The sequence below is a fragment of the Mobula birostris genome, chromosome 22, assembly GCF_030028105.1.
Source record: "Mobula birostris isolate sMobBir1 chromosome 22, sMobBir1.hap1, whole genome shotgun sequence".
Taxonomy (NCBI): Eukaryota; Metazoa; Chordata; class Chondrichthyes; order Myliobatiformes; family Myliobatidae; genus Mobula; species Mobula birostris.
This window is the reverse complement of record NC_092391.1, coordinates 28,441,290-28,498,939: the sequence shown is the minus strand read 5'-3', so window position 1 is coordinate 28,498,939 and position 57,650 is coordinate 28,441,290. Positions and strand designations below refer to the sequence as shown.

General features: G+C 41.9%; 1 protein-coding gene across 2 annotated transcripts; it reads left to right on the top strand.

Annotated features, from left to right (window-relative positions):
* The first annotated feature begins 8,421 nt into the window (after window positions 1–8,421).
* wdr5 (WD repeat domain 5) lies at window positions 8,422–56,431 on the top strand. 2 transcript variants are annotated; one of them, XM_072240481.1, is made up of 14 exons: window positions 8,422–8,653; window positions 21,216–21,384; window positions 25,604–25,712; window positions 27,358–27,431; window positions 35,974–36,063; window positions 40,992–41,081; window positions 42,054–42,137; window positions 43,511–43,566; window positions 44,544–44,590; window positions 48,141–48,216; window positions 48,915–48,948; window positions 50,810–50,884; window positions 51,963–52,050; window positions 54,393–56,431. In XM_072240481.1, exons 2-14 carry the CDS (start codon window positions 21,307–21,309, stop codon window positions 54,491–54,493), a joined length of 1,002 nt encoding a protein of 333 aa, XP_072096582.1. In that variant the 5' UTR covers window positions 8,422–8,653; window positions 21,216–21,306; the 3' UTR covers window positions 54,494–56,431. The 2 variants fall into 2 exon arrangements, with proteins under 2 accessions (XP_072096582.1, XP_072096583.1); XM_072240482.1 differs by lacking the exon at window positions 35,974–36,063.
* The last annotated feature ends 1,219 nt before the right edge of the window (window positions 56,432–57,650 follow it).

The window sequence follows — 57,650 nt, the reverse complement described above, 5'->3', positions numbered from 1 at the left end:
TCATCTGTTGAAACGGGAAGAGTGATCGACAGTTCAAAACATCCATTGAAGAACTGGAATTAGGAGATAATACCAACCACATCAAACTACTGTTTATTATTGAGGTAAAGCGCAGAGTTGGCCCTTCAAGCTGCGCTGCACAGCATTTAACCCTAGCCTACTCAACAGACAATTTACACCGAACAATTAACCTAGCAACAGCTTTGGACTGTGGGAGGAAACTGGAATAAAACACAACAGAAGGAACCCCACATGGAAAACATACTAACTCCTTACTCCTTACAGGCAGCGGTGCGAATTGAACTCAGGTCACTGGTACAGTAAAGTGTTGTGCTACTGTGTTATTCAGCACAGAATCAAGCCCTTTGGCCTTCTGATCATTAATCATTGGCACACAATAATTCTACGTGATTCCCATTTTGTATTTTATTACTCCCCCCCCACCCCCCACGTTCCCTGACTTACATGGGGAGACAGGGCAAGCAATTTACAGGGGCAAGTAACCTACCAACCCACACAGCCCTGGGTTGCGAGAGGATACTGGAATACCTGGAGGAAACCCCTGCAGTCGCAAGGAGATCAAGCAAACTCCACACATACAACCTAGGAAGTCAGCACCGAACCGTGTGCAATTCTCAAAATCATGGTTCCTGTAACATCTGCAGGACAATTGGAATTCCAGGAAAAGAGATTCTAAAACAAATTCTCAAAGCAAATGCCGGGAGCAAAACACTGTAATCGAGATAGTGTTTCAGCCTTTGGCACAGCAAACGCTCTGACTTGCTGCATTCTGAAATTTATGGAATTGAAACATACTGTAACCCTTAAAAATCAACATCTGACCAAACTCCCTCACACTGCTTTGCCATTATGTCAACCAGATTTCCGAAGAATGATGACCAGAGTGGAAGCTCACAAAGGCTTTACATCTTGTAGTAATTTGGTGATGCAGAAATATGTTTTAAAGATTTTCCTGTACAATTCATACATTGAAGTATTAGCACTAAAAATAGACATATAAATGTTGTGCAAGTAATGTGGCACTCAGTGCTGAATTTCACTGGATCTGACTCCAAGAGCCTGTGGGTTTGGTGACCTCTAGATCCAAACAAAGGAAAGCCAGCATTCTATTTTCCTTTCTGATTTATTTTTTGTACCTCTCCATGATGTTTTAATTCACCCCCCCCCCCCCCCCACTTTTGGAACAATTACTCATAGCCATTCACAATATAAAAAGAACTTCGATCTATCTTTTTAAAGTCCAAAGTGGTTTAATTTTTTTTTATAGTTTTGTGTTTCCATCTACACTATTTACAGTTCCATCTACATTTATCTCTGGGTTATGTGGGTTTCTGTTCTGCAATCTACATAATTTTTAAATAGGATGAAAAGTTGCAGAACTGACATTGTGAGATATCACTGGTCATATTCAACCAATCTGCGTAATTGTTTTTAACCACTGCTCTTTGTATTGTCACTCATCCAGTTTTACATCAACAATTTTATTCCAACTTTAGCTTAAATTGTACTTAAAGTTTTTTTATGATACAATTGCCATCTGGAAATCCATATAAATTCCCAGTTAGGCATTTCCCTACCCATCACTTCAAAAATATTCAAGGTATAACCCCCTGCTCAATTTGCTTTATACTTACGACTGTGAGGCTAAGTACAGCTCCAATGCCATATTCAAGTTTCCTGATGACACAATCAAAGGTGGTAATGAATTGGCATAAAGCGGGGAGGATGAAAATCTGGCTGAATGGCTCCACAACAACAGCCTCTCACTCAACATCAGTAAAGTCAAAGAGCTAATAATTGACTACAGGAGGAAGGATCCAGAAGTCCATGAGTCAGTCTTCATTTTGGAGATGGAGAGGGCCATTAACTTTAAATTCCTTGCCGTTATCATTTCAGAAGCTCTGTCCAGCGAACAGCACTTAAGTGGTATTACGAAGAAGGCACAACAGCACCTCTGCTTTGTTAGAAGTTTATGCAGATTTGACATATTGTCTAAAACTTTGACTAACTACTGTAGATGCATGCTGGAGAGTATCCTGATTGGCTGCATCACAGCCCAGGATAGAAACACCAATGCCCGTGAACAGAGAAACCGACAAAAAGTAGTGGATACAGCCCAGTCTATCACAGGCAAAGCCCTTCCCAACTTTGAGCACATCCACAAGCAGCACTGCCACAAGAAAGCAGTATCCGTCATCAAGGACCTCTACCATCCAGGCCATGACCTTTTCTCACTGCTGCCTTTGGGAAGGAGGTACAGAAGCTTAGGACCCACACCACCAGGTTCAGGAACAGCTAATACCTTCAACCATCAGACTCTTGAACCTTCACTCACCTCAACTCTGAACTGATTCCACAACCTATGGACTCACTTTCAAGGACTCTAAAACTCATGTTCTCAATATTATTTATTACATATTTGGTTTTTTTTTTGTATTTGCACAGTTTTTTTCCACAATGGTTGTTTGACCGTCTTTGTGTATGTTCTTTACATTAATTCGATTGCGTTTCTTTGTATCATCTGGCTCGAAGGAGCAGCTATTCTTTCTGGCACCACAGTGGTGAATCAGTTAGCATGACATTATTACAGCTCAGGGCACTGGAATACGGAACTCAGTCCCTGCGTCTTTTGTAAGGAGTCTCTGCAGCTCATCCCTGTGGAGTGCGTGGGTTTTCTTTGACTTCCTCCTCCCTATGATCAATGATTTTCTCCCACAGTCCAGAGATGTACCAAGTAGGTTAATTGATTGTTGCAAATTGTCTCGTTATTAAATTCGGGTTAAATCGGGTTGCTGGCTGGTGGAGTTTGAAGGGCCAGGAAGACCTATTCTGTTCCCTTACCTCTAAGTAAAATGAAAATAAACAGTGAATGGGCACAAGAAATTGAATTTCAGGCAGTATATGGTGACATACACCTACTTCGATAATAACTTTACTTTGAACTTTGTAACCTTAACAAATCATTTTACCTCTCAAATCAGCTGTAACTTTTCAAGATGTTCTGACACTAATTATTGACTCCAGTATTTCCCCAATAACAATTTTGGGTGAAAATGAAAACATAGCAAGAGAATCTTATATGTTGGTGTTCAGTGGGATTTGAGTGAAGTGCAAAATTAACATTAAACTACAGCAAGCAGTTGGGATTGTTGATCTTTATTGCAATGCAATTGGATTATACGAGCTAGACAATCTGACTGCAGTTGTGTAGGACTTAGCATCATGTCCACTTTTCAATTTCGAATACTTAGAACAGGGGATCTCAACCATTTTCATGTCACGGACCCCTACCATTAACTGAGGGCTCTGTGGACCCCAGGCTGGGACCCTGTGGTTTAGAAGGATTTACTTGGTTTGGGGATGGTACAGCAAAAGCTCTCTAGTTTGGTTCCTGGCTTAAGAAGATTCTGGGGGGAATTTGATTCAAGTGGACCTCTCTGAAGGTTAAAATAATGAGAGGTGATCACATTGAAACAAAAGAGAGAAGGTGAAAGAGTGATTGGCTCATCCTACCAGATACAGTCCCTTTGTTTTATCCACTTATTTCCTTCTTCCACCCACCTTCTCTCCTGAAAATTAATTACTTTTTTCTTTTCAGTTGTGATGAAGGTCCAAATTCTGAAACTGTAAATGTTTCTCTTTTCACAGATGCTGTCTGAACTACTGATTGTTTGTGGTATTTTCTATATTATATTAATGATGTTGAGTTAATTAAAATGTGTACAAATCTATTCCCTCAAGTACTCAGGCTACCTGTTGTAATACTGTGACTCTGAGAGTGTTTATAGAATGTAAGATTATAACCATAAAGCTTCTATATGTTTGGACCAGATCTAACTCCTTTAATCTCCTTGTAATTAAAATTGTACATTCCAAACATCTCCATGGTGAAATAACAATGAATTGCAAAGTTTGACTGTAATTAGAGACTCAATCGCATACAATTGTTTTGAGATGCATTTCAACGTGGGAAAGCAGCTGTTGAGGTTCAAGGAGAGTACCACCAAATTAGTGATGGTTCCGACACTGAAAGTTAAAGAGAACAGAGTTCACTGGAGTCAATAATCAGAGAATATGGAAGAGGGACAGCATTCAGAAGAAGGTTGTGGATTTGAGGTGAATAATGTGTTTTCCGCCCCCCCCCCCCCAGACTGGATTAAAAAAAACCAATAAAGGTGAACCGGAGTGGGAGATCAAGTTTAAATTACAATGGGAACCGAATAGGCAGCAATGAAAATTGACGGCAATAACTTAACAATACACAAAAATTTAAAGGGACATTTCAAAGAAGTACTCAAGGTGATTTATGAGTGAGATAGAGAAACAATGTATTCTGGCAGGAGAGTTTAAAAATTACTTCATACAATTGCAAAACCTTTTCCCCTTTGCTCAAGCCGTTGTTAAAGTTTGGGGTGGGCGGGGGGGGGGGGGTCAATGAAATTATGTAATACTATTTTTCGCCAAAGTTGCTATCCACAAGTGTGGTGGCTCCATTCTGATTTGCATGAATTTTGGTTACTAATCAAAAAATTTTCCATTTTAAATTTAGCTTGTAACACCCAATAATCCTTCAAAATGACCTTCTTTTCCTCAGTATGTATTTATTCTAACATGAGATCACAGCTGGATTTTCTATCCATCTCTCCAAACTCCTCTGAATACTGAAAGGCTTAGATACAGGGGACGTGAAGAGGATGTTTCAATTAATAGGAGATTCTTGGACCCGAGGGCACAGCCTCAGAAGAAAGGGGTATTTAAAACTGAGATGAGGAATTTCTTCAACCAGAGAGTGGTAAATCTGTGGAATTCATTGCCACAATGGCTACGGAGGCTAAACCATTGGGTGTATTTAAGGAAAAGATAGATAGGTTCTTGGTTGGTAAGGGTTATGGGAAAAAGGCAGAAAAATGGGGTTGATAAAAAAAAAGATTGAATGACAGAGCAGAGCCAAGGAGCCAAATGGCCTAATTCTGCTGCTACATCTCATGGTCTACTGCTACCATGAGAACTCCCTTACTCAGCCTTTGAGTATCTATCATCATGACTCATTAAACGTCTGTCAGTACCACCCATCCATTCAAGTGTAGTTTTGACCAACATAATACTTTTCAGTTGCTGAACATTTACCCAACATTACTGAATGATAATCATGATTGACAAGTCAGTTGTTTATACTTATGCTCATACCACAGCTCACAAGTGTAGCATATACTGAGGGTGCGTGCACACTGATGAACTATACCATGTGGTTTGACTTTTGATATTCTACTTTACCAACCAGTGTGGAATGCATCAGTAAAACATGTCTGTCTATTCTAGTTCAAAGATTCAAAGTACATTTATTATCAAAGAATGGAATAAATTATACGCTGCTTAAGGAAACCAAGAACCCAATTAAAAAAAAGAAAGACCATCGTCTAGTTACTTGGCTTACTCAATATCAATACAAAAGAGCCTACCGATGATATCTTTAAGCTAGGGAATCATTACACAAGGAGAGACATCAATTAATCAATGACATTAGAAAAGCAATTGTACTAATTTTTTTTTATTTACTTAGAGAAACAGGCCCTTGTGGCCCGATGAGCCCCTGCCATCCAATTACATCCATGTGACTAATTAACCCACAAACCCATATGTCTTTTAAATGTTGGAAGAAACACATGCAGTCACAGAGAGAACATACAAACTCGTTAAAGACAGCGGCAGAACTGAATGGGGTCAAAGGCACCGTAATGCTACCGTGCCATGCCTAATTTCATCGATAAACAGTTGAAGAAGGAACCCGAACCTCCCTTAAGTTGTTAAGTTAGTTCATTGCCCTATTTGTACTCCATTGATCTAGCATTGTTCTGTAATCTTTAATATTTTGGTAAATCAAATATCTGTCAGATTACACTTCTGAGGTTTTGAATTGAACCCATGATTTTGCAGGTGTTTAAATTTTTTCTCGCCCTTCATGTGTATGGCTTTAATTTTGAAGCCAATATTTCTTTGTTGATCTGGATGTGATGCAAACTCGAAAGTCATCAGAAAGTCAATTAAGATGCAGTGAAGAAATGGCTTCATCAATTTAACAAAGCATAGGCTGCCAGCCTTTTACAATCAGTCATCAGACTCATCCTCTACAATGGGCATCGTGTTTCCTGCCTCTCTGAATGAGAAAGCATCTATCAACGCATGTGAGACACAGCCAAGCCATGTCCTCCCCAGAGCATCTGGGGCTACATCTGTGTAAAGTGGTTTCTCAAATGTTCCTGGAACTTAGAGCCACAAGAACATTTAGTTTCATAGTGATATTTCTTTCCAAATCTGATCCCCACCAGGACAGCATTCTTTCCACATCCCTAATCCTTTTTCTCTAAAACTAAAACAGAAACATAAAAAAATATACATTTTAGCAACATGGGACCCAGAGTAAGAGATTAAACCTGTCAAATCTGTTTGGTTATTCAGTAAAATCTTAGCTGACTGGAGTCTTAATTCCACATACTCATTCTTCATGTATGTTTTTTTCCACAAGATATGACTCTGTCCCTCAATTAAAGATATTTATTGAGCTTGAATCTATTGCTTTGTGTTTGAAGAATATTTAGGTAGAAGGTGTCCAGAGAGAGAGAGAAAAAAAACTGTTGGAACTCTGAGATGTAGAGCCATTTGTGGAGATCTGAAATCAATAAGAAGTTTCGGGAAAAGCCCTGCATATCTGGCAGTCCGATAAAACTGAAGATCTGACAACATCTGTTAACCAGCACAATTTCTAAGATAATATATCCTTCTGTGGGTGAATTCTTCTTTATGAGATGCTTTGGTTCATTCCATGAACACCACTAATACTCAGTACTCTTTCTACATCGCCTTGCTGTGGGATCACAGGAGATGCACCTCCTTTCCAAAGGTTCAGGGGCCCCAAATATACTTTAAAAGTGAAACAACTGACCTGAACTTCAATCAATTTGCTCCCTATATTGAGTTAGGTTGAGCAGTCTCCGGATATTTTTCATAGATATATGCAAACAAAAACAGTCTTACTGTAAATTCTTTCTTGTCAGGGATCAACCACTTCTGACACCATGAGCCATTGGATATTGAGGGATAGTGCAGAGCACACCAGGATGCCAGCATGCAGCATATTAGCCTGAACTTTATTGATAACCCAGCTTGTACAGATTGTGAACTCCTCCCATGTAGGAGCGGCTAACTGAGTGGCATAGGGATAACACTATTAACCATCACCACAGTAACCATACATGGATTGAATAACAGCTTGGAAGAACACCTCCAATCAACAAGCACGAACCCCAACCTTCTGATTGCCACTCATGGCAACATTAGCAATAGACAAGGCAAACTGAAGACATCCGCTTACTAGCATTGACATTCCCCTTAGGTACTTGTCCTTCCAAACAAATTTCAGCAAAAGAATTTAATACAACGTACAGTGAGGACAGAAGAGGCAGCCCGTTCCAGGTCCCGCCCATTGCTTTGGTCTGATGATGATACAGAGCAATTTATGGATTCCCTCCCCAAACCCCATTTTGGAGACCATATGTATCATATATCACTGCGACATCAGCGTCGGACTTAGGGACGAAAGGTCCCGAGTTCGAATCCGGCTCCCCTGCACGCTTTCCATACGTGCTGGGTTACGAGCCGGTGATCTCTTTGGAAACTCACTCGGCAGAAGGCAATGACAAACTGCTGTAACTTGCCTCGTACGCGGTTCCCCACAGAGAGGCGCGAATGTGACGTACCTTTCCTTTATCTATCATACAGATGTGTGATATTCTCTCAAAGGCCCTCAAATTGGTCCACCCATCAGTTCCATAGGCAGCGATCATATCCCTGAATAGCGCAAGGTTATCAGCGATCTTTCTTGTAGCTCAAGTATGCCCTACCCAGAATGAGGTACATTACGCCCTCCGTGCTCTGTGATTTTGTACAGATGGAGCTAACTTCCTTTCACTGTAGACCATTTGAGCTATAAAGGCCAACATTCTGAGGTTTAATAATTTCTTTTGCCTCTGACTATCATATCTTGGCCAGCTAGTCATCTGGACCTCACTAAATTTATTTAGACCTCTGCTGTCCACCCTTTATACAGTTACAAATACATCATCATTCAAGTAAAAATGAAGCCACTCAGCCAATCATGCTCATGCTAGCTCATTACTGGAATTATCTTTTATGTTCTACACTCCTGCTTAGTCCTGTGATTTGTCATTTTTTTTCCAGTACTTATTTGATAGTTATAAATCTGCCTTTTCGGGCACTCTCCGCATCTGGCCCGGGATCCGCTTGGCGCCCTCGGGCGCTAGGGGAGACGGAGCGGGAGTCTGCAGACTCGGGGCATCTCTTGTCCACGGCAGCTCCTCGGCGTGAGCCGGGGGACCCGGGTTTGGCGCGGCGCAGGCGCACTGGGCCCTCCCGCCACATCGAGTTGCAGGAGCGGCGGTGCGGGGAGAGCTGGAGCGCCAGGCTCGGGCTGCAGCGAGGACGCGGCGGCGGCGGCGGCGGCGGCGGCGGGAGCAGGAACAACACCGGGTCCGAGTTTGCACCGAGAGCGCGGCGGTAGCAGGGTCAGGCCTAGGCTATATCGAAAAGAGCGGCATCAGCGCCAGGGCCGAACCAGGTATGAGTCGGTGGAGGGAGCATGGGCCTGGGGCTTGAGCAAAGCTCATCAGCCGAAGTTCAAGGGCTGTAGCCCGGGGATCTTATCGCTCAAAGCGCTCGTTGCGTACTAGGGCAATCGGTTCACCACTGGACACCCCCCAGACTATCCTACTTTCTATATTCCCACCCCATGCCCCAGGAAGCCTTCCCGTTTCCCCCTAACCAAAACTCCAGATCTGTCTTCTCACCTTCCTTATCATTCGTTGATAAATTCTTTCCTTAACGTATTCCATCCCCATTGTTCACCCTCCATAGTACACTTTCGAATCCCTCCCTTTTCAATCTTTTACTTTCCTGCGATTTCTACGAGCTCCATTTCATCACATACTCCTCTTACAGTTATTGGGCTCTCTTGCAGTCACAGCCCAGTTAAATGTGTCATAGATCTGAACTCCATCTCTGATCAGTGCTGGGGAGAGCTGTCAAATTAGCTTTACTGTCCTTGGATTTGAAATTAGGAGCAGAATGGGAGAAAGAACATGTTAGGGTTCACAGTAACTGCCCAAGTGATCCCCTGTGTTGTGCAGAGGTAGGGTCAGACTATAACACCCTGTGAACATCATGTTCTCCAGTAAACTGCTCTTTTTTAAATCTCTTTCTGATTTACCTAGTTGCTCCTACACTGTTTCTGTCTGCTTCTCCAGCCATTTCATCTGCCTGTCACTCACACACTCCTTCCACTGGTTTCTCTCCCTCTACCGGTTCTATCTGCCACCCCACTCCCTCATTTGGTCCAATTGTCCACCTTCCTGTCTTATCAGATTCCAGCATCTGCAGCCTGTACTCCCCCCCCACCCCAATCTCTGTCACTGTTTTCACTCTTCGCTCCTCACTTGGATGCACCTATTGCATGTTAGCCTTTGGTCTATCTCTTTATCTTTTCCTACTTCCCTTTATGGATTCCTGTATATTCGGGGGGGGGGGTGAGAATTGCAATAGCAACAGTGGATTTCATAGTTAGAGGAGCAGACAGGAGAGTCTGGGTGTGAAATAGAAACCTAGATGGTACTTTGTTTCCTGGGTGCCAAGATCAGGGATGTCCCACATCAGTCAGGTCCATAACATTCCAAAGGAGAGAGGTGAGCTGCCAGAAGTTCTGGTACTTATTGGTACCAACAACATAGGTAGAAAACGGGAGGAGACCTGAAGAGAGAATATAGGGACCTAGTTAGAAAGTTGAAAGGTAGGAACTCCTGTGTAGTAATCTCTGGATTGTTGTGTGTGCCACATACCAGTAAGGTAAGAATAGGTTGATTTGGCGGATGAATGTGTAGCTGAGGTGCAGGGGGCCGGGTTTCAGATTTCTGGGACATTGGGATCTTTTCTGGGGAAGATATGATCTGTATAAAAGGGACATGTTACACGTGAACCCAGGGGGGTCCGATATTCTTGCAAACAGCTGTGCTAAGAATGTTTAAACTAATCTGGCAGGGAAATGGGAACTGGAATGACAGGGCTGAGGATAGGGCAGTTGGTATGCAAGTAGATGCATAAAGTAGTGAGACTTTGAGGAACGGCTGGCAGATGATAGGACAAAATTGCAGTCCGTGGGATGAGTTGAAGTGTAATGGACAAAATCAAAAAGGGTGATCATTTCAGACTGTAGGTGTTATAGTTGAATGCATGCAGTATGTGGAATGAGGTATATTATCTTGTAGCACTACTAGAAATTGGTGAGTACATTGTTGTGGGCATCACTGGGTTGTGGCTGAAAGAAGATCATAGTTGGGAGCTTAACATCCAGGGATATACCTTGTATTGAAAGGACAGGCAGAAGGGCTGGAGTGACTGTTGATTAAAAATGAAATGAAATCCTTAGAACGGGTTCCCAACCCGGGGTCCACAAACCCCTCGGTTAATAATAGGAGTCCATGGCATAAAAAAAGTTGGGAGCCCCTGCCTTAGAAAGAGTTGACATGGGATCAGAAGATGTAGAATCATTGTGAGTAGAGTTAAGAAACTGCAAGTGTAAAATGATCTTGATGGCAGTTACATACATGTCTCCAAGTACAAGTGAGGTTGTGGGATACAGATTACAACTGGAGATAGAAAAGGCATTAAAAAGGGCAATGTTACGATAGTGATGGGGATTTCAATATGTATTGCCTAGTGAACCATATTTGATTATGGAACTTGGGGTAAAGGAACCCTTAGGAGACAGTGATCATGATATGATAAAGTTCATCCTGCAGTTTGAGAGGTGAAGAATAAGGTCAGATATATGAATATTACCATAGAGTAGAGGGATTTACAGAGGCATGAGTGAGGAGCTGGCCAAAGTTGATTACAAGGGGACACCTGCAGGAATGATGGCAGAACAGCAGTGGCTGGAGTTGGTGTGGGCAACTTGGAAAGTTCGGGAAAGGTGCATTCCAAAGAAAGGATGAGGCAACCCTGGCAGACAAGAGAAATCAAAACAGCATAAAAGCAGAAAAGAGGATATATAATATAGCAAAAATTAATGGGAAGTTCATGGATTGGGAAGCTTCTAAAAACCAACAGAAGCAAATAAAAAACCCATAAGGAAATAAAAGATGAAATATGAAGGGAAGCTAATCAGTAATATAAAGGAGATTACCAAAGTTTTTTTTTCAAATATATAAAGAGTAATAGAGAGGCGGGACACAGAAATGGTGGATGATCTTTATAAGTAGTTTGCGTCAGCCTTCGCTACAGAAGACACTGGCAGTATACCAGAAATTTGAGAGCATCATGGGGCAGAAGTGATTGTAGTTGCTATTACTAAGGAGAAGGTGCTTGGGAAGCTGCAAGTTCTGAAGGTAGATAAGTCACCAAAACCAGATGGACTAAATCCCACGGTTCTGCAAGAGGTAGCTGAAGAGATTGTGGAGGCACTAGTAATGGTCTTTCAAGAACCTGGAGACCTGGAAAGTACAAATGTCACTTCACTCTTTCAGAAAGGAAGGAGGCAGAAGAAAGGCAATTAATAGGCCAGCTAGCCTGACCTCAGTAGCTGGGATGTTGTTTTAGTCCATTATTAAGGATGAGGTTTCAGGGCACTTGGAGGCACATGATAGAATAGGCTAAAGTCACCATGGTTTATGTGAGGGGAAATCTTGCCAGATCAATCTATTGGAACTGTGAGGAAATAACAGGCAGGATAGACAAAGGAGTGTTAGTGGATGCTTATTTGGATTTTCAGAAGGCCTTTGACAAAATGGCACACACAAGGCTGCGTAATAATATAAGAGTCCATGGTATTACCAGAAAGATACTAGCACAGATGAAGGTTGGCTGACTGGTAGGAGGCAAACAGTGGGAATAAAGGAAGCCCTTTCTACTTTGCTGCTGGTGACTAGTGGTGTTACACAGGAATCACTGTTGGGATTGCCTCTTCTCACATTACATGTCAATGATTTGGACGACGGAATTGATGGCTTTGTGGCCAAGTTTGTATATGATACAAAGATAGGAGGAAGGGAATGTAGTGTTAAAAAAGCAGCGTGTCTGAAGAAGGACTTGGACAGATTGTCAGAATGGGCAAAGAAGTGGCAGGAAAGTGTATAGTCATGCACTTTGCTAGAAGGAATAAAGGTGAATGCCATTTTCTAAACGGGGAGAAAACTCAAAAACAGAGGTGCAGGTGCAGCTCAAATAACCTAACAAATCATACCAAATAACACATAAAACCAAAAATAAATAACACTAATATATAGTTAAAGCAGAAATTATATGATAAATACACTGCCTATATAAAGTAGAAATAATGTATGTACAGTATAGTCGGGAAGATGAAAGCAAAACCGATTTGTGGGGAGGAAAATTCGGCACGTACATGCATGCGCACACAGGTGCCCGCGCGAGGCTTCATGGTCATGGTAGTCTTTCCTGGGGTAAAGTGTCCCAGGATTTGACTGCTACTTTTGTCCCTTATTTGGGAGTGAGAAAGTTGGCAACCCTAACTGTAAAAGACATGTTGAGGTGAGTTTAACCCTACCCTGCCCCCCAGTCGGCTGGTCCATAAGAATATTGTCAATATTAAACCGGTCTGCGGTGCAAAAAAGGTTGGGGACCCCTGTTATAAGGCATTGGTCAGACAGCACTTGGAATATTGTGAGCCGTTTCAGAATCACTAGCAAATGTCATGAAATTTATTAACTTTGTGGCAGCAGTGCAACACAATACGTGATAAATATAGAATAAAACTGAATTACAGTAAATATATGCATATTAAATAGTTCAGTTAAAATAAACAGTGCGAAAAAAAATAAAAAGAAAGTAGTGAGTTAGTGTACATGGGTTCAATGTCCATTCGGAAATTGGATGGCAGAGGGGTAGAAGCTGTTCCTGAATCATTGAGCATGTGCCTTCAGGCTTCTGTACCTCCTTCCTGATGGTAACAATGAAAAGAGGGCATGTCCTGGGTAGTGTGGGTCCTTAATGATGGGCACTGCCTTCCTGAGGCACCGCTCGTTGAAGATGTCTTAGATACTGTGGGGGCTAGTGCCCATAATGGAGCTGACTAACTTTACGACTTTCTGCAGCTTGCTTCAGTCCTATGCAGTGCCCCCCATACCATACCAGGCGATGATGCAGCCAGTCAGAATGCTCTCCACCGTCCATTTTTAGAACTTTTTGAGTATTTTAGGTGACAAACCAAATCTCCTCAAATTCCTAATGAAATATAGCTGCACTTTACTAATGTTAAGTGCAAGGTTGCTGCTATGACAGCGCTCAACCAGTTGGTATGTCTCACTTTTTATCTAAGAAAAGATGTGCTGGCATTAGAGAGGGTCTAGAGGATGTTCACGAGAATGATTCTGGGAGAGAAAGGGTTAACATGAGGAACTCACTGGATTCAGAAGAATGAGCAGGGTGGATCTCATTGAAACCTGTAGAATATTGAAAGTTCTGGATAGAATGGATGTGGGGAGGATGTTTCCTACAGTGGGTGAGTCTAGGTCCAGAGGGCATATCCTCAGAATAGAGGGATATCCATTTAGAACAGAGATGAGGATGAATTCCTTTAGCCAGAGCATGGGGAATCTGTGGAATTCATTGCCACAGATGCCTTTGGAGTCCAAGTCATTGGGTATATTTAAGGTAGGTTTTTGATTAGTCAGGTTGTCAAAGGTTATAGGGAGAAGGCAGGAGAATGGGAGTAAGAGGGGTAATAAATCAGCCATAGTGGAATGGCAGAGCTCTGGATGGGCCGAATGGGTTGATCTTGCTCCTATGTCATATGGTCTCCTCTTTTAGTCCAGCTAAAGTGTATCAAAACAAAACATCAACAATCCCATTTCCCTCCACAGATGCTGCCTGACCTGCTGAGTTCCTCCAGCATCCTGTTTGTTGCTGTAGATTACAACATCTGCAGTCTCCTGTGTCTCCATGATTACACATCTCACTGGCAGTTAGCAATGAGTGTTGAGACTGGAGAAGGCTGCGTGCATCTGTTGAATTTTAGCCTGGTGTCAACATTCCTGATGGTTGGAAGTAGGGTTCACTATGGTAATTTGGAAGTGTTATGCAGTCTGGGAGGTAGCAGAGATGTTTTGTCGTGTGCAGCTTCAAAATTGTCATCTGATTCCTTTGGGGGAGTATTCTGTAGTGTTTTTGAATGGCTGTTATGGGAGGTGGAGAAAGGAACTGAGGAAGACAGTACGAGCAATATTGGCATTTCTGGAAGAGAGGTTGGGGTAGCATTGCTCCCACAGGATTTTCACCCTAGAATGTTTCTCTATTTGTTTCAGAATAGCAGTACCATGAATTCAGCAGTACCTGTATTTCCCAAGTATCACCCCCAAATGTCTTTGATGCTCCTTTGTTCTCCCAATTTAATTCCACAATGATTGCCTTTATTTCACTCATGTCATCATTTTCATTGCCAGCACAACTAGTAAGCACTTCAGACCAAAAATTCACAAGGCAGGCAGATAAAATCAAGAATGAAGGGATTGGGGCAATATGTTGAAGAGGACAACAAACAAGATGCAGAAGCAACTCAGTGGGTCAGGCAGCATCTGTCGAAAGAAATGGAAGTCATCATTTTGGGTTGAGATTCTCCTTCACTGAAAAATAGAGGGAAGATAGTAGAAAAAGGTGGAGAGGAAGGGTACAGAAGAGCTAGCAAGCAATAAGTGGAGTAATTGATTAAAGGGTAGAGAACTATTTGAATAAACTGGCTGTTTTTAAGTTGGTAGGCTATAACTAATGGGGTACCACGGGGACCAGTATTGGCACTTAGTATTTGCAGTCTATTTTTATGAGAGTGATGTTGCTTTGCTTTTACAGCTAATTACGCTGCAAGGTGTATGCAGTGAGTCTGAAAAGAGATGTAGCTTTAAATTAAAAGTCAAGGATTTTTCCACATGGAGCATAATGTGGAAAAATGTGAGGTTATCACCTTGGTAATGATAATAGAAAAAAAGAAGCTAGTAATCAAAGGGTTTGGTGCACTGGTCTTGAACTGCAGAAATGTAACAAACAAGCAATTGGAAAGGGTGATGTGAGTGTGCTGAGTGGACATTGGGGTAAACTTTGTCAATGAGAATTCTTGCTGCAATCTTTTGAGACTGCACTCAAAGTACTGCCTTCATTCTAGTCTCTTTACCTAAAGAAGAACATGGAGATGGTGCAATTTAGATTCATTGGATTGAATCCTGGAATGGGCAATTTATCCTTTGAGGAGAAACTGGGTAAAATTAACCTTTAGTCACTTGAAAATGAGAGCAGATCCCACATGTGTATAAGATTCTGCAGGTTGACAGGGTTGATGCAGAGAGACTGCTCAGACTGGAGAGTTTAGGATCAGGAGTATGATCTTAGAATAGGTGTTGGCTTTTAAAATGCAGCATTTTTTCCACTAAGAAGATTATAAACTTTGGAATTTTCCAACTTAGAGGCGGGAGTTGCCAGGTCATTGAATATATTTACTACCAAGACAAATATTTTTTGACACAAAGGAATATTGAGGAATATGGAGTCTGAATAGTAAAATGTATGATGTACATAATCAGCCATGATCTTATTAGAAGATAAAGCAGGAATGTGGAGCATTGTAATCTGCTCCTGCTTAAGTTAATTATATTGCTGCAAAGGCAGAGAACTCTTATCAGAAAATTGTTCTGTATGGAAGGAGGCCATTCTAATCAATGCTGCTTCTTCCCTTTACCTAGTTTAAATTATTTAGACACTTAAATTTTAAAAATTCTTGTAACTGTTTCCAATTCCTGTTACTCTGTCCTTTCAACATGATAAAAAAAATCTCCTGAACTTTTTTAATTATTTTGGTGATGATCTTGAATTTTCTTCTAATTATTGACTCAATGACTAGCGAAACCCGTAAGATTTTTAAATATCCTTGGGAGCTCTCCTCAGCCTAATTACCTCTGCTTTTGATTTCTGCTGATGCTAAAACTTATGGGGTTGGGTGAATTTGTTTTTAATTTGTAGCATCCTCCTAATAATGGATGATCCAAATCTGAACACAAGTCTCCTGTTTGGGGTGAGAACAATCATCTGCACAGTTTTAACCCTCTCTGTGAAACATCTATCTGTTGATAGAACCTAGAGTTTCTTGTGATTTATTTATGTTTATTTACTGTCTTCTCCAAAGTGTTTTTGCTTATGAATCCTTCTGACTCTGCTTTTCTGTTTCGGCATACATTTTTATCAGTGTGTATTTCCTCTTTTTGCTTCCACATTGTGTTATCTTACAATTCTCTTTATTGGATGTCCACTTACCAGCTTTTCATTTTAAAATAAAGTTGCCAGTTCTGACTCTGATAAGGGACCTAGAATGTAAGCATCCTATTCTTTTCTCCTTATGTATTTCCTGACTTGCTGAGTTTTAGCAGAACTTTTCAAAAATTATAAACTTTTAACACATGCAGGATTTTTGTTTCAATTTTATTTCTTCCCACTCCTATATCCTTTTCTCCAACCTCGCCAAAATTATTTGCAGCTCTTTTCATGGTTAGTCACTCTCCCTATTGTGTTATTTGTAAATCTTGTTGTAGCCTTTTGATTTCTTGTTCTTACCGGCAGGAGTGACCTCTAATAAAAATTTCTTCAGTTTACCATCAAGCATAAGCAATAGAATCAGTATTTCCTTTATAAATCTGACCTGTTGCTTTCAGGAAAAACCTCTTATATTTGTCTGTAAATGGTGTGCCTGGTGAACACTAGAACTTTCCTTACTATTGATAGCAGCTTGGTATTTTTAATTTGAGTAGAGCTATCAGTACTTGGTCATGACGTCCATATCCAACAAAGGTTGTAAATTGTTTTTTACTCCCAACTAATTCCCCCATTCACCCCCCCCCACCCAAACAACCCCACCACCGTACCGGACTCTGGGTTTCAGGATAAGTCACTGAGGTTCAGAGACCTTTTTACTTGGACTTAAGTTAATTTTATTAGGTTTTGAGTTAATTTTAAATATTCTTTCCAATTGTATACCTTGCTCCTAAGTGCAGCTTGACAAAATCTGTGAGGATATCTGGCACAAAAAAGCCCTCTTGCTGCACTCCGCTTCCTCCCAAAAATGTCCATTTGGTCAAAGGATGTAGTAGGTTGACTACTCTGTACAGTAAAAATCATGCTTGAATCAAGGGATCATTTTGGCAACAGCTGGAACAACCTTGCAATATAATTATAGATGAGCACTGAGAGTGACTAACACACACTACCCATACGTATGTTACAAATCTGCCATGACTTCAAAGTAAGTTTATTATCAAAGTACCTATATGTCACATAGAAACATAACCACACAATACTGGCCCTTTGGCCCACAATGCTGTGCCAAACATGTACTTCCTTTAGAAATTACCTGGGGTTATCCATAGCCCTCTATTTTTCTAAGTTCCATGTACCTATCCAGGAGTCTCTTAAAAGACCCTATCGTATTCGCCTCCACCACCATCGCCAGCAGCCCATTCCACGCACTCGCTTCTCTCCGTGTAAAAAAAAACTTACCCCTGACATCTCCTCTGTACCTACTTCCAAGCACCTTAAAACTGTGCCCTCTGATGTTAGCCATTTCAGCCCTGGGAAAAAGCCCCTGACTATCCACACGATCAATGCTTCTCATCATCTTATACACCTCTATCAGGTCACGTCTCATCCTCCGTTGTTCCAAGGAGAAAAGGCCAAGTTCACTCAACGTATTCTCATAAGGCATGCTCTCCAATCCAGGCAACATTGTAAATCTCCTCTGCACCCTTTCTATAGTTTCCACATCCTTCTTGTAGCGAGGTAACCAGAACTGAGTGCAATACTCCCAAGTGGGGTCTGACCAGGGTCCTATATAGCTGTAACATTACCCCTCGGCTCCTAAACTCAATCCCACGGTTGATGAAGGCCAATGCACCGTATGCCTTCTTAACCACAGAGTCAACCTATGTAGCAGCTTTGAGTGTCCTATGGACTCAGACCCCAAGATCCCTCTGATTCTCCACACTGCCAAGAGTCTTACCATGAATACTATATTCTGCCATCATATTTGACTTACCAAAATGAAGCACCTCACACTTATCTGGGTTGAACTCCATCTGCCACTTCTCAACCCAGTTTTGTATCCCATTGATGTCCCGCTGTAACCTCTGACAGCCCTCCACACTATCCACAACAACCCCAACCTTCGTGTCATCGGCAAATTTACTAACCCATCCCTCCACTTCCTCACATACAACCCTGAGATTCATTGTGGGCATACAGAGTAAATATAAGAAACACAACAAAATCATCAAAAGCCTACTCCTCCAATAAGATGGACAACAACCAATGTGCAATTAAAAACAAACTGTGTAAGTACAAAAATGATAAATATCAAAATAATAATAAATAAACAAGTAGTAAATATCAGGAAAATGTGTTGCAGAGTCCTCAAAAGTGAATTCATAGGTTGTGGGAACAGTTCAATGATAGGGTGAGTGAAGTTATTTATTCTGGTTCAAGAGCCTGATGGCTGTGGGGTAATAAACTGTTCCTGATCCTAGTGTTGTGGGAACTGAGGCTTCTGTACCTCCTCCATGATGGCAGCAGCGAGAAGAGAGCGTGACCAAGATGGTGGGGGTCTTTGATGAAGGATGCTGCTTTCCTGCAACAGCGCTCCATGTAGATGTGCTCAATGGTGGGGAGTGCTTTACCCATGATGGGCTTTTCGATTCAAGGGCACTGGTGTTTCCATAGCAGACCGCGATGCAACCGGTCAAGTTTGTCTAAGTTTTAGATGACATGCTGAATCTTTGCAAACTTCTAAGAAAGTAGAGGGTCTGCTGTGCTTTCTTCATAATTGCACTTGCATACGTGCTGCACCCAGGACAGATCCTCCGAAATGATAACAGTGAGGAATTTAAAGTTGCTGATTCTCTGATGAAGACTGGCTCGTGGGCTTCTGGTTTCCTCCTCTTGAAGTCAATAAACAGTTCCATGGTCTTGCTGACATGGAGTGAGTGGTTGTTGTTGTGGCAAAGAACCTCTCACTCAATGTTAGCAAGACCAGTCAAAGTAAGCTGGCAAAAAGCTAATAAGAAAATACTAATATACTCTGGGGTGAGTATAATTTAATAGCAATGAAATGCTTCTGCTTTGCTGATCACAGATAGCCGCCTGTGATATGAGTCAAACCATTCTTGTCGTTCACTTAGATAGGATATTAAATTTCTAGTAGCCAGTGTTCTCCGGCCATCATCACGTAGTGGAGTGTCTCCAATAAGAACATGGGAACAGAAGGAACCAGGAGCAGGAACCCATTTGGCACCTCAATCCTATCTCTCCTTAAGCTGATCTCCTCCTCTTCTGTGTCAGTTCACTGTCATCCTCACCTTCCTATTTTCTAAAACTGTGTTTGCTTCTTCTTTAAATACCCTCAGTGATTTAGATTCCACAGCCCTCCTTCAGAATAGAGAATTGCAGAAACTTGTCACCGTGCGAGAAGTTTTGGTGCACCTCAATTTTAAAACACAGATCTTTAACCTTCTAGTTATGACCCCATCTCAACATATACTTGGTTCTTCAAACCGCCCCCCCCCAAATGATTCCTTGAGAATCTTAAATATTTCAATAAGATTGCTCCTTATTTTCATAGAATTTGAAAATATTCATCTAATCAGTCATTCATGATAGGACAACACTCTCATTTTAGCCTAGTGAATTTCTTTTGGACTTTCTCCACTGGTAGTATATTCCTTCTGAAATTATGGGACCAAAAATGTCCACAATATTCCAGGAGTGGCCTGCATCCTGTAACAATATTTCTCTAATTCTAAACTCCCAACACCATTGCAATAAAAACTAATGTTCATTTTGCTACATTTGCCTGTTATCAATTTGTGACTCATTCTCAAGAACATTGAGATCCTTTAGTACTTCACTCATACACAACCTTTGTCCATTTGAAGATGTCCATCTTTGGATTCTTCTCAGTGAAGTAAAAATATAACCTCACCATTTCTCATATTAAATTCCATTTGCCAAACTTGTGCGCCCCCTGCACCAAGCTAAAATCAACTAGACACTCCGAATAGCGTTCAAAATATTTTTCTATCATTGGCAAACCAATTACAATCAGTTATAATTTAGCCACTCTCTGACCAGGGGCAGTTTTGTACATCTGTAGCTTCACTGATCCAAATTTCAAAGTTCAAAGTGAATTTATTATCCAAGTGCATACATGTAGGTTCATGAGGAAGATTCTGAGAATGAAAGGGTTAATATATGAGGGGTGTTTGGCAGCTTTGGGCCTGTACTCACTAGAATTTAGAAGTATGTGGGACGATCTCGTTGAAACCTACTGAATGTTGAAAGGACTAGATAGGGTGGATGTGGAGAGGATGTTTCCTATGGTGGGGGTATCCAGAACTAGAGGGCACAGCCTTAAAATTGAAGGATTGCCTTTTAGAACAGAGGTAGGAAGGAATTTTTTTTTTAGCCAGAGAGTGGTGAATCTGGAATGCTGTCTGCCACAGACTACGGTGGAGGCCAAGTCCGTGGGTCTATTTAAGATGGAAGCTGATCTTTTCCTGATCAGTCAGGGCATCAGTGGATATGGTGAGAAGGCAGATGTATGGGTTCTGTGGGATCCAGGATCAGCCATGGTGGAATGGCGGAGCAGACTCGGTGGGCTGAATTGCCCACAATAGAACAGAGAAATACAATAAAATCAATGAAAAACTACACACAAAGTCTGACAAACGACCAGTGTGCAAAACGGCAAACCATGCAATAAATGAATAATACTGAGGACGTGAATTGGACAATCCTTGACACTTGCTCCACCTGGTCCTGTCTTTCATGTACTTGTCCCTAACTCTCCTTCACTTTTCCTACATTGAGAACCAGCATACTTGTGCTTTTTGTCAGCAGTTGTTTTTTTTCCCCTTCTATAACCTTTTTGCAAAGTCAATGGTGTTAATTAGAAATCCTTCCTAAATTAGCGCTTAAGAGATTTATTTTGTGATTGCAACTTCCAGCTCTGAGATGTTATGACAAGTTATTGTAATACCCATGTGGATTTGTATGATGCTTCTGATGGTTCTCTTAATTTTTTGTAGAAAACTCACACCTTCTGTGTTCAGAAGGGTTCAGGCACGAGCTGAACCCTCCTTCAACAAAAGTTCTGCCAGGTTTATATAGTCAGCAAGGATGGCGACTGAAGACAAAAAATCGGAAACAGAATGCACCAAAACACAGTCAGCGCCTTCCTCCTCCAATCAAAATAAGGCAAGTGAAATATCTGAATGAGCTCATAGAAAAGGCACTCTTGTCTCTGGGGCTGAGAGAGCGTATTAAGGGACCCAAATCTGTGCATCTGCTTGCATGCTTTGCAGGAGCCCTGTCCCCTACATTGGTTGAATTCAGGTGGAAAGCTCTCTGAGTCCTGGTGGCTGCAAACTTGAATTTGAGAGATTTCATGGAGAAAATGTTTCCAATCACAGTCTTTTACATGTTGTTAAATATATCTGTAGATGTTTTGCCAGATAGTAAAGGATTTTTTTAAGTAACATCTTTGCTCAGAAAGAGAGAAACCAGAGCAGTCAGTTTATCATCTACACCATGAAAGCTGCCAGAGACCAGAAAACGGAAGAAGTTTAAAATTCAATTGAAAAGCTGCAGTTTTCCAAGACAACGAGCATATGTGAAAGAAGCTGTATCTGACAAATTAAAGGATCCTTTTATAAAGTACTATGATGAATTTTTAAAAGAAATGTAAAATCTTTTGACAATTGCTGCCTACAATAATTTTGCTTTCTTTGAAATGAGGTAGTGCCTATATATCGGCGAGTGTAAGATTTCAACAGATTTTGATTTAAGACAGAGAGTTTGAGAATTTGTTTGCTGACTGGCGTGGTTTAAGATGTTTCATTTCTATTAAAATGTCAGTGAATAGGGTGAATAAATGTTTTGAATATAAACAGTAATGCTGTGCTGGCACTTGTCAGAAGAAAAAAGTAACCTTTCTGCAGATACTGGCTGGAAATGTCCTCTTGTTCTATGTGGTTGAGGTCCTCTGTGTCTTTCATTGTAAAGCTGCTTCCATTTTACTGTGAAGAATGGGTCAAGTATATCTCTTAGGAATCTAGTTCCAGTTCTGACTTGTTAGTAGAGTTGAAATGAGCAGGGAGGCTGATGGAAGTAAGCAAGGAAAGACTCAAATGGGATTAATGTAGGGGAATGAAGTAAATGCTTCATTTGCCAGAAAGTCATGTCACAAGAGGTGGAATTACAATGGAACCTGAGCAGGCAGCATCATAAGCTTATTATTTCTTAGATCCATGTATACGATTTAATGCATTGTAGACAGAGACTTAGTGAGTACAGTGCAGTCGAGAAGGAAGGGTATGAGAAAAACTGGTATACAGACATATTTTCGGTAGGCTAAAATGGAATGTGTTCCAAGCTGTTAGAGAAGCAATCCATTCAGGCTGCAAACACGTTATCAGATGACGAGCAGATACCTAATGCAGTTCTGTTGTTTATAGAGGAAATTCAGGACATTCTTTGTGATTATCGGGCAATCAGCTGATAAATGGTGATGAGCGAGTTGTTTGAAAACGGTCAGAGGATCAGTTTAAATTAATTGGGCAAATACTAATCAAAGACCGTTAACATGAATTTAAGTGAAGTCGTGTCTGAATAACTGAAAAATCAAAGCAGATGCAGGGAAGTTTATTGTAGATTGTACTGGATTTCAGCATGACTTTCTAGGTGATTTAAGAGCTTGCTTAAGATGGTGAAATTTGGTTCTGAGGAAAGGTTAATTAGACCTTCTTGAAAGCAGCAGAGGTTGAAGAGAGATTTAACTAATACAGTAATAAGATCCTAGGCTGGTGAAAAGCAAGAGCTTGTTGCTCGAAGCAGAGAGGGCAATAATTAAAAGAATAAATGTAAGAATTGGATTCTCAAAAGAGTTGAAGGAGAGTAGTTTAGGCAGAAGGCATTGTTATGTTTCACTGGACAATATGCAGAATGACCCAGGTATGTTCTGCTCAACAATGGTCTGTAGACTCTGCAAAGCACCTGCCCATGGCATTCAGCGGCACTGACAGTTACAGTCCCAGCAGTCCCTGGTGTTCTGAATCTTAACTGGACTGGTCATAATAATATGCTGAAAGAGCTGTTTGGAAGCAGAATATACTACAGTAAGTGACTGATATTCCAGGTATTTCCACCATTTATAAGAGACAGGGAAACAGAAACAGGCTGTCCCCAGGTAATGAATGTGTTCTGTTTTTGCTAGTGCTTATAAGGTGACTTTTGTCTAAGTTGGAAAGTACACAGAACACTTAATGTTGTAACTACCTCTCCTTAGTATTGTAACGTATGGCATCAGGAGCACATTAAAACTGTAAAGACTGTACAATTACTAACTTTAGAGAGAGGGGAAACTAGTTCTGCCATTTGTAGGAACCAGTTTCTGTGTGTATGTTGGACTTTTGAATTCAGTAGGATTTTGTATGTAGGGGATGGCCTATACTTTCCATTTGGCTTTGGTGCAGCTGTAACAATGCTCAAGCTAATCCTCAATCAGCACAAAGGAATGTTCGCGGCACCCTATCGGCCACCCTATTTAATCATAGTTTCAACCAGTAACAATGTGTACTTTCTACAAAGGGCACTATGGAATTTTTGCATTGATCACTCTAGCAGTGTCTTCCTAACTAGCAGATTCTACCATCAAGAAGGCACTAGCGGCCAATAAATGGGAACACTACGTAGGGTTCCCTCGATCCCATACAGCATCCTGATTTGGGAATCTCTCGCTCTTCCCTCACTCACTAAATCCTGGAGCTCCCTATCTAAGAGCAATGTGTGTTTCTTCACCAGAGCAGATGAAGCAGTTCAAAAAGTCAACTCCTCGCGATTTTTCAAGACCAATTAGAGAAGAGTAATGAAAGCTGACATCCTGTAAATAAAATTCTGAAGAATGTACGCCTGCCTCTTGGACAGCAAGCCCAGAGGTGGAAGGTACATTTGGTCTTAGAAGCAGTGTGTAGTCTGTAGGGCATGGTAGACCAAATGCACACCGGGGAGAGATCCATTTTCCCTGAGTGAGGGTGATGGTAATAATACATGACACAAGATCAGCGTGAGAGTATGGAAAATAACTTGCCACACTCTGCCCTGGTTTTATAAACCGAGGTAATCTATGACCTCTTCAGAAGTTCACAAATTTGGTACCTGTAATCTGAAGCCTGAACAATTGAACAGACATTGCTCCTTGACACAAAATTGACATCTGTTGTGGATGACTGGTGGCAGAATCTCCACAGCAACACCCATAACTGTATCGCCACCCGCAGCTCCAATCTGCTGATTAAATTTGCCGACGACACTACATTGATTGGCCTTACCTCAAACAATAACAAGGTGGCCTGCAGGGAAGAAGTCGTCTCTCCGACACAGTGGTGTCAAGAAAGCAACCTCTCCCTCAGTGTTGCAAAAACAAAGGAGCTGGTTGTGGATTTCAGGAAGAGTGGAGATGGGCTAACCCCTATTGAGATCAATGGATCTGGGGTTGAGAGGGTAAAGAGCTTCAAGTTCCCCAACATCCACATCACCGAAGATCTCACGTGGTCTGTACACACCAGCTGTGTGGTGAAAAAGGCACAACAGCAACTCTTTCACCTCAGACGGTTGAGGAAGTTTGGTATGGGCCCCCAAATCATAAGAACTTTCTACAGGGGCACAATTGAGAGCATCCTGTCTGGCTGCATCACTGCCTGGTATGGGAACTGTACCTCCCCTGCTTAAGAGTACAGGGAAAACTGTACTCTCCCTGCAGAGAGTGGTGCAGACAGCCCAGTGCATCTGTAGTTCTGAACTTCCCATGATTCAGGACATTTACAAGGACAGGTGTGTAAAAAGGGCCCGTAGGATCACTGGGGACCCAAACCATCCCAATCACAATCTATTCCAGTTACCACCACCTGGGAAGCGGTACTGCAGCATAAAAGCCAGGACCAACAGGCTCTGGGACAGCTTCTTCCACCAGGCCACCAGACTGATGAACTCACGCTGATTTGAATATTCTCCATATTTCATTGACTGTTCTATTTATTATAAATTACTATGATTGCACATTGCACATTTAGATGGAAGACGTAACGTAAAGATTTTTACTCCTCGTGTATGTGAAGGATGTAAGAAACAGTCAATTCAATTTAATCTGAAGTAATTCTGCAGCTGGGATGTTACTTTTAAAGTAGTCAAGATAGAGTCCGCAGCCACATCTATTGCAGGAACTATAAAGAGTTAATGACTTGCCTATGGGTGGCTTTTGTAGCCTTACATGTTTCAAATTGTTGCTTTATTGTGGTTACAGAAGTGAGTGTAAGTTGGGCATACATAAAATAGTACTTGCAGACTTTCTCAGCGATTACATTTTCGCTAATAAAGGTGTGATGCTTTAAATAAAATCTCACTTTTGTTTGGTTAACAGCCTTCTGCAGTGAAACCAAACTATACCTTGAAATTTACACTGGCCGGACACACAAAAGCTGTCTCTTCGGTTAAGTTCAGTCCAAATGGAGAATGGCTGGCAAGTTCTTGTGAGTAAACCCATTTCATTTTTCGTTCATTGAATAAATTTAGATGACTGTGTAACCTAAAAGTGTTTTGAGTAGGGTTTGATCCCCCCCCCACCTCCCCAGTTATCATTTCTAAGGGTCAGTGGTCAATTGTTCATCAGTATGGCAACCCAGAGAAGCTGCCCTGCCTGATGTGTAATTGAGCTATGATGGCCAGAAAAGTCAAAGGTGAACTCTGAGTGGGAGGTGAGTTGGCTAGTTCTACTTGGTCTTAAAGGAGATGTATGGGATTTTTGCATGTGTTTCCCTCAGGTTAGCATGAGTCTTCTCTACTGGAATAGACAGGGATGACTGAATGAACTAGAGCTCCTTGAGCCCTCTAGGACCTTAGCTGCTTTCCCTGTACAGAAAATAAGGAATTGGGAAAATAATTAATCTACAAGAGAAATTCAAATTAAGTTGGTCCTGGTCTTTTGCCAGGATTCCAGAATCTGGTTAAAGCAGGAACCTTCAATGTTTATCTCACACCATCGCATTAAGGCCAGTTGAAGCTGGAGCACCAATCACAGGAAGACCTAGTCTCTGTGGTGGTCCGCAGCCCCAGGCAGCTAATTCCAGAGGGAGTTCCCAGAATTGCTAGGTTAGCTGTGTAGAGGTGAGTGAAAACAGATTAATGGGCTCCTGGAGGCAGAATGTGTTCCCAGATGGAACTGTAGAGTCAGAGAGAGATTACAGCACGGAAGTGGCCCTTTGGCCCACTGAGTCTGTGTTATCACCAACCAATTTTCACTACTATATTAACAGAGACACTGCAGACGTTGGAAATATGAACCAACACACACAAGATGCTGGAGGGGCTCAGCAAGCCAGATGCTCGGTGCTCACTGTAATCAACAGTCAATGTTTTGGATGAAGGGTCTCTCCATAGATATTGCCTGACCCACTGAGTTCCTCCAGAATTCTGTGTGTGTTAATCTTATCCAATATTCTCATCAGGTCTTCTCCCCCAGATTCTTCCACCCACCTACACACTAGGGGCAACTTGTAATGGCCAACTAACCTATGGATGCACATGCCTTTGGGAATAGGAGAAATCTGCAGAGTTACAAGAAGAACATGTAAACTCCAGAATCAAAATTGAAACTAGATCTCAGGTGTTACAAAGCAACGACTCCACTGGCTTCACCACTGTATCACCCAGACAATCCTGCTTTATTTAATTATTTGACTTTAAATTCCCCAGGAGCCATGGTGGGATTTGAACACCTCAACACCCAAACTCTGGTTGATAAACTAGTAATTTAACTGCTATTCAGTATTTCTGTTTTTGCACATTTTTTAAAAAATCTATTCGATGTACGTATACTGTAATTGATTTACTTATTTATTATTTTATTTTATTATTTTTTCTCTCTCTCTGCTAGATTATGTATTGCATTGAACTGCTGCTGCTAAGTTAACAAATTTCATTTCACATGCGGTGATAATAAACCCGATTCTGATTTTGATTCTCAAACCAGGGATTTAAGATAAATTGCAGATGAGTTGAATACTCTCAAAAGTTTTCCAGCGGGGGTGAATTTACAGAAAACCTATGGATGGCGTGGAAGAAGGGGATGAGATCTGCTCTTTCTCAAACCTGATTCTATTCCTTCTTACTCCACAGCTGCTGATAAATTGATTAAAATTTGGGGTGCTTATGATGGTAAATTTGAGAAAACCATATCAGGACACAAACTGGTGAGTGTGAGAAATATTAATACAACCTGTAACCCAATGTCAATGGATATCATTGTGAGTAATATTATATAAAATGCAAATGATGACCTGTGAATGACATTGATAAATTGCGAGATGGTCAGTAAGTATCATGCAAATTTAGTGTTATTGTCATTGATTCTCCTTCCAGAAAACTTGACAGGTGACAAGCAACAGACTAGAGAGATAGATATCGGTAAGGATAGACAGTGCAGAAGTCAGGGCTTTGAGTAGCATAGGTTTGAGAGTTTGTACGTACATCCTACTGAATGTACGGGAAATATGTTGCAATCTCACTAACTTTAACTCAGCTCGTGCACCTCTTGGTCGCATGTCCGAATGAGGTGTTTCCACTACTCTAGGGTTCAAATACATCATCTCCACTAATGTTCTGATACAAGTGCAAGGGCGTTCCACTGACAAAAGATATTCAACCTATTTTGCCCTCTAGAAGAGTGGAAATATTCCATAGAGCACAAATAGAAGATGTTTAATCCTTGACATACCAAAATTCGCATTGAACCATATAATGGAACTTCAAGTGATAAAATTATAGTATAAAAGGAGCGCATTCAAGGTACATTTATTATCAAAGTATGTATGCAGCATACCATCACTGAGATTTGTCTTCCCACAGAGAACCATTAAACAACCATTGAACCCATTCAAAGAATAACAACCTCTTCCATGCGCAAAAATACACAAATCGCGCAAATAACCAAAAAAAGAGCGAAAAACACAGAATATAGAACAGAGTCCAGACCTATTCAGTTTGGCTCAGTGCAGTTCAATCTAGTGCTATGTCATTCGTTACCTGCAGGCTGCCCTGATCAAAATCGCACAAAATAGTAACAAAGAAAGGAGCGACCAGAAATACATCATAACGTTAACTACAGAGTCCAATCCACAAGCTGCGTCGATTAAACCTCGCCAAAGACCGAGGCAGAGAGAGAGCATTCGAACGCTGGGACCCTCCTCCAGGAGCACGAGTGAGAGGGAAAAACAGCATGTCACGCAGACAACTTCCCCCGGCAGCAGTGAGCGAGAGGGAAAGCGAGAACGTCACGCTGGGACCTTCCCCTGGCAGCAGCGAGTGAGAGGCTGATAGACGATGCTGAACACGGCTGCTTATACCTGGATGGAGTTGATCATGGGCTCACACCCTGTTTCTTGGCCTCGAGGCCACACACTTCGCTCAAAACCTCCAGAGACAACAAAGTGCCAATTCGCTCAAATGGCCTGAAAACACATCACCAAAATGTAGATCACAGGCTCCAGAACCACATTTGAACAAAAAAGGTGTGGAAAGGGTAGTTTCTTGAACCATAGTGCCATTGCCATTTCTTTGCCCCTTTCCCCATTGACGATCAATTTTATATTCTTTTCAAATAAATATATATATATATATATATATCTATCTATCTCTTTGGGAGTTAGAAGTGAAGTGATTCTCCCACCACCATTTTGTACTGTCCCATACTCTTTAAAGTTTAGTTCAAAGCAAGTTTATTAGCAAAGTACATATATATCACCATATACAACCCTGAGATTCATTTTCTTGCAGGCATACTCAATAAATCCATAATAGAACAATAACCATAATATAATCAATGGTAGACCACACCATGGGCATTCAACCAGGATACAAAGGACAACAAACTCTGCAAATGCAAAAAGAAAGAAAAAATAATAATAAATAAATAAGCTCATGAGATGAAGAGTCATTGAAAGTGAGTCCATTGGTTGTGGGAACATTTCAATGAAGAGACAAGCGAACTTGAGTGAAGTTACCCACTTCAGTTCAAGAGCCTGATGGTTGAGGGTTAATAACTGTTCCTGCACCTGGTGGTGTAAGTACTAAGGTTCCTGTACCTTCTTCCTGTTGGTAGCTGCGAGAAGAGAGCATGTCCTGGGTGGTGATGGATGATGCTTCCATGTAGATGTGCTCAATGGTGGGACTGGGTTGTATCCACACCTTTCTGTAGGAATTTCCGTTAAAGGGCTGTGATGTAGCCAGTCAATATACTCTCCGTCACACATCTGTAGAAGTTTGTCAGAGTTTTAGATGTCATGCAGAATATTTAGAAACTCTTAAGGTAGTAGAGGTCTTGCAGATCATAATAATTAGCTTGTATGCCGGTCAACTTAAGTGTTGTTCCTGAGGCTGCCAATGCTCCTGATTGTGAATGCATTTTCTGCAATATAAACAATACCCATAATTTTGAACACCAATTACTTCCTAATGAAAATAATCCTTTCTTTCTCCTTGACACATATAAATTAATATCCACATTTCCTGTGCAAGTAAATGAAGTAAACCTGATCCAATACTACTTAGATGTTAAAGCACCAATTTAATCAAATCTCCCAAATTTACAAGTCAATTTTTGATTCCAGTGAACCAAGGACTTATTGTCTTTCAACTCCTTGAAGTTAGCGCTCCACTAATTAAATATTCTTGCATTTGTTTTTCCTTGTCTATTTCCATATTTATTCTAAGTCTAGTAGGGGGAGATCTTAAATTGCCTTTTTTGGAACTATATTTACATGGGAGATGGGCACAGAGTCTATCAAAGTGAGGCAAACAGCAGTCAAGTTATGAAAGTATACAGATTATGGATGAGGAGATGTTTGCTGTTTTGAGACAAATAAGAGTGGATAAAACCCCAGGGCCTGACAAGGTGTTCCCTCAGAATTTGAGGGAGGCTAATGCAGAAATTGCAGGGGCTGTAGCAGAGATATTTAAAATGCTTTTAGCAACAGTTTGGGTGCTGCAGGATTGGAGGATAGCTAATGTCATTCCAGTGTTAAAGGTTCTAAAAATAAGCCGGGATATTATTGGCCGGTGAGCGTGACGTCAATAGTGGGTGAGTTATTGGAAGGTATTTTAAGGACCAGATATATAAGTATTTGGATAGACAGGGACTGTTTGGGGATAGTCATTGTGGCTTTGTGTGTAGTAGATTGTGTCAAAACAATCTTACAGTTTTCAAAGAAGTTACCAGGAAAGTTGATGAAAGCAAGTCAGAGGATGTTGTCTACATGGACTTTACCAAGGCCTTTGACAAGATTCCACATGGGAGGTTGGTTAAGAAGTTCACTTACTTGGCATACAGGATGAGGTTGTAAATTGGATTAGACATTGGCTTCGTGGGAGAAGCCAGAGAGTGGTAGTAGATGGTTGCCTCTCTGCCTGGAGGCTTGTGACTAGTGGTGTGCTGTAGGGATGGGTGCTGGTTCCATTGTTGTTTGTCATCTATATCAATGATCTGGATGCTAAAGTAGTAAACTGGATCAGAAAATTTGCAGATGACACTTTGATTGGGAACATAGTGGACAGTGAGGAAGGCTATCAAGGCTTGCAGCGGTATCTGGACCAGTGAGAAAAATGGAAGATGGAATTTAATGCAGGCAAGTGTGAGGTGTTGCACTTTGGTACAACGAGACAGGGTAGAACTTGCATGATGAGTGGTAATGTGCTGAGCAGTGTGGTAGGTCAGAGGAATCTGGGAATACTGATTTTTAACTCTTTGAAAGTGGGTTCACAAGTAGATACGGTCATAAAGAGAGCTTTTGGCACATTGGTCTTCATAAATCCAAGCACTGAGTATGGAGGTGGGATGTTTTGTATAAGAAATTGGTGAGGCCTAATTTGAGTTATGTGCCGTCCTGGTCACCTACCTACAGGAAAGATATCAACAACATTGAAAGGTTGTAGAGAACTTTTACAAGAACTTGCCTGAGTCATAAGGAAATATCGAGTAGGATAGGACTTTACTCCCTGGAGCGTAGGAGAATGAGGGGAGATTTAATAGAGGTATTCAAAATTTTGAGGGGTGTAGACAGTGTAAATGCAAGCAGGTTTTTTTTCCACTGAGGTTGGGTGAAACACAAGTTAGAGGTCATGGGTTAAGGGTAAAGGATGCAATGTTTAAGGTAACCCAAGAGGGGGGGAACTTCTTTACTCAAGGCTGGCGAGAGAGTGGAACGAGCTGCTAGTGGATGTAGGTTTGATTTCAACATTTAAGAGAAATTTGGGTAGGTACATACATGAGGGAGGTATGGAGGGCTATGGTCTGGATGCAGGTCGATGGGATTGGGCAGATTAATAATTTGGTGTGGACTAGGTGGGCTGAAGGGCCTGATTCTAGCTGTAGTGTTTTATGACTAGTTGTATGATCACTACTTCCAATTGCATTCCCATGAAACCATTAATTCACTGGAATTGTCTGCAGCATTCATCCCTTCGTTGGGCTAGGAGCACATTGATAAAGTTTATATCTCAGCAGTTCTCCCTTGTACTTGCCATATATAGGGTTTTCTCCCTGAGTCTTTTAGGGTAATTGAAGTACCAAACTGACCCTGACTCTTTCCACTTCCTTCAGTTTATCATCTGCAAATTTGCTCCTCTTTTGCATTATTTGAAGTCAATGGGCATTGCTGCTCCTCCATTGTTTCTTAACTAGTTATATTAAGGATATAAAGCCTTTGGCCCAAAAGACGTTATGCTCTAGTCTTCCCATCTTTCCTAATCTACAACTATCAACAAAACCCTTAATTTCCCTATTTTGTCCAAATTGCCGTAAGCACATCAATAATATAACCATATATAACCATATAACAATTACAGCACGGAAACAGGCCATCTCAGCCCTTCTAGTCCGTGCCAAACTCTTACTCTCACCTAGTCCCACCGACCTGCACTCAGCCCATAACCCTCCATTCCTTTCCTGTCCATATAGCTATCTAATTCACTAATACTTGCTTCGATCCGTCCCCATTGTAACAAGTTCCACATTCTCAGATATATAAGTTCCTTCTGTATTTCCTGCTAAATTTCTTTGGAAATGAAAGTCTTTTCATTCTTTCTTGATAATGTGCTATTGGTTCTGGTGTTCATCCTTTAAAATCTGTGCATCACTCTATTGTCTCCATCTTTTTGTCATATGGTCTTGCTTGTGTGTGCAGAACATTTGGTGTATTTGTATTCCGAGAGCTCCTTGTTCTTCTACTCCAACTAAGTAATTACATTTTCCAAGTAATTAGTGACCTTCCTTTATATCCTCCAAGAATGTATTACCTTGGATTTATCTAAGTGGAACTCCAGCAATTTCTCAAGTTCATTAATGGCCTCTGTAATTTGTTGTTGAATCCTCAACACCGAACCTCCCCACCAAAAAGAAGTTCATACCATCCTCAAATTCAGAAATTTTAATCTCAACCCCTCAACACATAATCTGTTCCAACAGCAATATAGCACCATTAAAACATCCTGCTTTGATTCACAGGAGTCTAATCAGATTTGCTACTGCCCAATATGAGGAGATGTCAAAGTTCAAAAGTTCAAATTGCATTTATTATTAATGTATGTATTCCATATACAACCTTGAGAATCTTCTTGCAGGCACCCAAAAAACAAAGAAACACTGAATTCACCAAAAAAAAACCCACACCACAAATACATGCATCCACGTGTGAAAAAGGAAGAACAAATTGTGTAAACAATTAATCCACAGAACATAAACCACAAGCCCCTGAAAGTAAGTCCACAGCCCACTCGTCAATTCAGCATGCTGCTGGTCCAGGAGCCCGCTGGCTGCAGGTCACAGCCATGGAGCTTGGGTCAGCACTGTGGTGAGTGCTGATAGCTCCAGACCACAGCTGCAGAATCAGTTCAGTGCTGAGACGAGTTAAGCCTCCGAGAGTATTGAGCTGAACTTCATCCTCCACCCTCAGCCGCGAAACCTTAATCTTTTTAATCTGGTTTGGCACTTAATTCGGCCAAATATCGATTCATCATCTGCTCTTGAGCCCCTATCCCACCACTTCAGTCTAGCCCCCAAGTCCACTCCAGCAATGGCAGCCGTGGTCATAAATGCATTTTTCTGAGTCCAATTCAACGAATATTTCAGGATATCACAAAAATGCCAGGTCCTACAGATGGTTTAAAAGCACACCTCCCAGACAGGCATTTCAAGCTGCAGGTTGCAGTGATGGTAGTCCCGATAAAGTATATTTATTGCTAGTAGTTTTGTTTGCTGTCTGCAAAGCGTTGCCATATTTCACCAATGCCATCTTCACAGTTGCAATCAAAGCAGATGACCAAAAACTTGATGTTTTAAGGGGAATTTCAAGGGAGGAAAACTGGCTACGGAAGCAGAGATTTAAGGAGGCAATAGTTTTGGGCCTTGGCAGTTGAAGGGACTAAATTTGTGAACGTACCGAAGATTAGAATTGAAGAAGTTCAGACAAGTTATTGCTGGATATGGAAGGCACTAGAGGAAAGGAGTGTGGAAAAAAATAGAAGTAATTGAAAACAGGGATGAAAATTTTAAAGTCAACACTTTACTTAACAAGGAGTACAAGCCTGTGAGCACAGGTGAGGGTAAACATCACATGTTCCAAGGTATTTCAGCCATCTCAAATTCATGTAAAACAATGAAGAATACAGATGAGAAATGCAAGGTAATGGAGATGTGGACGACATTTCAGTCAGCAAATTAAATGGACCTGATATTTTTAAAGCTTTTTTTTTTGTCACCTTGGACTAGTTGAATGTGTTAAAGGTCGTAAAATACTTCTTAAAATGTAATTGCTAATATAATGCTTAGAATGCAGCAGCCAATTTGTAAACAGCTCAGTACATAATGGCCCGCTCATACAATTTTGTTTTTGATTTGGAACTAAATATTTGCTAGGCTGCTGGACTAACTTTTCTGTCCACCTGGGAGACTTCAGTTTCATGACCCGTGAGGAAGGCAGGATCTTCAACTTCATTACACTACCTTATTACTAACTTGAGGTTTCAGATTTGACTTTCATGCTTGGATCTTTCAATGAAAATGGGCACCTCAGTAAGCTGACAGTGCTACGTGCAGAGCCACAGGAGCACAGCGAATAGAGTTACTGCCTCACAACTCTTAACAATCTTCATTCAGTCCTGTTCTATGGTGCTGTCCATGTGGAGTTTGAATGTTGACCCTGTGACTGTGTATGTTCTCCCCGCCCGCCCGTGCCAGAGATGTGTGGTTTGGTAAGTTAATTGGCCATTGTAAGTTTCCCCTTCTGACAATGAATGGGAAAATCTGTGAAGAATTGGAGAGAATAGTAAGAAGAATTAAAGTAGTGTGCTTTTCACTCAGCACAAGGTTTGGGAATCAAATTGCTGTGTAAGTTTGACTAGCTAAGAGGCAGGACAGAATCAGACAATGTTATAATAGTGGAAACAGATAGTTAAATAAACAGCAAGAGAACAGGTATCATATGCATAGGCCACATTTACCTTTGATCATTTCTGTGATGCCCTGACTTCTTTTCATCCCTGTATTTCCTCAATGCCAGATACAGTGGATTCCAGTTAATTGGGACACATCGGGACCAGTACATTTTGGCCCAATTAAGCAGCTGCCCCAATTAGCCAAAGTTTCATGGAAATAAATAAAAAAGGTATAAATAAAAGACAAGCTACTGCTTAACTGAGTAACAATTTATGTATTTAAATGAAATACAGAACAAATTAGATCACTACTAATACCTCTATAGGACTACAAAACTGTATATTAGTTCCTATTAGTTATCGATGGCAGAATTTGTCCAGCATACGCTGCCATGTGCTTTTGATTAACTGTGAATGAACAAAATCAGTGCAGGTAATGAATTGTCTTCAAACAATGCTTTTGATGATTTCATCATCTAACTCTTCACCTTCTTTGAAATATTCAAGATGATTGTTGATACCTTCAAGTTCTTTGTAGTACCTAACTTGATGAAGTAGCGAAATCACTGTATTTTCCCTCCTGGCTATTTCTTACATCTCTAAGCCCGAATGCTTGATACTGCGGTGAGCAAAACAATTCCGAATTGTCCTACTGCTTATTTCACGCCAACTAACGGTGACAAAAATCACTGCATTTTGAACAGAAACACACGCAACTACACTATATAAATATTGTTCGCTCTATTTATGGTGTAATGTCAAACAGCATGCAACTGATGCTAATTAGAAACTGTTCGGCAACAGTCTCCTGTCTCAATTAAGCATCATAGTGTTTCAAATAAATGAAGGGAATCCTGACTATTTTCTCAATTAGTTTTTGTTCTTTAAGGGTTGTCCCAGATAAATGGCTGCCCTGATTAACCAATGGCCCGATTAATCGGAATCCACTGTATATTAATTTCAAGTTTCTCAACTTACCTAAGCCAGGTTCCTATTGCCACTATATCATTTCAACATGTGCTAGAACCTTGTATACCGTGCTGGATAAATTTATAGGCATGAATTCCACACCCATCCAAGCCTGTCACAAATTTCATTTCAGTACCCTGCCAAGCTGGTTCAAGCTACCCCATTGACTAACTTAGTTATCTCTTTGCAAAGTAGCAAATGAACCTTTAAAGAATGTGGTAATGTTCTGGGAGTGAGCGTAAAGAAATCCCTTTGTTTTCTTGTCATTGTGCTGTCCTATTGTTTACAGAGAGATAAATTGTCTTATTAAGAGCTCATATTCCTATTTTTTTAAAATAGGGAATCTCAGATGTTGCCTGGTCCACAGATTCCAATTTGCTTGTTTCGGCTTCAGATGACAAAACCCTTAAAATATGGGATGTGAACTCGGTAAGAAGAATCAGCGTCTGCAGATTGCAAGGCCAGCTAAAAGTTAGGCTTTGGTACCCCAAGCCCAAGACAAGCAGTGGATGCGCTTGTAATTTATTCATGACTAAATTATTGGGAATACATGTATGGTTTATTTGTTTTACCATCATATCTTTTAAAACTTTCCTCCAGACAACCTTGTAATCTTCCACTCTCCCATTAAAGTTCAGCTTAAAGATTCCTGGCAGGTTATCTGCTCAATCTATCCCTACTCATTTCTTATCCTTACATGGTTCTGCAGATTCACGCAAAGGTGTGCTTTGGCAGTACAGTACATTAGTGTGCTATATTACTCACAGTCCGAGCCTCAAATATCTGCTACTGAGTGTATATTGTGACCTATGGATAGCCGTAAGTGGTGATGAACGAAATATTTCACATATTTTTAATATAGGGAAAGAACCGGGAACCAGGTAACACAGGCTGAACTGAATTACTCCAATAGGACATAGAATAGTACAGCATAGTACAGGCCCTTCAGCCCACAATGTTGTGCTGACCCTTAAACCCTGCCTGCCATATCCCCCACCTTAAATTCCTCCATGTACCTGTCTAGTAGTCTCTTAAATTTCACTAGTGTATCTGCCTCCACCACTGACTCAGGCAGTGCATTCCGCGCACCAACCACTCTCTGTGTAAAAGACCTTCCTCTAAAATCCCCCTTGAACTTCCCACTCCTTACCTTAAAGCCATGTCCTCTTGTATTGAGCAGTGGTGCCCTGGGGAAGAGGCGCTGGCTGTCCTCTCTACCTATTCCTCTTTATATCTTGTAAACCTCTATCATGTCTCCTGTCATCCTCCTTCTCTCCAAAGAGTGAACCCCTAGCTCCCTTAATCTCTGATCATAATGCATCCTCTCTAAACCAGGCAGCATCCTGGTAAGTCTCCTCTGTACCCTTTCCAATGCTTCCACATCCTTTCTATAGTGAGGTGGCCAGAACCGGACACAGTACTCCAAGTGTGGCCTAGCCAGAGTTTTATAGAGCTGCATCATTACATTGCGACTCTTAAACTCTATCCCTCGACTTATAAGCTTTCTTAACTACCCTATCCACCTGTGAGGCAACTTCCATGGATCTATGGTCATGTACCCCCAGATCCCTCTGCTCCTCCACACTACCAAGTATCCTGCCATTTACTTTGTAGTCTGCCTTGGAGTTTGTCCTTCCAAAGTGTACCACCTTACACTTCTCTGGGTTGAACTCCATCTGCCACTTCTCAGCCCACTTCTGCATCCTATCAATGTCTCTCTGCAATCTTCGACAGTCCTCTACACTATCCACAACACCACCAACCTTTGTGTCATCTGCAAACTTGCCAACCCGCTCTTCTACCCCTACATCCAGGTCATTAATAAAAATCACGAAAAGTAGAGGTCCCAGAACCGATCCTTGTGGGACACTACTAGTCACAACCCTCCAATCCGAATGTACTCCCTCCACCACGACCCTTTGCTTTCTGCAGGCAAGCCAATTCTGAATCCACCTGGCCAAACTTCCCTGGATCCCATGCCTTCTGACTTTCTGAATAAGCCTACTGTGTGGAACCTTGTCAAATGCCTACTAAAATCCATGTAGATCACATCCACTGCACTACCCTCATCTGTATGCCTGGTCACTTCCTCAGAGAGCTCTATCAGGCTTGTTAGACATGATCTGCCCTTCACAAAGCCATGTTGACTGTCTCTGATCAGACCATGATTCTCTAAATGCCCATAGATCCCATCTCTAAGAATCTTTTCCAACAGCTTTCCCACCACAGACGTAAGGCTGACTGGTCTATATTACCCGGACTATCCCTACTATCTTTTTTGAACAAGGGGACAACATTTACCCTCCTCCAATCCTCTGGTATCATTCCTGTGGACAACGAGGACATGGAGATCCTAGCCAGAGGCTCAGCAATCTCTTCCCTCGCCTCGTGGAGCAGCCTGGGTAATATTCCATCAGGCCCCGGGGACTTATCCGTCCTAATGTATTTTAACAACTCCAACACCTCCTCTCCCTTAATATCAACATGCTCCGGAACATCAACCTCACTTACGTTGTCCTCACCGTCATCAAGTTCCCTCTCATTGGTGAATACCGAAGAGAAGTATTCATTGAGGACCTTGCTCACTTCCACAGTCTCCCGTCACATCTTCCCACCTTTATCTCTAATTGGTCCTACCTTCACTCCTGTCATCCTTTTGTTCTTCACATAACTGAAGAATGCCTTGGGATTTTCCTTTACCCTACTCGCCAAGGCCTTCTCATGCCCCCTTCTTGTTCTCCTCAGCCCCTTCTTAAGCTTCTTTCTTGCTACCCTATATTCCTCAATAGACCCATCTGATCCTTGCTTCCTAAACCTCATGTATGCTGCCTTCTTCCACCTGACTAGATTTTCCACCTCACTTGTCACCCATGGTTCCTTCACCCTACCATTCTTTATCTTCCTCACTGGGACAAGTTTATCTCTGACATCCTGCAAGAGATCCCTAAACATCGACCACATGTCCATAGTACATTTCCCTGCAAAAACATCATCCCAGTTCACATCCCCAAGTTCTAGCCTTATAGCCTCATAATTTGCCCTTCCCCAATTAAAAACTTTCCTGTCCTTTCTGATTCTATCCTTTTCCATGATAATGCTGAAGGCCAGGGAACAGTGGTCACTGTCCCCCAGATGCTCACCCACTGAGAGATCTGTGACCTGACCCAGTTTGATACCTAACATTATATCTAGTATGGCATTCCCCCTAGTCGGCCTGTCAACATACTGTGACAGGAATCCGTCCTGGACACACTTAACGAACTTTGCCCCGTCTCAACCAGTGGAACTAATCAGGTGCCGATCAATATTAGGGAAGTTAAAGTCACCCATGAATAACAACCCTGTTATTTTTGCACCTTTCCAAAATCTACCTCCCAATCTGCTCCTCGGTATCTCTGCTGCTACCAGGGGGCCTATATAGAATACTCCCAATAGAGTAACTGCTTCCTTCCTGTTCCTGACTTCCACCCATACTGACTCAAAAGAGGATCCTGCTACATTACCCACCCTTTCTGTAACTGTAATAGTATCCTTGACCAGTAATGCCACGCCTCCTCCCCTTTTCCCCCCTCTCTATCCCTTTTAAAGCACTGAAATCCAGGAATATTGAGAATCCATTCCTGCCCTGATGCCAGCCAAGTCTCTGTAATGGCCACTACATCATAATACCATGTATGTATCCAAGCTGTCTGTTCATCACCTTTGTTCCTGATGCTTCTTGCATTGAGGTACACACATTTCAGCCCTTCTACCTTACTACCTTTACACCCTCTATTCTGCTTCTCTTTCCTCAAAGCCTCTTTATATGTTAGATCTGGCTTTACCCCATGCACTGTACTTGCAGTTCTCGCATGACCTTTATCCTCCTCCACCTCACTATCTGCTCCAACACTCTCTGGTTCCCTTCCCCCTGCAAATCTACAAACGTTTGTAGTTTAAACCCAACCCCCCCCCCCCCGCCCGGAGCAGCACTAGCAAACCTTCCCGCAAGGATGTTAGTCCCCCTCCAGTTCAGGTGCAACCCATCCTGTCAGAACAGGTCCCACCTTCCCTGGAACAAGGCCCAATTGTCCAGAAACATGAAGCCCTCCTTCCTGCACCAACTCCTTAGCCATGTATTTAGCTGCATTATCTTCCTATTTCTAGTGTCACTAGCACATGGCATGGATAGCAATCCTGAGATTGCAACCCTGGAGGACCTGTCTTTCAACTTTGCACATAACTCCCTAAACTCTCTTTGCAGGACCTCTCCTATCCACGTCAATAGTCCCTACATGGACCACGACACCTGGCTGCTCACCCTCCCTCTTGAGAATACTGAGGACTCGATCCGAGATATCGTGGACCCTGGCACCAGGGTGGCAACAGACCATCTGGGATTCTCGATCTCTCCCACAGAACCTCTTATCTGTCCCCCTAACTATCGAGTCCCTTATCACTACTGCTGTCCTCTTTTCCCTCCTTCCCTTCTGAGCTGAGGGTCCAGTCTTGGTGCCAGAAACGCGACCACTGCAACTTATCCCTGGTAGGTTGTCCCCACCAACAGTATCCAAAACGGTATACTTGTTATTGATGGGAACGCGCACGGGGTGCTCTGCTCATTCTGTCTATTCCCCTTCCCTCTCCTGACATGTCTTTGATTCAGAAATGGGTCATTTGGTCACATAGTACTCTGCTGTTCCTTCTCATTCTACCCAATTATTTTTCTGGCTATGAGCGTTACACCTTCTACATCGCCCCCTCCATCCAGGTTTTTCTACCTTCACTCAGATCCTCTTGGCAGAACATAGTCTGTTCTCTGATATCACACTTGTGAAGTGCCAGTGAATGATATCCTGGGAATGCCTTTCAAATACTTATGGTGCTCTGGGGCTGATCTTGAAAACATGCTATGACTTGACTCATGAGCTTGATTTCAATTCCTGCAGTTTGTCTGGATGTGCTGCTTCTTATACCTCACCCCACCCCTCCTGCTACATAATATCATCTATCAGAGTTAGTACTGAAGAACTATTTTGTAAAATGATTACTATAAGGAGCTTTGTGTCTTTAGGTTGAATATGCTGTAGATGTCCTCACATTAATTAGATCTGGGGATCTTCAGTAATATCCTAGGGAGAGTTTATTCTTCAACCAATGTGACTGAAGCAGGTAATCTGGGGGTTTTAACGTTGCTATATGTGGCATTTTATTGTGCCCAATTTGCATGTTGCGTTTCCAATATTACAGTAATGACTATCAAAAAAACACTACATTTGGTTAAACAATGATTTTGGTGTTGGGTTGTGAAATGTACTGTATAATTGTAAGCTTGCAGTTAGTTAGCACATTGAGTTGACCTCTGGCTGTGATTTCAGGGAAAATGCTTGAAGACGCTGAAGGGTCACAGTAATTACGTTTTCTGCTGTAATTTCAACCCTCAATCCAACCTGATTGTTTCAGGATCGGTGAGTAGCTGATTCAACAGTTAGAAATTTCTTCCTGCCACTTTGAGCGTTAATCTGCAAGTGTACAAGCATTGATCCTGACAGTAGGGAGTGTATTTCTCACTTGTGGAAGGACATGATCCTTAAAGGTGATATCGGCTGTATGGACGCTTTCTTTTCTCAGTGCAAATGCTCCTCAGGCACTGACTCTTGGTTGGGCTGTGGGCCCCCAGGGAAACTGACCCTTGGCGAGGCTGTGAATCTCACAGGCACTGACCCTTTATAGGGCTGTGGGACCCACAGGCATCCTAATTTATCCTTGCTTTGAAGTCTGACCTATCATAATATGCACCTTGTCCAGGTTACCCATTACTATTTAGATTATTAGCTTGATGTTAGCTTTTCACTTAGCAGTCATTTGACTTTGAAATTCATGACCTTGATTTAAGTCCAAGTCTCTGCCTGGCTTTTTCTAGCATTTCAAACTTGGGGAAAAATACTTAAGGATCTCTTAAGTTCAAATATATTTATTGTCTCTTTCAAAAGATGTCACCACTGAGAGCGGATCATTCCCTCAGCTTGCTTCTATGAAGGTGCAGTCACCTTCAGTACTGTGCTCTGAGTGTTTGTCTGGGTTATATCTTCATGTCTCTAACCTGAGGACTTTCACCCATGGGAGTGCTATAGCTGAAAGAAGACTGGGGTAATGCTATACTGTGGAATCAAAACAACCTAATTTTTTAAAGTCAATTAGTTTTCACAGAAGAGATGAAAACTAAACATGGATGTTTCTGAATTATGTTTTAATGCTTCAATTAATCCTACTTTTCCCCATCTCTGGTAAAGTTCATAAAACCTCTCGAAGGTTTTCCCATAATAAAATGCTCTGTATTTGTTGACCTATTCTCACAATGTAGACAAATGTGCAACCTTCTCAACTGCTCTATGTGCACCCCGTGGTTGATCTTGAAGTCGATGTTTTGTTTGTAACAGTTTGATGAGAGCGTAAGGATCTGGGACGTGAAGACCGGGAAGTGTCTGAAGACCCTGCCAGCTCATTCTGACCCTGTATCTGCTGTAAGTGTTTAGACCTCTACCTATCCATCGAGAAGCAGAGTTAAATCAGAAGCTGAAAATATTTGAGCCTTTGCTTTGTTTTTACATGCCATGTATGACTTTGATCCTTGGAGGTTTTACAGTGCATGACGATTCCGTGGATCGACTTCATTCTCAAATTGAAAGCTCTGATAATCCCAGATAACTCCCACACTTCCCTCATCCAACACACGCCTGGATCGGTCCCAAAATCACTCATGCTCTTTTCACAAAGCTTAGTATTATTCTGTTGACATGCATGTTTCCCACCTTCTTATTATCAATTGTTGGATCCCCATCTTTTATCAGTCTAAACTTTCTGTATTTGCATGGCATTATGTCAATACCACACTGCCCCATTTTCTCTCCGTAATGATATGCAGTGAAAATAATGTTCTGCCATACTCTGTAATTAGGTCATGACCAACTGACCGGCTTTCCAGATGGTTGGATATTAATCTTGTAAATACCCTAGCTCATTTTAAAATTAGTTCTTTTTAGATGTTGCACTACATTAGAATACACTTTCTAGTGGACACAGTAAGTGGAGAACACAGGAACTCAGGCTCAGGTGAGTTTTGGAAGGTTGGAAGACCACCAGATGCCAACCCCTCAGGATTTCTGAATCAGCAGCTGGTTGTTTATTGCAGTTTTGCACCAGTCCCACTGTGTCACTTCCTTTGATTTGCCTGCATGCATCTCAAACTAATGGCTTGCAGCAACCTCAATCTTCCCATTCCCAAACTCATTTCAAGTTTCCACCGCATTCCCTCTGTGTGTGTCTGCTCCTGCATTAGTAATATATGAAAAGATGCAATCATCTTTTCCTACAAGAAAGTGACCTTCTCAGAAGTAATTTCTTCTGCTTCTCCCTTCATGCCTTCAATTATTTTGCCTCTTTTCACTGAGTTCTCAAATAAATAACTGAATTTTTTGCAATTCACTTGATTCCAGTCTTTCCCGTAACATGAATAGCCAGTGTAAAGTTACTTCCACACAAGCTGACTACAACCTCCGATCCTCAGGAATGTTTTTCTGCATCTTCCATGTTTGACTTCAAAATGTTTCCGCCTGAACTGCATGGCCTTACATTACAGATACCATTGGTCTGCATAGATTCATCATTGCTTCGACCTTAGATTAATGCTTGCTTGGAAAAGAGTGATCTTTATTCAGTTAGGGAAAATTGGCCTCATTAATAGCATCGCCCCTCTCACAGCCAAGGTTTACTTTATCGTAAATTGCTTACTGTTAGAGAGCCATGAGGGGATGTGTAACCACCTTATGGAAGTTCATGTAACGTGGTGATGTCATCTCAGCTCTTTGTATGACGTATGGTAAATTTGTTCTCTCAGGTACATTTCAACAGAGATGGGTCCCTCATTGTCTCCAGTAGTTACGATGGCCTGTGGTAAGTGTTACTTTCTGAATTTTGCCCAGTCCATATTTTGCTTACTGATAAGACATTGTAGTGACTAGAATCCGGACCACAATAAAGGGGAAAGAAATGACATGTATTTACATTGTTGTTTTCCACAGCTCAGCACTATTGTGGTTAATGGAGTGTTTTTGGAGTAATTACTATTGCACTTTACGAATAATATCACACCTCTTATGAGAGTTGCCTCTTAAGCAACACCAGTGGGCGTTTTAAAGTTCTTTTTCCACTTATTCTGAATCAATGGTAAACAAGACAGCATGTGGTGACCTCGATTGCTCCAGGTTGTGCAGCATGTTTAGTATTACAGCTTCCAATTGAATGCAAAATTAATTTTACTAATTTAAAAGAATTCGAGCAGAAATTCATAGAATCTTGAAAGTATCTTAGCACAGATGAAAGCCACTTGGCTTGTTAGATTCAAGTTCAGATTCTGAAGATGTGCCAGTTAGTCGATTAATTGGTCATTATAAATTGTCCTGTGATTAGGATAGGGTTGCTGGGTGGTGCAGCTCATTGCACCAGAAGGGCCCTTTCAGAGTTGTATGTTTAAATGAAATAAAAATAAATTAAAATAAATTTATTTATCACATGTACATCGAAACATACAATGAACTGTGTAGTTTGCGTTAACAGTCAATACACCCAAAGGTGTGTTGGGGCAGCCCACAAGTGTTGCCACCCATTCTGGCGCCATTGTAGCATGCTTACGTCGCTCAGCAGAATAACATGGAATACAAGTGACAAAACAAACCTTGCTCTTCCCTCCCACACACAGACGCATACAAAGTCCTCTCAACCCAGGACAGGCAGTCCTCTGCCTCCAGTGGACCCGCAGAGATTTGCAGACTGTAGAATTATCTAATTAGTTCCACAGCCCTGAGCACATCTAAAGGAAAGATGCACTTATATCAGGCATTGGTTTTAAATAGCTCTTTCTGTTTTTGCAGCCGAATTTGGGACACTGCATCGGGGCAATGCCTTAAAACACTGATTGGTAAGTGATTGTCAAGCCTGATCGTGAGGCACTGGGAAACGTAAGCAGGGGACAATAGAAATCCACTCCAACTCTCACCAGCCTCTGCTGATATGATTGCCAAGTTCATTGGGATCTAGCTGCACCATACCTCCTAGCAAACCAACATATTAAATGCTGGTGGATCATTCCAGACACAAACACACTAGATTCTGCCAATGCTGGAAATTGAGAGCAACACACACAGTGTGCTGGAGGAACTCAGCAAGTCAGTAAGCAACTGTGCAGAGGATTAACAGTCAATGCTTTGGGCTGAGACATTTCTTTAGGACACACGATAAAGGGTCTCAGCCCAAAACATCAACTGTTTTTTCCTCTCCATAGATGGAGCATCCCAGTTTGCCTCTCCCTGATACCTTGCCTTCTTGGGTAGTTGTTACAGATGAGCTAAAATAGTGAGCATAGCCAGGGTATTCCCTTGGGTCAGGTGTTGTAGCTTAAGTTGTACCTTGACTCATTCACATTTTCTGCTGGAGTCTGTGAGTAGAAACTCTGACTCCTAACTCTGCCTGAACCATGAGAGTCACTAATCAGCAGTCAGGAGGAGTAAAGGCTGAGGTATTATAACAGAGGACAGCTGTTGGAACTTACAAGTCTGTGCTAGCTCTCTGGAGTTAGTTCCAATCAGTGCTGTATATAACCGTACCCAGTCGTTGAGGCCCTGCAGGCTTACTGCCACATATACCTTTCAAGTTTCCTTTAGAAATCATTTGCTGTTTTCACTTCCATCCTCACAGATAACGTAGTTCCAAGTCATTCTTACTCATTTTGGAAAAATAGCTTTCCTTTGCACTTTCCTATATATCTTTCTCTGAATGTTAGATCGACAGTGTTTATATTATCATCAAATAAAATGAATAGATTTTTGCCGTCTTGATCTAAACCTCTTCAGTCTTATGCAGCTAATCATATCTCCCCAACATCTCCTCCGTTTTAAGGGAAACAAATCCTTCACACTAGGAACTAAACTGATAAATATCCATTTCAGTTTCTCAAACACCTTCAAATCCTTCCTGAAGTGTAGTGACCCGAATTGGACATACGTAATTCTTCCATTGTGGCCTCATCAGAGAATCGTATTTAATACCTTTATTTAGTAGGTCTGGTATCCCATGTGCTTTCATAACCAGTATGTCCAGCCTTCTTCAGTGGTCTATATGCACTAATTCTTGGTTCCTCTTTGGAACTCTACTATTTAGTCTATACAGCCGCCTCCCATTCCTTCTCCCAAAATATATTGTCTCACACTTGCAGCAGATGGATGGCATTTAATACGCGTCCAGCCATTTTACTAGTCTGCCTATGTCACTTTGCGGTTGAATGATATTGTTACCGTTGTTTGTCACAACTTCCAAGTTAGGTATCATCAGCACGTTTTGAAATTTTACTCTGCAAACAACCTTTCCAGTGGCCATGATGAAAGTAGATATATAAGGCATGTCAGGTGAATTTTTCAAGTGAGTACCAGGCTAAGTTCAGGAGATTCGTGGAAAGAATGAAAAGGAAAAATAAAATTATTTAATTAAATTAAATTGTTCTAGTCTTGCACTCTACTATTTTGACTCTATTTGATCCCACCCTCCCACTTCCTAACTACTTAATATTTGCCAATCCACTCTTGTAGACTTCTTTTGCCAGCTTTTGCTTCCTCTCTCACTTCTAGTATTTAGCCCAGTTCTTGCTTGAAGAATTGAATAGGTACAATTAATGTCAGAGAAATGTATACAATGTACATCCTGAAATTCTTTTTCTTTGCAAACATCCACGAAAACAGAGGGGTGCCCCAAAGAATGAATGACAGTTGAATGTTAGAACCCCAAAGTACCCCCCCAGCCCCCCCTCCCATGCACAAGCAGCAGCAAGGCAATGACTCCCCACCCCCACCAGCATAAAGCAACAGCACCCTCCACTGTGCACTCAAACGTTCAGCATCAATAAAGACACAGACTTGCAGTACCCCAGAAACTACTCATTCACCCAGTAATTGGACATGCCGCAGGCTCTCTCTCTCCCTAATAAGAGAAAAAGAGGTGTTCCTATTTCACAGCGAGAGGGGAAGCGTAAACAACTTGCTGATTTGCGATGTTAAAAATCTTTTGTGCCACTTTTTCCGAGTTCTGCACCCCGAGCATCGGTACCAGGAAGGCGCGGCTCTCCGGACACACAGCACCCAGCAGCTGACCCACTGCTTCCGATATTCCATTTTCTCCTGCGACGCTTCAGTCAGGGGCACTGGCCTAGAGTCAGCCCATCTCCAGAGCCATGAAAATCCGGAACCTGAAGGCACACTCGCCTTTCAGGCTGCGTCCTCGGGATATCAAAAAGTGGCTGGTCGTGAGGCCCTGAGAGTGGGGCCCATTCCGCAAAAAACTGAAGTCAGAGTGTAACTCCAGGTCATGGTCTTCAAAAGAACATTGAAAAGGAAAAAAATCATCTGACACAATTCATACATCTACATTTTTGTTTCTTCATTATATTTGTCAGCCTCATAATATAGAGTCTTTAGTTTCTCTGCTCTTGTGTCTGGTGAAAATGGTGAAGTTTTAAGTTTAATTTTGTCCTAGCTGGATGTTCCACCCAAAACACACACCACTCTCCACCTCAACTCAGTGAAGTTGGTTCTCGTCCAGTTTGGAACTTCTACTCTTGAGAAGAGCAAAAATATATCTAATCTATGCCTTTATGATAAGATTATCATTCTCACCCAAGTATTATCCCACACACTTTAGTGGACTTAACCTACCTTCTTTCCAGCACCAGTCCAGCAATTCCTCTTTATGATTATGAAGGCACGTAGTCCTCTTTTATTGTCATTTAGTAATGCATGCATTAAGAAATGATACATTATTTCCTCCAGTGTGATATCACAAAACACAGGACAGACCAAGACTGAAAAAACTGACAAAACCACATAATTATAACATAGTTACAAACAGTGTAACAATACCATAACTTGATGAAGAAGTCCGTGAGCACAGTAAAGTTCAACGTTTCTCAAATGTCCCATAGTTCTTTCATAGTTCATGCAAGATTATACTAAGAAAAGACATTCTAATCACATCTAAGAAGTTCTCTTCTCTCTTCTCCAAAGTAAAGAGCCACAATTTCACAATTTTTAGTTTCTACACGTCTCTGTAGTTTCCCTGCAGATTTGCTCCTCTTTAGCTTCCAATATTAGAGGTCTGTAAAACGTTGCCAATAATATTTCAAAATCAAATTAGCCCTGTTCTTGTCTTAGAATGGCATCCAACTTTTTTTCAGCTCTACAATATCCACTCTAGTGATTATTACCACCTTGGACTAACCCTGCTGTAGCCAAGGTGAGGAGCCTGGAATCTTCAAGGTATTCAGGGATCAGATGCATGCCAGGTAGTGTCGTTGTTAATTGGAGCTTGGGGATTGAGTTGACTACATTTGCATGCCATTGCTAAGTGTTACTACTTAATACAGGTAAGTTCTCTGTGCAGCTTCAGTTTTTTTAAGTCCACATTGAAAGTGTCTCTCTCAACAGATGATGATAATCCTCCAGTATCTTTCGTGAAGTTCTCCCCCAATGGGAAATACATTTTGGCTGCAACGCTTGACAAGTAAGGAAACTCCTATTTTGCACTTGTTCAATGATCAGTGCTAAAGAATCTCCTCAAGGGTCTGATGTGTTGTGACAGAAATTTCAGCATAGTTCCAGAGCAAAGACCACCATTTTCCTCATGCATTCTCCCATGCTACTTGTGCTTTTCCCTTTTTAGTTGGGAGTCACCCTGAGTTCCAGTTCCTCGGTGTCAGCACATTCTGAAAGTTTCTCATTAGCGGGACAGGAGAGGCACCCCAGGAAAGGTTAAAAATAGCTCTGTACATCTCCAATGTCCTACACCATTCTACTGCCTGTTCCTCTGACTCCTAATCTAACACCAATATAGATCACTGAGATTACTCCAGTAAGAAGCTTGATATAATATAAAGGCCCATCAACCCAAGAAAACTCTCAATAGACAGGCACTCAGAAAGGATGTGTGTGTGGATGACCTTCTCGTATTTCAAGTGTGGTTCTCTGGTGCTGTGTAGTGGAGACACATTAACCTGAGCAAACTGGCCTGTTCTGGTGGTAGGGGGATATTCTGGACCGGGCTTTGGCCATGACTTGTGCTGTGCAGGGCAAGCAAATCTCGGTGCAGCCAATAACCTGGGTTGATGTTCAAGGATGAATGGCAGTGACCTGGTAATTATCTCTGGACTAGTCGTTCCTTCTTGAATTTCACTTTCTAAAGTTGATGTTTATTTTTTCCAGCACTCTGAAGCTTTGGGACTACAGTAAAGGAAAGGTACTTACTCCACTCTTAGATTTTCTGATTATTTCTCTTATATTGCTGCTAGAACACAGCTCCAACAAAAACAGACTCTGCAGTGGAAATAGTTTCCAGGGACAATGGAGATCCCATGGAAATAAACAAGCCAGATACAGGTTCTGTGAGTGTTTCACTTGGCTATGGATTGCAGGGGTGCTAATTGTCTCTGGGGGACAGATCCCGTGCGCGCGCATATATACACACACACACACACACACTCCAACCCTCACTGGGGGGGACGAGTCCCACACACACTGACCCTCACTAGGGGACGGGTCCCACACACACGCTGACCCTCACTGGGAGACGGGTCCCACACACACGCTGACCCTCACTGGGAGACGGGTCCCACACACACGCTGACCCTCACTGGGAGACGGGTCCCACACACACACACTGACCCTCACTGGGAGACGGGACCCACACACATGCTGACCCTCACTGGCGGACGGGTCCCACACACACTGACCCTCACTGGGAGACGGGTCCCACACACACACTGACCCTCACTGGGAGACGGGACCCACACACACTGACCCTCACTGGGGGACGGGTCCCACACACACACTGACCCTTCGCTGGGGGATGGGTCCCACACACACACTGACCCTCACTGGGGGACGGGTCCCACACACACACTGACCCTCACTGGGGGACGGGTCCCACACACACACAGACCCTCGCTGGGGGACGGGTCCCACACACACAGACCCTTGCTGGGGGACGGGTCCCCCACACACTGACCCTCACTGGGGGGATGGGTCCCACATACACTGACCCTCACTGGGGACGGGTCCCACACACACAGACCCTTGCTGGGAAATGGGTCCCACACACACTGACCCTTGCTGGGGACGGGTCCCACACACAATGACCCTCACTGGGGGATGGGTCCCACACACAATGACCCTCGCTGGGAGACGGGTCCCACACACACTGACCCTCACTGGGGATGGGTCCCACACACACAATGACCCTCGCTGGGCGACAGGTCCCACACACACTGACCCTTGCTTGGGTCTCAGCCAAGTGTTTTTCATAGTTTTAACCCCAAGTACTGAATATCATGTAGGTTGGTGGAATCCCAACTAAGCCCTTTGCATATCCTGTCTGGTATTCAATTGCAAGCACTGTCTGGCAGTACTGAACAGGTTACATGTTCTGAATATCTTTTATCTCCTTATCCCTTTTCTGATTAATGCACACCACAACTTGGTAGTAGAATCTGGGACTTCCTTAGTCTTTTGAGTTCTGTACCTGGGATTGGAAGTTAAGAAAGGATAAAACCTAGAAGGGATTTTTTTTGTATTAAATTTTTATTATCAGAAAGCACTGGCTGTACATTTGATTGCAACTTTATAAGCGGAATTTATAAATATATAAGAAAGTACTCGATTATAGGATTATTAGGAAAAAACAGGAGTGATGCTTTTCAGAGAACCATGAACAGGATGGGCAGGGAAACCTCTTCAATTATTCTAAAGATTTTTTCATTCATTCCACAAGGAGGAGCCACTGGCCTACATTTTTTAAAAATTGCTTGCACATGTCTACCTGCTCTGCCATGTTCCTCCTTCAAGCATTAGGCAATAGAATCTTTGATTTCTGGGGGTTTGAGTAGCCACAGATAGTCCACAATGTACCCGTGTGACTTTGTCCTGAGTGTAGCACGTTTGCAGGAGTCAGTAAAGCATTTGTTATTTGAACATTTTACATACATCTGCTTTTTGTTTAGCAAAATGAGTGTTAATTTTCCTTTGTGTGTTGCCTTTAGCTGTTTGCTGATAGTGTATGTGACTGGCTGAGATGAGGTGATTATGCTAATGTTGTTTTGCAGTGTTTAAAGACTTACACGGGCCATAAGAATGAGAAGTACTGCATATTTGCCAACTTCTCTGTTACTGGTGGGAAGGTAAGGCCAATTGTTTGCTTTTGGGCACAGAAATGTGGTTAAAGTGCCATTCCATCATCAGGTGGCTTTTTAATTCAAGACTGTATTGCATTGCAGTGGCTGTAATTTAGTTTGATTGCAAGACTATATTGGACACCCTTCCACCCAGTCTTTATTACAGGACTGAAGCATAATCCCTTTCATCCAGCTTTTATTATATATTTGTAACGACAAACAAAACCAAGATGTTGTTGAAAAGTATGTCAACAATTTTTATGTCCACTAATACTGTCTGATTTTATGAATTTAGCATATTGTTTTTATTACCTTTGTATATTACTGTAATGAGGCTTTCCGTCCACCAGTTTTCATTACAAGTCTTGAGCATAATGGACTCTCCTTGTTTTGCAGTTTTTATTGCTGGGCCATTGCCCAACTTCTGTGGCAGGGTTGTAGTTCCTTGTTTACATTTTCTCTTCTGAAGCCTTTGACTCTCTACAACTGTGTTGGTTGTTCTTTCTGCAAGCCCCCAAATGTTACAGGGCTGATGAGTTGATGACCCATATCGGGCAACACCTCCTTGGATATGATGCCATCGGTTTCAAACAAGGATGCGTTTCTGGGGTGGGATGTTCACTCTGCACTTTGGCCTACAGAGCTGTTGCAGCTTAGCCCACTGTCCTGACAGAGTACAGATTGGCAGCATACAGATTCCCATCAGTGTGAGTTTGAGTGAGTCATTCCAGGAGGTACAAGTGCTTTGTTTTAATCTTAATCATATTTAAGTTTTAATCTTAATCATAAAAGAAGATGCCGACACAAATTATAGAGGAAATACAGGGCAAATGATGAGAATGTGGAACTTACAGCTCATGAAGTGATTGAAGTTAATAAGAAATGCATTTAAGAGGAAGCAAGAATTGGGGGTAGGGAGTGGAAAAGGATCCATAGAAAATAAATTAAACAGAGTGGAAGATGGCTCTGTGGAACATAAACACTTACCAGCTTTTCAGAGTGCATGTTTTGTTCCTGAGCTGTATAATTTTTTTTTTCTTTTTTCCCCTTTGACTAATGCTATTTTTTTTTTCTCTTTATGAAGTGGATTGTTTCAGGATCTGAGGACAACTTTGTTTATATCTGGAATTTGCAGACAAAGGAGATAGTGCAGAAGTTACAGGGACACACAGGTGAGCATCTGGGACCTCTGGCCTGTGTTCAGTACTGTGGGTTCAGATAATGTCATTGGCTCCGCATGAACCACTTGTTCAGTGAACTATTTGGAAGTACAGACAGCATCTTTAGTTACTGTGTGTGTATGTGTGTGAGAGAGAGAAAGGGGGATATTCTCAAATTTCCCAACCTTTGATCTGATAAAGTGCTTCTTGATGAATCCTTTGGGTAGCTTTTAACGTCATTCCTTGTTGTTCTGGCCTCTACATTATCAAATCCTTCCATCTTAAAGCCAAAAGGCATCTTGACACCAAGAAGATCACTTGCACAGGGTAATACAAGCCTGATCAATGAACCAAATTTCCTTTGCCAACCTCAGCTTATTTGAGTGAACTGGGGTAATGTCCTTCCAAACTCAGTACATTCTACAGTGAGACACAGTATCCAGAACGAAGCGCATTGCTCCATATAGGGTCAAGAAGGCACAGTAACTCGAATGTAAATTTCTCCCATTGTTTCCAGTACCATAAAAGATACCATTCTATTTACTTTAAAAGTTTCTGCTTGTTTACTTGCTTTTAATTTCCATGTTTTCTTCATCCTCAGTTCCAAAAGTGTCACCGTTTAGACAATCCTCTGAGCTTCATCTGCCACTTTTTATTTCAAAGTTCAAAATAAATTTATTATCTAAGTACCTATATGCAACCCTGAGATTTATTGATGTCCCTCTGCAACCTTCTGTTCCCAATTTGTCACCCCATATGGCTCTCCATAAATCATTTGGTTAAAGGAATAGAAGTGGTTTAAAGATGAAAACGCAGAATGAAACATTTGATGGTGCATGTTCTTATGAGATGTAGAAAAGCGATCGGGTCTCACTTTGTGAAGATGGCTAAGGGAAAGGGCAGTGTCTGAGAGGATCTTGTGATGGAGGTGCAGCTAACGTAGTTGTGACATAAGTATTTTTTTTAAGTTGCTTTAAAATCTGCGATTTTGTTGAAAGCTTTTCTGTCAAGTTCCCCACATAATTTCTCGTTACTTTTTAACTACTTGTTCTTGTTGCTGTTTGCGCAATTTATTGTTTTTTGCACTGGGGGGGCAGGGATTGATGTTCTTGCTGTCTAGAGGAGATGAATCTCACAGAGTTATATACCGTATGTGTACTTTGTTAATGTATATACTTTGTGAATACTAGGACTATTTTGGGACAACCCAGTGATGTTACAATACTGACATAAATGAAGACTTATTCTTGTGCTATACCACACTGTGAAAGTATCTTGTTCATTATATACACCTCAAGTTAATAAAAAGTTAATTATATTGCCTTTTAAATGGATTCCACAGAGACTTTCAATTGGAGAGTATTGTTTTAGAGCTGTGGTTTTACGGCACAGAAGCTGGCCTTTTGGCCTACTGTGACCTCAACCACTCATTTGTACTAATTCCTTTCAATTCTCTCCACATTCCCATCAACATCCCCCAGATTCTATCACTCTCCTGCACCTTGGGTCATTTACAGTCACCAATTAACCTTCAGCCTGCCTAACTTTGGGAGGTGGGACGAACCAGGAGGACCCACCTGGTCACAGGGAGAGTGTGCAAACTCCATCGATGAATTGGACATCAGGATTGACCCCAAGTTGCTGGGGATGTGAGGCAGCAGCTCCACAAGCCATGCCATGGTGGTTACGTGGTTAGCTAGAACCTTTTGTAGTTTTGCTCAATTCCTCTGACTTCGGTTGGGCAGTGCATTGTCAGAAACACTTTGAACATAAGAAATGGAGAAAGCATATGCACTGCATGTGAATATGTGTTTCATGGTATCCTTGCTGAATTTCTTTGTGCTGATTTTTTTTGATATGTCTCATGTTCTGGATGTTGAAAAGGCTTTCATTTTAGTTAGATCACAGTGTCCTGAAGCCAGAGTCCGTGAACATACAGGGGAGGGAATGTTGACTCAGACCATGAGAGGCCTGCGTCGGGCATTTTCAAGCCTTACAAGGCGCAGATTGGAAGTCACTCCTCGCACAGACACTAGAGCAATGTGTGGTTAAGTGCCTTGCTCAAGGACACAAGCACGTTGCCACAGCTGAGGCTCGAACTAGCAACCTTCAGATCACTAGATGAATGCCTTAACCACTTGGCCACGTGCCTAACACAAACGTGAACATACAACTGAGTGAAATTAGCAGCTTATTCTAAATGTTGAGCAGTTTTAAGTTCAGTCTCTTTTGACTAACGTCTCTTCAAATTCACTTGTAGATTTTTATTCTCCCCCCCACCCCACACCAAGTCTTCTACGTACCCAGCATTAGACTTATGAGGTTTTTCTGATGAGTTTTCTCTTCTGTTGCAGACGTTGTTATCTCCACAGCCTGTCACCCAACAGAAAACATCATTGCATCAGCGGCACTGGAGAATGACAAGACGATCAAATTGTGGAGAAGTGACTGTTAGAGAGCACACGTTACCACCATGAGAACTGTGTCCTGTCCCTGCTTGTCTGACACAGGGACAGGCCCCTTGTACTCCTGACGTCTGAGACTGTGCAGTCCCTGCTCGAACTGGTGACACAGCATTACAGACCCTATGGGAGCATCGGAACAAATCCCATTTTTACTGCGGATTCATAACACTTAACAAGTTATTGTATGCTTAAAACACACTCCCGCGCGTGCACAGAACGCACTCTAACTCCCCTGACTAAAGATTTTTTTTTGTGACCAAATCACTTGTGACTTTATCCCATCTAAATTCTTGTGAAAATTATCTTTTAATTAGTGGGTTTAGTTGGTAGTGGAATGTGTTTATAAACTTGATATTGATGGTTGGCTGCATTCTTAAAATTAATCAGTCAACCCTTTTTTTTTGCCTTTTAAATTCCTCCCATTGTGTGTCTTTTGCTATTTGATTGTCTGCCATCACTCTTGACTCTTGCCCTCCACGTTTCCCTGCCCCTGCCCTTACCTCAAGTGTTGCTATAGCCTTGACCCTGAGTAACGTACCAGTTATAATGATCAGTCACAGCTTATGGCCAAGGGACATTGGAGAGTACTGCTACAGAAATCTGGTTTGCCAAACTCTTCTCCCAGGATAAAATCGTGTATCCCATCTGGGAAGACTCAGACCACTAAATGTGCCCTTACAGAGTGCTCCCAACAGTATTCAGCCATCACAGCATTTTAGGTAGTGCTCCCAGCTAGCTGGGCATGGCCTTTGGGTGAGCTGTTTTAGGACTGGTCGTTAATTTCCCTTGCCTGTAGGTTTTGAGTGAAACAGCTCTGCCAAGAAAGATGTATTTATTGGTGTCATTCCCCATCTGCCTTTACATAGTATTGATAATCATCTGCAGGGCTCTTAGTTTGGGGTTGCCAGAAGAAGCCAAATTATGAGTCAATGACATTTTCCATACCTACAGATTTCAAAGCGAAGTTGTAGCCAAATGTTACTTGTAACTTTGAGTGTCTTCATTCATCTGCCTCTCTTGTGAGAGGTCTCATGGAATGAGAATATTGGTCTAGGGATCAGACTTGCAGCACTAGTAGTTTTGTTCTATAGTTCACTTCAGAAATATGTGGGGATAATTGTGATTTGATTTCCATTGCACACACCCAAATCAGAACAGTTTCCTAAGCAAGCATTTGCTTGAATAGGCAGGTATTTTAAATTCATTTTGGCATCAGAAGTATAGCATTACAGATCTCTGAGAGGCACACTGACCCCCAAAGCTATCCAGTGTGGTACTGTGTGGCACAACAGACTCCTGTTTCACCCCACCTGGCTGACAGCAGGTGAGGTTTATCTGTGGACTCAAATGCCAGTCATCAAAGCAGCGTCAAACTAGCCAGGATCTCTGCCCCTGAGCAGAGCCTTTGATGTGCAGACAGGTTTGTCAGGACCACTTGGAATCAGTTGAAGCCACAGATCAGGATTGAAACCTGGATCTGTCTCATCTAAGCTTCTTGAACAATGTCTGAAATTTATATCATCCTCTGAGTTGGTGATAAACTGAAGGAGTTTGAAGCAGGGAGATGTTCTGGAGTAATATGGGAGTTGGAAGGGTTGTATAGAAATTGGGGTTGAAATTTTCCCCCCAGATTTTCCTCTTATCTCCAGCACCGACAGATTTTCTTGGTCATAGTTTGTACAGGGCCTCATGATTTTGTGGAGCCAGTATCTTTTAATATTTTAGTTTGAGTTGATTACAGTACTATGTAATAAGTAGACTCTGTGGAAATCTTTCCATTACCTGTGAATAGTGTTACAGTAGTGATAATCTTTCCTGGAGTATTGGAGTTGAGACCTTCCAGCTCTGAGGTTTTGGTGTAATTTCCCCTTGATTTCCTGTTAATACAAGAGGTTTGAACATAAAACTCGTGTTTGTATTGCTTTAGCCAGGTGGCAGTGATAAGTAAATGGAAACGGGTTTTGAGCTGGGCTCTATTTCTGTACAATATACAGCTCCTTGCATAATGGAGACTATTTCCAATGGTTTCTTCAAGTTACTATCTAGTCTCACTTGGTTATTTTGAACTACATTCAGAACTGGTACATACAAGTCTCTATGATACTGCTACAGTGGATTGGAATACAGTAGATCTCTCACTTAATTGGTGAATGCAACTACTTGTATTTGTGCTGCAGATCTGAATGGGTTCAGGGCTCATTCTGCAGCATGGATGGAAAGCATTGGCAAGTGCAGAGTTGCCACTTTAACACACTGTGTGGATCAGTTCCACAGGCACTAACTCAGTGGGATATGACATTCATGGACATTGACTTACTGAAGTCAGTGCCTTCTTTGTAGTTGCATTGATATGTTGGGCCTAGGATAGATCCTCGGAGATATTGACATCTAGAAACTTGAAATTACTCACACTTGCCACTTCTGATCCCTCTATAAGGACTGGTGCGTGCTCCCTTGTCTTACCCTTTCTGAAGTCCACAATCAGTTCTTTGGTCTTCCTGACATTGAGTGCAAGGTTGTTGCTGCAACTCCACTCACTAGCGATATACCTTGCTCCTGTACACCCTCTTGTCACCATCTGAAATTCTGCCAACAATAGTTGTGTCGTCGGCAATTTTATAGGTGGCATTTGAGCAGTGCCTAGCCACTCAGTCGTGGGTTTAGAGAGAGTAGAGCGGTGGGCTAAGCACACATCCCTGAGGTGTCCCATTGTTGATTGTCAGCGAGGTGAAAATGTTATTTCCAATCTGCAGATTGAAGTTTTCCAGGTAGGAAGTTGTGGATCCAGTTGTATGAAGACCCAGATTTTGGAGCTGTTTGACCAGAACTGTAGGAATAATCGTGTTAAGTGCTGAGCTGTAGTCAATAAGCAGTATCTTGACATAAGTATTAGTATTGTCCAGGTGATGCAAGGCTGTGTGAAGAGCCAATGAGATTGCATCAGCATTTGACCTATTGTGGTGATAGGTAAATTGCAGTTTATCCAGATCCAAGGGGATCTGCCATCCTGTTTCATCATTGTTTTGGTTTAAGTCTAGTCATTGAATGTGATGAAGATATTTGGCTGAGCAGGGATTATAAGGTCATTCATAACCTTGCATATTGGGTGAGTAGTTTGTGATCAAGAGCTGAAATCAAGGGCTCTAC

Coding starts and splice junctions, on each gene's coding strand:
- wdr5 (XM_072240481.1), top strand. CDS start 21,307: ATGGCGACTGAAGACAAAAAATCGGAAACAGAATGCACCAAAACACAG. Junction 42,138..43,510: donor ATTCTGACCCTGTATCTGCT/GTAAGTGTTTAG, acceptor TTGTTCTCTCAG/GTACATTTCAACAGAGATGG. Junction 44,591..48,140: donor ATGCCTTAAAACACTGATTG/GTAAGTGATTGT, acceptor CTCTCTCAACAG/ATGATGATAATCCTCCAGTA.